This window comes from Vigna unguiculata, chromosome 1 (genome assembly GCF_037176805.1).
Source record: "Vigna unguiculata cultivar grain cowpea cultivar isolate G323 ecotype 2 chromosome 1, ASM3717680v1, whole genome shotgun sequence".
Classification (NCBI taxonomy): domain Eukaryota; kingdom Viridiplantae; phylum Streptophyta; class Magnoliopsida; order Fabales; family Fabaceae; genus Vigna; species Vigna unguiculata.
In genome coordinates, this window is record NC_140792.1 from 4,195,084 (window position 1) to 4,267,172 (window position 72,089).

Sequence of the window (72,089 nt, forward strand, 5' to 3'; positions counted from 1 at the left end):
TTAAATCATGTTTGAAATTTCATACCAACCCCTGAGGCCAATTCCTCATACTTATCACATTTTTGAATCTAGGCTACTGATCATCACCATCCCATGAGTCTAGGGCCTCATCTCATATCAATACCATGTTACTTTAATTCCAATCCACTCATTCATTTCACATGCCAAGTTTCCACAATATCCGTCATTCACCATTTATGAATCATATCATACATACTTAGCAAGCCATTGTGCATATATACATACATACGAACATGTATCTCATCACAACAATCATATTCAAACAAATTCCAATCATCCAAGATGCAATCAAACAACCAAACAGTGCCCTTTCTCGCCCAACCCCTCGCTCAGGCTGAAGGGTCTCGCTCAGGCGGGACCCCTTCGCCTAGGCGAGGGCTCGAAGGAGGAACCAGGAGCCAACGCGGGATCTCGCTTAGGTGAGTCCCTTCTTGCCTGGGCGAGATGTTCGCTCGCTCAAAAGTTAAGCAGGTCGCTTGGGCGACCTTTCGCGCAAAAGGGTTTGGGCGAGTCCCTGTTTGTCTCGCCTAGGCGAGACTGGCTCGCTTGGGCGAGTTTATCAAGTCTCGTCACTGTTCTCTTGTAACAGCCACTCACACCAACTCAACCCAACAAAACCATGCGCCCACAGTTAACCAAAATCTCACACCAAACAATATAAACTCACAACGACAGTCAACAACATGGAAAGGAGCGGAATATAAGTTTAAGCCATAACTTCCCTACCTGGAATGGGTTCGTACAGGATGTTCGACGCACAACCAAGGAGCACAACAGCTCTAGAACGCACTAAAGAGCTGAAAACAAAAGGTACACGGGACAGGGGCAGATTAATACTAAACCCTAACGACAAAATACAAGGGAAAAGCAAAAGGGAACTCAGATGATCAAGAGGGGGTACTTACGTGGAGTAGGAACTGATTCAAAGCTAGCTCGAGAGGCTGGGGAGGAACCCTAGCAGAGCGTCCTGTGAGTGCAATGGGGAAACGACGGCTGGTTTTTCTGAAAATGAATGAAAATGTGGAATTAGGATAACACGAAGGATTCTTACATCATGGACCAACCTTTAGGTCCACTACTGCAGGACAGCCCTTAAAAATTAAGGTGACAGAAATAATTGGACCTTACATACATTATTCTTACACTGTCAATAAATAATACGCACTAAATATGCTATCTGCATTCCTCTTACACACTCCTATCTTTTTTTTATTGGATAATTGTTTTTTGTTTTATTCTCTATTTGTTTAGTGGCATTTATTGAGTAATGTTATACACGTTAAGTCACATAAACTTTTAGTCTCTAATAAATTTTTTATATTTTAGCTTCGGCCTTCAATAAAGTTTTTTCTTATTTTAGCCCTTAATAAATTTTTATAAATGCTATCTGCACACCTATTTTATTGTTCGCTGGAATCTTTAAGCGATAAGTTGTTTTCCAAATAACCATATCACGAATAGGATAGTACATCCGTTTTTTTTTTTACTTTTAAAAATACTAATCAATATGGTAAAACAATAACATTTCACTTTAACAATGAAATTCAAAAAGAAAATGAAGACGAACAGGTATAGATTTTTTTTTAGGATCATTCTTCTTAAGTTTATCGTCAAATAGGAAATGTTCAAAGAAAAAAAATCAAACCTTAAAGCGAAGAAAACAAATATAGTTTAAATCATTAATTAATTCTTGTCTTTAAAACAACTTAATTAGTATTTTAGTCTGAAGTAAATTCAATTTTATTTTTAATTCTTTTTTGTTATCAATTCAATTATCATTTTATTTAAAAATATTAACTGTGATCTATTTCATTGTATTAACATAATTTAAAAAATAACCTTTAGGGTGTGTTCTTTTGAGGGAGTGGATATAGGAGAGGGTGTGAAGATGAATTTGTATAAATTTGGGTAAATAAAATTTTGTGTTTTTTGAGTGGAGTTAGAGAGTAGAGTGAGTAGATTTGAAAATAAATTTTATGAAAGTTAGTGAGAGATTTGATTGATGTGATATATAAAATTAATTGTAAAAATATATTGAATTAGAAAGTTACCAAAATACCCTTGATGAAAAAAGAGAATAATTTTGTAATTTGATGTTATAAAAATAATTATAGTTAATTAATACGAATTAAAAAAATATTAAAATTGTATGAAATTTTAAAATAAAAGAAAATTAAATTTTTATGAATGTAAAAAAATTTATCCAATTAAATTTTAAAAAAATTATACAAAGTTATATAAATAGTTAAAAAAAAGTTAAAAAAAAAGTTAAAAAAAAGTTAAAAAAAGTAAAAAAAAACACACACACGACACTTGTCATGTCCCCTTCAATGTTAAGGCACCAGTGCATATCGCCACCATACCACAGTTACCACCTTCGTGCAACCACAACCCACCCCTTCATCCTCTTCCTCACCCACCACACTCAACCAACTCATCTTCTTCCCCCTCCATGGACTAAACATGGACATTTTCATCATCTGTCTAACTCCACTGTAGTATCATCGCTGTTTTGAGGGAATGGATGTCCATTCCCAAATACACTCTCCCATATCCACGAGAATCATTGAAAACGAACACACTCATACATGAAAATTCGTTCTCTCAAATACCGTTAAACAGTGCCATCCCCACAAACCCATAAACGAACACTGCGATAGTGCAAACTCTCTTCTCTCTCCAGCCCACTATTCTCTTACCAAATAATCCACCACCTACGCTAACGACACTTATCATCACCCACCCTCCTTTGCCCCTCCCATGGCTGACATTGTGCAACTACCATTTGTCACATCAAAGTATGTGTCAACATCACCATGGAGATTGAGGCAAAGATAGACGATAGAAAGGCAGTGTTGTCAAAGTGGGTGGTGAAAGTTGTGTCGCCCAAGAGTTAGAGAAGATTTAGAATGACACGAAATTACATTACAAATAGTCAAATAGTGTTAACACTAATTTAACAGAAACCACGTTGAATTATGTTACATAAAATAGAAACGACGTTAAAAAGAAAAATAAAATTAAAAAATCACATGAAATCAATCTCACAAATATTAAAACCAAAACATTCATTAAACCAAAATGAGTATATCTATTGTATTCACCCAATGACATCCGTCAGTGAATATACAACTCATAATTTAATAAAGATTCCAAGCCATCATAATTGGCTCTTCATTGTCTCGAACCAAATTAAAAGGTTGAATGGATTGAGCGGTTGCACAATTAGATTAGAAAAGCTTTATGAGTTTTAAACTACAAAATACATAAAAAAAATAAATAAAAATCTCCTAAGAAATAGACGAGAAAGAAATATACCATGAATTAAAGGAAGGAAGATTCAGTTCTTCCATACTGATGCCCACCCACCCACCACCCAGGTTTTCCCAAACCAATTTAATATTGTGTCAAATTTGAAATAATTATAGTGAAAGCTGGAATTAACCAGGACTAATTATGAAGGTTCCTTATCAAAACTTCTTTTATCGAAAATCCTTACGAAACTTAGGTCTTTTTTAAGTGCCACCAACAACCCACTATGAATCAAAAGAAAAGGGAACAAAATATTATCTTTAGGCATGATTATGTACCATGTATGAACTGAGCTTCATCATTAGTAGCAGCAAGAAGCAACAAGCCTTGATTCTAGCCAAAAAAAAGAAAAACATATTTACGTAAATTGTAGACCAAACGAAGACTTCATTCATCTGCAACATGCAGATTATACCTTCTCGCCAGACGATGGGCAGTTTTATCAGCCATAATACCATCTATCATCTTGAACTTTTTGTAATGCACTTTAAGCGTTTCTTCTTGCTGCTTTGCAAGCTTCTCTTCTTCGTCTAGTTGCAGCTGAACGAGCACAAACACACCCAAAACCCACTTCAGAATAAGATCATGTTACTATCTGATAGGTTCAGTGGTAAAGTCTATACAGGGAGAAATAAATAAAGGAGGTAGTTATAACCTCCTGCAGTTGTAACTTGTATAACAGACTAGTATATATAGTCTGCGTTTAGGTTGTTGTATCATAGTTTTTTTGATTTTGGAGGAAAAGGGGAATTGGGAGAGTTGGGTCCTCTCAAAAGATTTCACTTGTTGTACTTGGTTGTTGTTCCTAATACATTGGCAGAAACAGAGTTGTTCATAATAAAGTCAAGCAAGAAACTGTCTTGAATGTTTCTGTAACTGTTAGGAGTTCTATCAATATCGCTCAACGTAGAGATCATCAAACGTTTTTGTGGTTATTAGCGGGCAATAGTTTCGGGCACTATTTTGATAGAAGAGAGAGAAGTTTTAGCAAGATGGCCCTCCGTACTAATAAAAGAGTCTTCTATAGGGAGTGAACTAGTGTTGTGTTTTCAGATAGTTCGCAAGCGGTCATAGGTTCAAACCTGAATGCTATCATTTTAAATAAATAAAACGTGTGTTCTTTAACCAGAACGATAAAACAAGGATATGCTTTCATGACAGACACGACAGTTCTTCTAAAAATTGAACTTGTCTACAAATCGTGTGAGTAGACGGGTATCCACCTTTGATTTAAAGCACATGAAAATATTATGATATGGGCAACATCTGCCCTAGGCTTCTACCAAATGTTGGAAGGTTAGACCTTTGCAGCCCTACCCTAAAAGTGCACAGCAATTTTACCTCGCAACAATCCCTTAATTTATTAAAATTCAAGTATATACAAACATACTTCAAAGACACTAACTTTCAAGATTCTCCCACAATCACATTTTAAACACGTGAATTTTTCATTTCAGTAATAGTTCCAAATTGAGAACAATGACATGTAGTTATAAAGAACTAATATGCATTACATTAGAAAGAGTGGTGATATCTTCTTTCTTTGAAAATAAATCTAATAAATTGTTCAAATCAAAAACTGAAAGAAAATAGAAACTAAAGCTAAGATGGAAGACATAACATGGAGGACCAATCCTACACACTTAGCAACAAATCAACCAATATTTGAAAAAGTTTTATCTGATTACAGCTCATTAGAAAAAAGAATAAAAAATCAGTCTCTGGTATGTTTAGCGCAAACAACAAAAATCTTATTCTACAAGTTTATGGTATGTTTAATAACGACAGATTATCTTTCCATCCTAAGTTTCTCCAACGTCTAACTTTGTACTGGACATTTTCTGTTATTTCAATTTCAGTATAAATTAATTTACATCTTCACAACCTATAAAGGTTGTGTTAACAGTGCATAAGAATTAAGAATCACTTGTTACAGCACCATTTCCATCAGATGTTCCCACAAAGTTACTAGTAATTATCATACACTCACTATAGAAATGCTTAACACTACTGCTAACTACTCTTCTGTTAAGGAAAGTGTTGACAGATTGACAGAAGCATGCATTTAACAGGACACCATAAACTTGCATGAACATTGCAAATAAAAAAAATCATTTGAAAATAGATATTCCTCACATCAACTCCTGGAGACATACTCACCAAATTCATGAATTGGAATAATAATAGTAGTAAGAGCTACAAAAAAATTATTACCAGGAATGAACTTACTTTGCGTACGAATTCTATTTCTGCAGCATGTTTGCGTGTAAGATTCTTTAGTTCCTTCGCCACCTCAAACTCAGGTTCACTTGGCTTCAACCAACGTACCTTAATCTTTCTGTTAGGCTTTATTGGCCGATCATCAAACATTTCCATCACAGCAGGCTGAGCCCTTACTGGCCGTGGCATCCCAGACATCATAAAAGAATATTGTCCTACCATTGATACAATTTCCTTGACCTTTTTGGCAGAATCTAATTCTACTAATGCACATTGCGGCAGATTGCTAGGTCCAATGTAGTTGGGAATAAATTTGACATTTTTTACAGTGGCAAACTGGTCAAGAGCAGTTCTTATCACAGATTCAGTAACCTGTGGCGACAGGTTGTCAAAGTACACTGTCCTACTAACTTTCTGTTCAAATGCAGAATACTCTTCTGCTGACGATTCCATGCAACAAGTGAATAAAACCTAAGAACACAAATTTCAAACTTAGGGTAACTAAATGGGTATAAAATAGAAAACACACGAAGATAATGGTTTCTTTTTCATCCCATCACCAATGTAAGTTACTTCAAAGCAGAAGGGCTCAGTTTTCCAACAGAAATTAAATTAATTGACCATTTTGATAGGGCACAAAAACAATATTTTCTCTAAAGTGTAAAACATAATAAATTTTGTCATATCCAAAGACAGCACCAGATAAATATAACTCTCTTCAGAAATAGGAGCTAATATGGAATTAAAAAAGTCATAAAAAACACAGAAAAATGGCATTTGTTTGAAAAAATCTGTGTTGCAATTGAGGAAGAATAACGAATAAGGAGTAAGAATGGTACACGAAATTGAACAGGTATTAGGGTTTTAGTTGCAGATAGAAGAAACGAAACGAAGAGAAACAAACCGAGGAGCATAAAAAGCGTATCTGCGACGGTGCGACGGTGCGACGGTGCGACGGTGGATTGAATCGCTTCCTCGCTGCGATTGCGTTTCGGCAGAGAAAGGGCTTCCAAAGAACCTCTTTGTTCTGTCTTTTGTTAGTTTATGCCTCACAAACTTCTTCACCATTTATTTTCAATAATAATAAAAATAATAATAACAATAATAATAATAATAACTATTATTATTATTATTATTAATTATTAATATATACAAATTGTAAAATAAATTATTTAATTTTAATATGATCAAAGTTATCAATTAAAAATTTGCAGACTTTTTATTTTGTAAAATTCACGTGATTCACTAAATATGACTTTTTTTATATTTTAATTATTTTTATCATGTTATTTATTCATATAAATAATATGAATAAATATTGAAAATTTGACAATATCTTTTAAAATTGAAATATTTGATTTAGCTTTTTACTAACGGTGTGATTAAATTGAATAAAACAATAATAGAATAACAAATAAATAATTAATAATAGTTCGCTATATTTCACTTTTCACTTATTTGACGTTTTTTCTTAATCTAAACAATTTAATTTTCCCTACTTTTTTCTTCTTTTTTTACTCTTTTCCAATTCATCATTCAATATAAAAAATAGTTAAAAAGATAATTAAATAATATTAAAACATAATTTTATAATACTAAAAATTAAATAAAATCTAAATTTATAATTTTTTGTAATTTTGAACACATTAAATTAATAAAATGAATTATCATAATTAAATTTTAATTTTAATAACATTTATCAATATTTATTAATAATATATAGAATAAAAATAAAATAACTAGTATTATAAGTTATTTTCAAAGATTCTTATGAAAGAAGGTAGGAAGCTAACTTTTCTGAATTAAATAAAATTTTAAATCAGAAAAACACCACGTTATCCTTATTAAATCATTTAACAAAATAATAAATTAAACATTTTAGAAAATTTTTAGAAACACTGTATGAATATTTCTAGCAATATTTTTTATTGACCAAATATAATTTAGTCATTTATGAGTATTATAATTTCTTGGATTCATGATTCTCATGTATGAAAAAAAAAATGTAAGAGATGACAAACAGCTTTTTAGCTTGGTAGGTAAACTCTGGAATTCTAGAAGATGAAATAAAGATTTTAAGTTTAAAGTCCTAAAGTCAGTGCAAAAGTAAAATTAATGATAGGATGGTAAAGTGTTCCAGAACATGATACATGATAGTTGAGTTGTAAATGTAGGAAACCTTGAATTTTGAATCATGAATAGTGAGATTCATAAATATTAAAAAATATAATGCATATTTAAAAAATATAATATATATTTAAATATAGTACAATATGTATTTATTAAACTAATTTATTATATATTTTTTATTTTTAATACTATGTTTTATTATTATATTACTTTGGTTTTACTTGGCTTCACGTCAACGTTTTTTTATGTCATCAGAGTGGTTAAAATGGGTTATAATCTGTGAATTAATTTGGTTCATCATGAATTTTAATTGGATTGCGTTGGGTTAAATATATTTTATAACTTTCAATAAGGTTTCATTTTTTACCTGGTTCACCAAAACTTTGACCTACACTGGTTGAACCCGTGGTGAGTCGGATTAGCTCACTAATTCACAGATAAACGGTCACACAAATATTTTTTTATTTTAGTGAGCTTTGCATTTGGATTAGGTTGGGTTGTTTGTAATTTATTGTTAGATAGTAATTTGAATTTTTGTAATTTTAGTTTGTATTTGCAATTTAACATCATTTTGAATTGTATTGAACTTTAGTTAGATTTTAGTCAGAATTATGATTTAGTTTTTTTGTGATCTAACCCGTTTAACACACCAACTCATGTTAGGTCATATCAGATTCAAATTTGTTCAACTTGCTAATAAATGAGTTGGGTTAGATTGGCTCACTAAATGGCCAACCTATGGTAACTAAGTCGGACCGACCAGGTGGTCCATTTTGATAACTCTAAATCCACTGCCATGAGAACTATTCTAGAAGCCTCCCTTGTTGACGACTCTCCTTCCTCCTCCTCCATCTACCACCACTCCTAAAGCCTCAACTGCCCCACCCGCTACTGGTTCCCTCTAGCGATGACCAAACCGAAAGTGAACCTTCGCAAAAAGCATTCCATGAAGGTTGCAGTTCAAGCCATGATTCCTGATTTAAATCGCGATTCATGCAATTCGAAAAACAAATCATGTTATTCGAAGACATTAAAGGAGCAAAAACGATTCTTCATGCAATTCGTCGCCAATGAGAATTGTATTGTTTCGTGCATATCATGAATCACACGATACTTAGAGAGGTAAAATGTCCCTGGTATAAACTCAATAGTAGTTGTTTGCAATTCCTATTCTCGGAATCATTTATTGATTTCAAAGAGCAAACAATTTGTAGTAACTAACAATAACAAACAATTCATATCAAAAAAATTGATTACAACATCATCATGTCTCCTATGCTCTCATAAGACGTAATCAATGAGCTTGAATCCACCTGCGAATAGTCATTTCAAAATTTATTTCCCACAAAATAGTACCAATTTCTAATAGTATCAATTTCCTTAGTTCAAGATTTTCAACAATAAGGAAACAAAATTTGGTCTTAATTTATGTTTTATACCTTCCAGACACTATATTCTCATTGCATAATATTTTGCTAGTTTATTTTACAGATAATCTCAAGCAAAGCCCCAAACTTGAGCATCCTTCAATAACCACATTCAAATAGTTAGGGAACATCACATTCAATGAGAAGAACTAAGGACTGAGGACAAATGGGAAAAGTTTGGTAATGGGGCACAAGTTAGAAATTTAAGGCTTAAATACTATTTTGGTCCAATTTGTTCAATTTGTTCCTTTTGTTTTTTGCACGTTCAATTAGGTCCTTATTTCTCTAAACTGTGTTCAATTTAGTCTTTCTAATTACGTCTTTTAAATTCATAACGGGAGACTGTACAAGGTGACTACAATTACAAGGCCACGTAACCAAAAGTAGCCCACGTAGTGCGAACAATGCTGGTGGCTACAAACATTATTGGGTTGCGTAAGAAAAAATAGTTCACGTAGTGCGAATAATGATACTTTGTACAATCCCTTGTTATCAATTAAATGGTGTTATAAAAAGGATTAAATCAAACACAATTTAGCAAAATAAAAACCTAATAGTAAAATAGCAAAATGTAATTCGATCACTAAAACATTATATTTAGTGACCACAAGTTTTCGGTCACTAATTTAAGTTTAATACAAATTTAGCGACTTAAAATTTTTGGTTGATAACACAACATGTAATTTGGTTGTTAAAATATTATATTTAACGATAACAAGTTTTTGATCGTTAACTTAAGCTTAATACATATTATTTAGCGACCAAAAAATTTTCAGTAGATAACAAAATATGTAATTTAGTCACTTAAACATTACACTTAGCAACAACATGTTTTCAGTTGGTAATTTAATCTTAATACATATATTTAATAACTAAGTAACTTTCGGTGGCTAACAAAATATGTATTTAGCCATTAAATTGGTCACTAAAACATTATATTTAGCAACCACATGTTTTTGGTTGCTAACTTAAGCTTAGTACATATTTAATGACCAAATAATTTTCAATGACTAAGACAATATCTAATTTGGTCGTTAAATCGATCGTTTAAACATTAGATTTGGTAATTACAAGTTTTTGCTCTCTAATTTAATCTTATATCTGCCAACCAAATAGCTTCTTTGACAAATAACATAATATATAATTCGATCTCTGAAAATATCACATTTTTTTTGAAATCGCTAAGTGACTACAATTTAGGTACCGAAATATTTGATTGCTATTTGGTCGTTAAACAATTTGTTGGTATTAAGCAAGTAATTAGTCGCTATTTTAGTTCCAGATTTGAGACAAATGTGACTTGGTAGCTATTCTAATTGTCAATTACAACAATTTTTTGTCATCAATTTCGGGGCTAAAATACTTATTTTGATGGAGCTTGCCATGTGCCAAAAGCTCCTTCCAACACTTCGACAAATATAATGCACATCTAGTAACCAACTATCAATCAAATAAGTCATATACTTCTTTAAACCTAAACAAAATTAAGAGGAAAAATAGTTAAAATAAAAGATGAAATTTTGAATAAAATGAAGAATAAACTTATATTATGAATTTTCTAATTTTTATCTGTTTAAAAATATTTTTAATATTTTCAAGTCTTACCGTTCTTATCAAACATTAAATAATATTTAACTTATTATTTTACTAAACTTAATATATTTACAAAATCTCTCTAATTTCTCTTCGAATAACCTCACAAACACTCCCACTCTTCATTCAAAACATCCTACATTTCTCGTATAAAAGCTTTAAACTAATTATACATTACAAAAACTATTTACATTAATTTACTTGATAAAAAATTACAAGAAAGAAAAACAACAAAATTCTTAAAACTTTTAAACCTACCACTGAAAACAATCAGTAGCAGACCCCATCTTAAACAAGACAAATATTATTGTTAAAAGAGATGAAAATAACACACTTGGCACAAATGGCAGGCCAGAACATTGTCACTTTTGTTTATGGAATATTGATGAGATCCTCACATATAAACCCACAAATAAGACACACTAGGCCAAATACAAAAGCATGCATAGACTTTCTCTAATTATGATAACGCTAATATATATATATATATATATATATATATATATATATATATATATATATATATATATATATAATTGTTAATCAATATTTCTGAGTCATGCCACAACCTCAGAAAAAGATGATTTCAAACATGTGAGACAAAAATTTCCTTTGTATGCAATGATCATGTAAAAGCCGGTTGTGATTATTTTTCAACATTCTTCTTTACATCTTTTCATCTTGATCTGCAACTTCTTTCTCATCGTGAAAAAACCACAAACCATAAACCAGATGGGTTCTAACTGTGGTGAAGAAAATGATCCATGCCTTTCTGCCATGCTACTAAGTTTCAGCCCAATGGTTTACACTGCTGTGTTGAATGCTGCCATTGAGCTCAACTTGTTTGATATCATTGCTAAAACAACAACAAAAGCCCCATTTGGTGTTTCAGCTTCTGAGATTGCTTCTCGACTCCCAATTCAGCACAAAAAACTACCTCAAAGGCTTGATCGCATGTTGTCTCTTCTTGCAAGTCACTCTCTTCTCACTTGCTCCACACGCACAAATCAAGATGGTAAGGTCCAAAGACTCTTTCAGCTTTCACCTTCCGGAAAGTACTTCACCAATGCAGAAGCCACTGCTTCTTTGGCCTTGTTCACAACGTTTATGAATCATCCAAACCTTGTTAAGGCATTGTAAGTAATGTTCCTACATGCAGTTAATTTAGTTACACATTTTTGACAGTTAATTGGAATCAGATTCTAACTTCACCAAGTTGGTGTATTTGATGTGAATTAGCCTTAATTTCAAGGAGATAGTTCTTGACTGTGATAATGGCCTATACATGAAAGTTCATGGAATGCCTATTTTTGAAGGCATACAATCTGATCCAGCATGGAATCATATCTTCAATGAAGCAATGGCCAATATCTGCACAACAGAAATGAGAAAGATACTTGAAATATACAGTGGATTTGAAGGAATATCACTGCTTATTGATGTGGGAGGAGGAGTAGGGCAAAGTTTGAACATCATAATCTCTAAGTATCCTTCCATAAAGGGTGTCAATTTTGATCTTCCACAAGTAATACAACAAGCTCCACCTTATCCAGGTATATATTTTTATATCTTGATCTTGATCTTGATCTCTTAATTAACTACTCATATACTATAATTACAATGAGTGAAAATTTTCATTTTGATGAAGGAATTGAACATGTTGAAGGAGACATGTTTGAAAGTGTTCCAAAAGGTGATGCCATACTACTGAAGGTTAGTCTAGATACTAGCATAAACCTCTTATAACTGTGATTAAGTTAATCTAATGATCTTAATAACCATTATTGTGTGGTTGGTTAATGATTTTAGGGCATATTGCACAATTGGTCGGATGAAAATTGTTTGAAAATTCTGAATAATTGCTACAAAGCTTTGCCAGAAAATGGAAAGGTGGTTGTTGTAGATTTCATAATGCCTGAAGCAATTGGTTCTTCTGAAGCAGATAAGATGGTTACTAGCTTTGATAACCTGATGTTTCTTGATGGAGGAAGTGAAAGAACTGAGAAAGAGTTTATGAATTTATGCCAAATTTCTGAGTTTTCTTCTTTCAGAGTTGTTTCTCGTGCCTTTACTGCTCTAGGAGTAATGGAATTTTATAAATAATTAATATGTAAATTTATTCATGCATTTTCATAAGAGTAAATTACATTTTCTTTGTTTAAACTCCTTCTTCATATATTTGAATATATAATGTATCATATTTTGCTTATTATAATTCGTTTTCTTGTGATGAAAAAAAGACGAATAATATAAAAGAGAAAGATGATAACTTAATGGATTTAAGGGTCTAGAAATAAAAGAAAATGTGAAAATCAAGACTTCAGAAGTGTTGAATTATACCATGATAGGTAATCAAAATATAATGAGTTATATTATTTTTTAAAATAAAGTCAAAGTAGTATAAAATAACATTATGATCAATGATGTTACTAAAATAAATAAATTTAAAGTATTCTTTTGAATAGTAATTGATTTTTACTATTTTATAATAATAAATAAAAATAATCTTTCATACAAATTTTTTTCTAACCAAATCAATATTTTTTCCTGTTCATGTCTTACGATATAAATCTACCACCTTTTGTATTTTATTAATAATAATAATAATATTTTAAAACCACATTAATTATCACTAAAAAAATTGTACTTCCAAAGAGGTTAATATAACCCAGTAATGAATTTAATTAATGGAGGTTGTTTTAACCTTCATTAACTTCCAAAGAGGTTTGTTTTTGAACTCATCACTGCTCGGCATTTTTGTATTTTGGGGTTCATTTAAATTGTAATTTGTAAAATTGGGTTCGTTGAATTTTTTTTTGTAAAATAGGGTCAAGTCGTCAGGGATGAGGACGACATTACAGGTGAAATCATCCTCAACCCTGCCGGTTTCTTTTTTTTTTTTTTAAAGAGAGAAGTCGTGCTGTGAGAAGCCGGTTTGTATTCATCTCAAAAGTGAAGTCGTCGTGGTGTATAATGACTTCATTCTTCAATTTTGTTTTTTTCTTTTTATATATTTTCGTTTGCAGTTTTATATATGAAATGATCATTCTCCAGATCCATAACCATGGGTTCCTATGAGATCAAAGGTGCGTTGAAAAGTTGCACTATTTTTCTTCCCTTCATCTCAACCTATCACCTAATTTTGGCAGTGGACATGGTAAGGCTCTTCGCGTAGAGCGTGGATGTGACGATAATATACTGCCATTTTTCCAAACTCTGTTGACTGTGATTCTAGCATGGCTGCCCCCGTTCGAACCCAATTTTTAAAAAAATAATAAATAATTTGAAAAGTGAAGTCGTCATGTATGAGGACGACTTCACTTTTTGAAATGAATAGAAACTGGTCTCCTACGGTACGACTTTACATTTTGAAAAAAAAAAATTAAGAAACCGGCAGGGTGGATGACGACTTCACTTGTAATGTCGTCCTCCACCATAACGACTTGACCCTATTTTAGAAAAAAAATTTCAACGAACCCATTTTTACAAATTACAGTTCAAATGGACCCCAAAATACAAAAATGCCTCACTGCTCACTACCGCAACGTTGCAGCGCTATTGTTGGAGCCCAGATTGTTGGGAAGAAGAACGTCGATATTTTGCTTTGCTTCAACAAAAAGATTAGATTTCTTTTCCATTTCGTCTCGATTATCTTTTGCTTTGGGTATTACATTAGAAATAGTTGTTAACTAAATCATCACCACCTGATGTTATGGGACCAGTGACCAGATGTTGTTTGTTTTGTTTCAATTAGTGCCCCTATCTTTGTTGATACTGCTCAAACTATTATTTGGATTATGTTTATTTCCAAAATGTATACCATTGTTAATGCCCTATTCATTCAATACCAGTTTGTGTGAAACAACACAGGGAATATGTAATGAAGAAAAATATGACTGGGATGTGGTGTTAGATATTTCTCTAGATTCTACTTTTATTTAAATTGTTGTTTCGTTAAATAAAAGGTCAGTTACCGACAGGGTATTTAACGCATGTTTCCTGCGTGAAATCAGTGGGTTGGTATTTCAGTTTCTATTTCATGCTATAAGTTTGTATTATTGTTTCAGTTTCAACAACAGAATACAGATAGAGAATTTCAAAACCTATTGCCTGTCTTTTGTTCACATTTGGTATCAGAGCTCCTCCACATGGGCCTGAACCAGAACCAAAATTGGAGTGAGAGAAACAAAAAGTGAGGGGTTATAACCATATGTTGGGAGAGTGTGAGTGAGACACCGAAAGTGAGGGATTTTAACCAAACTGTGGGTACGTGTGTGAGAGAGACACCGTGAGTGCAAACAATGGTAACTTACTATTCCCAAATTCGATGGGCACTATGATTATTGTGCCAAGTTGATGGAGAAGTTCTTACGATAAAAGGAGTATTGGCAATTGGTGAAACATGGAATTGCATACATTTCTAGAGTTGTCAATTTGGCCCTTAGTCTATGGGCCAACTCTGACCCACTCTTCATAAAGCTCCTTTCTAAGGGCCCCCAATGACGGGGTAAAAAAAAAACTCCAACCCCCAAAGTCCTCTCTCTAGTGGGTTAGGATTAGGGCTAACGTGGGTTAGCTCCCCAAATAATACTACATTAAGCAAGAGTCAAAGATCAAGTCGAGTGACTCGGACGGGCCCGACGACCCGGACGGGCTCGACAACCCAGACAGACCCGATGACTAGGACGAGCCCGACGACCAGGATGGGCCCAACGACCAGGACGGGCCTAACGACATGAACAGACCCGACGATTAAGACGGGCCCGACAACACGGACCTGTCCAACGACCCGGACGGGCCCGACGACGTGGACGGGGCCGACGACCCGGATGGGCCTGAAGAGCCAAACGGGCCCCATGACCCGAACGAGCCCAACGATGCCTGACGACCCGGACGGGCCCGACGACACGAACGGGCCCGACTACCCTGACGACCCAGACAAACTCGACGCCCCAGACAAGCCCGATGACAAGGACATGCCTGACTACCCTGAAAAGCCCGACGATTTGTACGGGCCCCACGATTGGGACGGTCCCCAAGACCCGAACGAGCCCGACGATCAGGACACGCCCAACGACCTGGACGGGCTCCACGACTGGGACGAGCCTGACTACCTGGATGGGTTCGATGACCCGAACAAGCCTGACGACCTAGATGGGCCCGATGACCCGGACGAGCATGATTACCAGGACGAGCCCGATGACAAGGACGTGCCCGACGACCCGAAAGGGCCTAACAACTCGAACGGGCCCGACGACCCAAACGAGTCCGACGACTGGGACGAGCCCCACGACCCGGACGTAGGGCCCGTTCGGGTCGTTGGGTCTGTCTGGATCAATGGGACCATCCGTGTCGTTGGGCATGTATGGATCATTGGGCTTGTCCAGGACGTTGGGCCTGTTCGGGTCGTTAGGCCCAAGGGGTCTACGGGCCCATACGGATCATCGGGCCCGTTCGAGTCGTCATGCCCGTTTGGGTCGTAAGGCTCATTCGAGTTGATGGGCCTGTTTGGGTCATAGGGCCCATCCGGGTCGTCAGGCGTGTCCGGGTCATCGAGCCTGTCCGGGTTGTCAAGCTCGTCCATGTCGTCGGGCTGTTCGTATCGTCGGGCCCGTTTGTGTTGTGGAGTTTGTCTTGGTCGTCGTGTTCGTTTGGGTCGTTGGGCGTGTTTGGATCATCGGGCCCGTTCGAGTCGTCGTTCTTGTCGAGGTCGTCGAACAAGTTCGGGTTGTTCGACCTATTCAGGTCGTCGTGCTTGTTCGGTACGTTGGGCTTGTCCCACAGATAGTAATATATTTTAAAAAATATTATATTTTTCATGTGGAAGATGAAAGCCCATGGGTTGGCCCTAGCCCACAGGACTTTTGTTGGGTTTTTGGCCCTGTGGGCTTCTTTGATGGGGGCTTTTTTTCAACGTGGGCTTTTTTGGCCCTAGCCCACATGGGCCAAGGCCAAACCTTATGGGTTGGGCCAAATTGACACCTCTATACATTTCTGACAAAACAAGTGCATTACAAGTTGAACTGATGTCACTGGAGAAACAAAAGTTGAAGGATTTGAAGATAAAAAATTATCTCTATCAAGCTATTGATAGAGAAATTTTGGACACTATTCTAAATGATGAGACATCCAAGAATATCTGGGACTCAATGAAACAGAATTATCAAGGATCAACTCAAGTGAAACGAGCACAATTACAAGCTTTTCGCAAAGATTTTAAGCTGATGCAAATGAAGGATGGAGAATCTGTGAACTCATATTTTTCCCAAACTCTGAAGATTGTTAAGAGCATGAAAGCATGCGGTGAAAATATGCAAGAAAGTGTTATTACCTAAAAAATCCTGAGATCAATGACAACGAAATTCAATTATGTAGCATGCTATGTAGAAGAATCCAACAACATGGATAACATGATGATTGATGATCTCCAAAGTAGCCCTTTAGTTCATGAACAAAGAATGATGTTGGCTACAGATGAAAACCAGGTGATGAAGGTTGTGATAGAAGAGAAAAGTAGGAGAGGCAGAGGAAGAGGAAGAAGCAGAGGCTTTATCTAAGGAAGAGGTATAGGAAGGCAATCATTCAATAGAGAAGAAGTTGAATGCTACAAATGTCACAAACTAGGAAACTTTCAATATGAATGTCCTCAGTGGGAGAAAAAGGCAAATTATGCTGAAGTAGAAGACAAGGAGGAACAAGAGGATGAGCTCTTGTTAATGACATCCACAAATTCCATGGAAGGAAAGGATAATGAGTGGTTTTTAGATTTTGGGTGTAGTAACCACATGAGTGGTAACAAAAATTGGTTAACACAATTCGATGAAGAATTTCAGCATCGAGTAAAGCTAGGCAATGATACACGCATTGCTATGATTTGGAAAGGCAGTGTTCGGTTGATGGTGATTGGTGTCACACACGTGATATCTCATGTCTATTACGTTCCTGAACTCTAAAAAAATAATTTATTGAGTTTAGGACAACTTCAAGAAAAAGGCTTGTCTATAAATATTCAACACAACAAGTGCACTGTTATGCATCCTAAAAGAGGGTAGATTGTGGAGGTTAACATGAGGAGTAGCAGAATGTTTGTGTTGACGACAACCGTGGCTTCCGTAAATACTATATGCTTTCAGGCAACATTGGAACAGAATTCTCAACTATGGCACAATCGATTGAGACATTTAAGCTATGATGGTTTAAAAACTCTTGTTTCAAAACAACTAGTGAACGGGCTGCCATCTATCACTATGCCCCAAGATCTATGCACACACTGTCTTGCTGGAAAATAACACCGCCATGCTATGCCAAAGAAGAGCTTATGGAGAGCATCAGAAAAATTACAACTGGTTCATGCTGATTTATGTGGTCTTATTCAACCTTCATCAGACAACAATAAGAAATACTTCCTAAGTTTTATTGATGATATGTCCCGTAAAACTTGGGTGTATTTTTTGAGTGAGAAGTCGAAAAATTAAATTAAATTATTGATGATATGTCCCGTGACACACTGCAGAGCTGGTTCGTCCTGCAATGGAGAGTGTCGCTGCTAATTCATGTGGTTGGGGTTTTTGATGACATTGAGGTGGTTTCACGATGGAGATGCAGGTGGTGGAACTGTGTGGTGGACAAACGAATCTTCATCGCGGTGGAGATTGAAAATGGTTGACGATGGAATCGACAGGTTGATGTGACAACGTGGTGATGGAGGTGTTGTCAACACTGTTGCACATTCCGACATGGTGGTGACTGAGGGCATTGAGAGCTTGAGGCAAACTTAATTTTTGATTTGGAGAAGATGATGATGTGACAAGCTCTGATTGGTTCAGATGTTTGGGTAAGGATCGATGACATGGCGTGTTTTGGTTGGATAGTTTAGTGAGTGTTAGATAGTGCCACATGGCATTCTCTAGTTGGGTTGTATTTGTGAGTGGTAAGGGGGGTTGAAAAGTAGTAATTTAGGAGGTTTAGGAGTAGGTTATGAGTGACCCATTTGAGAAAGGCGAAATGTATATGTAAAAACTAGGGGTGCATTTAGTCCCTGGTATACTTCTTTCTAGAATTTACTAAATTTGAACTTATTTTGTACTCGGAACAATTTAATTTAACATCTTTAATGAACCAAATTTTTCTTCAACTACATCAAGAAATGTTTAGAATATCTAAGAATATTTTATACAACTAAAATCACTTTTTAAATCATTTTTATCTCACAAACTCACTAAGCCCAATTATCACAAATCTTAATTAAATCAATCTTTTAAGGACTAAAATTAAATTAAATCTCCAAATTTAAACTTTAAATGAGGACAAAAATTTGTACTCATCACCAACTGTCAAGGACAAGAATACTAGCTACCCAATATATGAACTTTTTTTTTGAAGAAAACCCTCACTTTCACCCAACAGGGCTTGGGGGACTATGTACTAGAGGTGTCAGTTTGGCCCAGCCCACAGGGCTTGGCCCTGGCCCATGTGGGCTAGGTCGTCGGGCTCGTCTAAGTCGTCGGGCTCATCCGAGTCGTAGGGTTTGTCCGTGTCGTCAGGTTCGTCCGTGTCGTCGAGCCTGTCCGGGTCATCGGGTTCGTTCGAGTTTTTGGGGTTATCCGTTTCGTTGGGCCTGTCCGGATTGTGAGGTGTTCTGGATCGTCGGGCCCGTCCAGGTCATCGTGCTTGGCCAGGTCGTCACGCCCGTTCGGATCGTCAGGCCTCTCGATGTTATCAGGCACGTCTAGGCTTGTTGGGTCAATTTGGGTCTTCGGGCCTTAGGACCCGTCTGGGGCTTCGAACTTGTCCGGGTGATTGGACATGTTTGGCTCGTCGGGCCTGTTTGGGTCTTCGGACCCATTCAGGTCGCTCGACTTGATCTTTAATATAGTATTATTTGGAGGCCTAACCCACCTTAGCCCTAGCCCTAACCCACTATAGAGGGGGCTTTGGGGGTTGGAACTTTTTTTTGGCCCTTCATTTGAGACCCCCTAAAAGAGAACTTTATGAAGAGTGGGTCAAGACTGACCCATAGACTAGAGACCAAATTGATACCTCTACTATGTATGTGACAATTAGAATGTAACCGATCAATCTACCATACTCACAATCATGTTAGTTCATGGGACTGATTGGTGTGTACATAAGTACGATTACGAGTATAATGCACAAATTACAATAGTAAGGTTAGAACATCATGTCGTAATTAGACATTTCAAGAGATAAAATCCATCAATAACATTATAAATAAGACATGTAGATGAAAAATTTAGTTGAATTATTTACACATTTTATAACTATCGAGACCAAACACTTACTTAAATGTTGAAATTCTTTTTGCATATTTAAACATTATTACAAAAGATAAATAGACAAAAACTGGACATAAAGATCACCACAACTACGAGAATTGTGAGAGTAAGTATAATCGGCCCTTCGAGAATAGACAAGAAGAAGAGCATCATGCGATGCTTCTTAAGGCTTGATACGTGTGCAAAGCATCTCAACATACTTTTTGATTACAAATGCATTATTTTTAAACAATTATATTTATATTTCTGGTCAATCATCTCATAGCATAATAGATCAGATCTCGTGATCTTTTCATACCCCACAAATTTTCTACTCTCATTCTACAACCTATTTATTACTTGTATGTTCAATAATTTAATTTATATTTAAGTTAAATAACTTAATTCAATATACTCATGAATGTTATCTGAACGTAGAATAGAGAATAATTTTGTCAAAATATCCTTTTTCCTAATACATTAACCACTAAAAACATTTAAAAAATTACCTTTCGTCTTTAATTGATTCATGATGCTTCAGCATATTAATGTTGTGCACAATCATTTAAAAAATAAAAACACTACTTTTAACTTTTAAAACAATAAATTTATGAGTTGACTTATTTATTTATTTGTCATTCATTTTATACATCTTAAGAATTCCTATCAAGTTAAAATCATCTTATATAAACCATAATTTAGGTTTTTGATGAATTTCTTTATTGAGTTCTTTCCACATTCTCTTTTTATTTCTGTTTCTTGTTATGGAAATATGATGATATAAAGAGCCACCTTGTGATCCGTTTCAGTTCACACACTTCAATCCCATCATCTTCAAAAGATTGTTCAGATTGACTCTCACTCTCATAACCATTTCGCTTCGCCCTCAACACAAATCCCTCAAATTAAACGTTACAACTTTCATTTAAAATACCACACCAATGATGTCATCACTTAGCCAAATTCGACACCAATAATACACAAGTCTAATTTATATAAAAATCGATATTATTTCCAATAAAAAGTTTTAAGAGAATGAATTTATAGATAATATTATTCAATTTTCTTATTTCTATTCAACATCGATATCAATACGAGACTTAAACACACTTAATTTTTAAGTAATTACAATTTACGCTACAATCATATCATAAAATGTTACACAAATCAAAACACCATTATTTAAGTAATTCCTTTCTTATCTTCTCATCAACTACAAGGCTTCATTTACTTAAACATGGAAAGCAAAGTTGAAAGAATCATACAGGATTTTATTTGCCTATAAGGCTTCATTAAATACAAGAGCTTTAACACAGAACATGAAATTTTGTCATTGTATTCCATGTTGTTGGAGATGATACACCCACACATGGTACTCAACAATAGCATTTCCAGAAGTAGAATTAGACCAAACAGTGTTGGCAAGTGCATAGCCCCTAGCAAACCTGAAAACACCACTGCCTCCAACAATTGGCATCTCTCTAATCTCATCCAACACAGCATTTCTCCCAAGCATGCAGAGACTACTCCCTTCATAAGCACCCTCACTGAAGAAGAAATTCATCACCATCTTGAATCCAAGATCATGCTGAGAAGCCAAAGCATAAGTTCCCTGAGCCCTTCCAACCTCTTTTGAACTCAAATCTGGCCCTTCAGTCAAAGGGTTATCCACCATGAAAGTCACTCCAAATCCACCAAGAGAATGGTTTGGTGAATCAATGATTTTTATTGATGTTGGGTGTTCACCATCCAAGATGTCATGGAAGTAGTAGTGAAGATGAGTCAATTTCTCTACTCTCTCTGTGGGTAAGACTATGTGGGATTCTTCTATGAACTTCCCTTCAATTCTGAGTGTGTGACTACACACCATAACCAATAATCCAAACACACCAATCATTTTAGGTCAAAAAAAAAAATATGGTAGATGAAGTTGCATTGAAGGCTTATTATATAACTAGTTATTTATAGGACTCCTATGAGGTCTTGTATTATCATAATTGAATAAGATTGATTGAGGGTAGTGGTTAGAGGTGAGAATAATATTTTATAAAACTAAAGTTACTTTAAACTTATTTTATTTAAATGATTTCAATCATGCACTCTGGCGGCCAAATTGATTAATATGAATGTTAGAAAATATGTTTATCATGAGTTTCTATATAAAACTTAAACAAAAGAATAGAAAAAAAGTTTCTCTACAAATTAAAATGTACATGTGTATATATAGATGACATTATGAAAAACCCCTTTTTATTTAACTTGTTCAAGGAGATTGATACCCATTTATATAAATGTGTTGATGTAACATGAAGATTACACATCTCACATGTAGAAAAGTAACAGGAGCTCTATAAAAAAAACATCAATAAACAAAAATAAATCTATGGAAGAATCAGTCAAATAATTATTTTCTTTTAAACCTCCATCATTTGACAGAATACAAAAAAACAAGCAAAAATTATGTAAGAAACCTAGGACCTGCCAACAACAAACAATAATCTAATAATTCCCTGAAAAATAGTGCTTTGGATGATAAAGGATGTTCATCAGAAGTAATCTGGATGTTCTAAGTTTTTCTATCTTCTTCCTATGCTCTTCCTACGTTGTACCTTCAAAAAATATATTAATGATTACTGATTTTAAAATTTTAAAATATATTAAAAGAAATTAAAATATTAATCTAATATAATTTTAATGCTAAGTAAACAACACCATAAAATTCAATAGAAAATTTGAACTCACTAATAATAAACTATATAATCGTGCATTCATTCACCCGTAAAGTTATATCTTTGTCAGGAAACACTTCATTTATATGGGGCATGCATTATTAATGTGTCCGTAGTTTATAAGGGCAATGCATGTGATGAATGTGGTTTGGTGGTAGAGAATAATATTTTTTATTTCTAAATTTGATTTCTATTTCTAGCTCTTATACTGTACCTTCAATTCCCCTCACTTGTATTTTTTATATATACAAAACTGTTATGCATTTTTTTTTTAATCTCTTTCCATCTTATCAATCATTTTATTTTGGTTGTTCTTTTTTTTTACTGCTAGTATCTCTTTTCATGTCATCTAGTTACAACTACGTGTAATGAGACCAAAACAATAACAAAAATTTACATTCTAATTAATCCCAATTCACAACTACATAAAACTATCTCATACAACGAATTAAAGTCATTTTTCATATTGTATATGTGTTTCTTTTTCGTGTTTCCCCGATACTTTTTGCATTGACGTGGCAAAAAAATTATTAGATGGCTACGAAAAGAAGAAAAAAAATTGAAAATATGTATAGTTTTAGTCGCTCTTATAATATTATAATACTAGTTTAATATGTTACTCTAGATATTAACGCACGATTTACCGTAATTTCTTAGTCTTGGTTCATAATAATTACTCTACAAAACTTAATATAAAAATCTTATTTAGTTTTTCATCACTTAACATCTTACTTTATATGGTTTAGATTATAAAATAATTTTAACATAAAAACATAGTTTTATATTTTTTTTTCTTTCTTAAAACTGTCTATGGATTTTCTCTCTCTCTAAGTAGTATATAAATTGATAGTGTACATTTTTTATATCATTATTATATAATTAGATGAAAAATATATACAAAACTAAAAAAAAAAAATGAACATAAAAACTAGATAAAATACATGCATAGAGTATTGTGTGAGAGTGTGGCCCATACAAGTGACACCGGTGGTGCATATTGGGGATTATGCGTCACATTGTATGCTTTGATTTTCGGAAAATCAAAGTATATAAAAAATGTAGTGGCATTTTTGCAATTTTTGTCAACTTTTTTTACCTCAATTCACTTAATAACTGAAGCAAAACATTATTTTATGCTTCGGTTCCTAAATAATTGGTGTCAAACATCTTTATAGGCTTCAGTTTTTCTGACTCAAAGCCAAAAAATTAGTTAATATTTCAAAAGGGTCACTGGGAGCGAGGTTTTTGGCCTTAGGTGGCAAGGGAACCGGGACCAAGGGTACATTTTTCCCTTGATTAAAAATTGAATCAAGGCCATAATGTTAATTAAGGTTCAAAAATTATGATTTATTGTTCTTCATCTTCCTTCTATCAGCTACTTTGTTCTCTCTCTACTACTCGCGCCATCGTTGCTCCTCCCACATCGCCACTGTCGCGCCTCATTCCACACCGCCAGCCACCATCGAACGCCACCACATTGATTTGGCTTTCACGCCAGCCACTGTCGCGCTGCTCCTATTCCATGTAGCCATCGTTGATCGTTGCCACTGTCATGCCTCCTTCCACGCCGCCAACCATTGTTCATCTTCCTCAAAGCTACTTCGTTCTCTCTCTGCCTCTCACGCAATCGTAGCGCCTTCTTCCCCACTGCCAGCCACTGTTGCGCGCCACCACGTTCTCCTTGCATGTAGTGGTTAGTTGAAAACGCGAAAAATTATGCATTTCCCTTTTTTCGCATTTTGTATAATTATTTTTGTGATTTGGGTTGTTATGTTCGCTTTGTTGAGGTTTTTGCTTGTTTTGCTTTGTTTTTTTGTTATTTTTTATTGTCTCTTATGTTTTTGCGATTGTATTGTTTATCAGGTATTGTTGCATTGTGGTGGGACTGGGACTGTGTAGCTCTTGAAAACGTGGGTATTGTTGCATCATCCCATTGTCATTCGCTTTTCATGCTCACATGTTCCTATTTCTAATATGAGCTTATGATTTTGTAGTCTTTTGTGTATTAGTTTTATGTTATATATATGTGGTTAATTATTTGCTTAAATGTGTTGTTTGATTTTCTTATATTGAGTTAGTCTTATTTTCCCGTTTGAGATTCAATACGAAAATTATGTACGGTCTCCGAATTTTGATTTTGAAGAAATTGTTTTTTTTTTATTTAATATAAGGGGAGACAATACTAATAATTTATATGTATTGAATTTTCACTTGTCCAATTAGACAATTTAAGAAGATTAATCACTCTTTAGTAGTTTATCAGTGCATATATATTTTAGTATACACATCTTAAAAATTGTGAATATTTGTCAACCATGTTTTGTATTGATCTTCATATGCATATTTGATTGTGGTCCATAATCACTTTTATTTCGTGTAACCTGAAGACCAATGCAAAATGCTGACAAAATTTCGTGAAATTTAATATATGTTTTTTAAAATCAATTTGTACCAATATAAAAAGTGAATCTTCTTGAATGGCATAGGGTCACATTGAATAAAAAAGAGACATTATCATTCATCCAAAGATTAATGAAATTGGTCACACAATTTTAGTATATATACATATAAATCAGGATTGGATTAATTCATCACGTATCAGTGTAAGTATGAGAAATGAGTTGAAGAATTTATACAATTTGCGCAACATAATGAGGGTAGAAGTGATGATGAAATGAAGTTTATATGGCCTTGTGTCAACTGTTTGAATATAGAAAGTTGAATGTTAAAATTAAGAAACATTTTATTTGTGATTGCTTCCTTATAAGTTATACAACATGGACATGGCGGTGAATTAATAGATTTCCTAACTGTTTTCATAACTGAACATGTTATATCTCATGTCATGACTTGTAACCCAACAAATGACTTATTTTTTTATTGCATTAGTTTACTACGTAGAATCTTATCAAGCCTATGGTTATTTTCATTTTCAAGATGATAAACACAAAACCAAACACATATTAAGTTTCACCGACTTTATTCTTTGAGAACTCCAATTTGGTGACATCTGATTTTTCTTTTCCGTGTTTAGTTGTTAGAATTTGATTTGTTAAGGATCTAAGTATGATTCTCAATCTTTCCAAAACCCCAAAACCCTAAACATATAGAAGTTGAATAACTTGTAAAGAAAGTTAGAAAGTGATATCGTAATCTATTATATGTAATGAATCTTAATGCAAAAAAATATGGAAAGGAGTTTGAATTGCTCTAATCTGGAACATATGGTATCAAAGGAATAATGTGGTCTTTAGGAATGGTAGGGTTGATATGGAGGAAATATTTTGTTTGGTCCAACTGAAAACTTGGATGTGGATGAGATATAAAATTTCAAACCTACCATTTTCATATCCATAATGGTGTGTATATCCACTGGAATGCATGAGATTGATGAAATGATATTAAGGTCGACAAATGTATGCCTTTCTATTTATAGTGTGGGTTCAAGGTTATTTGTTGTAGAAACTTGCATAGATGCAATAAAATTAGATCACCTTATTTTGTAATAGAGTATGCAAATAAACTCTACATTTGTCTCTTTATCTTTAATATGGAGAGGAAGATAACTAGATAGTGCTAGTTTTCCCTCCTTAGGTTTCTTGTTTAGCTATGCATGAAATGTGAAAAAAGACAATCTGAAAATCTAACAGGGGAGAGAAAAGATTACAATAATGCTTCAAACAAATCTTTTAGTCATGAGGAGAACATGGATCCAATTGAAGTAGTTTAATTATGGGTTCAACCACAAATTGGTTATTGTGATATAGGGAGTACACCAACAACATTCATGCCAACAAATGAAGAATAGGCAAAATCAATTTCAATCCTTCTTTGAACTTATGACATTTTTTCTTTTGTGGAATATATGTATAAAGAGATGTGGGAGTATGATGTTTCTTGAAGGTACATTGTTATAAACAATAACAATAGGAAGGATTAGAAATCAAGAAATGTTGATGTAATTTTTTTTCTACTTAATATAGTATTATATATATATATATATATATATATATATATATATATATATATATATGTATATATATGTATATATATATGTACATATATGTACATATATGTACATATATGTATATATATATATATATATATATATATATATGTATATATATATATATATATATATGTATATATATATATATGATTGTATGTGTTGGAGTACTTCAAGTTTTTTGTCGATAAAAAAAAAAAAAAAAAATCTTAGTTGTTGATGTTGTAGGAGAACATGTCCTTAACACGCTAGTATTTTGTGAGAGATGTAATCATGTAGTTGAGTACTAAACCATCAATTAACATTAGGCCTCTAATTAGCATTAGACCTTTCAATATAAAATTTTGAAATTAATTTTTTTTCTTCCATTTGTTAAATAAGTGTAAATAATAAATATGTTTCTATGTTTATTGAACTCAATAAGACTAAAGTGTGTGAATATTGAATATAAACTTTCGTACTTGTAAAATTCTATTGAATTAAACTTATGACATGAGAAGAGATAGTCGTGAAAATAATAGACTTGAAAAATAAATAGATAATCATATATATATATATATATATATATATATATATATATATATATATATATATATATATATATTAGCGGAGTTTAATGTTTTTAGGATCATGACCTTCTTAGATTTTTTTTAAAGTGATGTAATATATTAATATAAATTAAATTAAGTAAAAGTTTATTTCTTTTATAAAATACTAGTGTATATATATATATATTTTTTTTTATTTTGTTGTGTATATATGTATGAATTTGTTAAATATATATAATATTTTATTAATAGGTGATAATATTATAATATCATTAGGTTAATATACAAAGTAAATTTATAATTGAATCCTTTTTATATATAGTTATATATAACATTTAATGTTAATAAATAATAAAACATAAAATTAAATAATAAATAAATTTATTGAAATATTTTTTATATTTTCTTTCGTTATCTTTGAGTTTCTCATATTCTCACTCTCACATGTTTTCTTCTATTTCTGAAGAGAAATATAAACTTAGACACAAACTCATTCTTTCTATTCTTGTTTCTCATATGTTCTATTCAATTACTGAAGAAGAAAAAAATATCTCTATTTGTCTCACTTGATACTGAAATATTAGTTTAATAAATAATATTTTTTCATTTCATGAGTTTTGTGTAGATTTAACTTTTTATGGATATAGAAAGTAAAATTTTGTCTTATGTGTTTTTTCATGACTTTTCTAATTGTGACTTAGTTATCATAAATTTTTCTTTAATAATTAAGTCTCTCAATGTCTTATTAAATTTTGATAAAAAAAATTAACTAGAAAAAGTACATGGATAAAGAGTAAAAGAGCATATTCATTTTTAAAAAAAATTAAAAAATAATAAAAAGGAAGATACGTAAAGATGAAAATAAGACAGATTTATGTTTGTACATCTTTTGAATGATATTAAAATAAAATTTGTTGTATTAGAGACAGCGACAGAACTTGGACAAAATATTTAGGGGTGCCGAATTAGATTTTTTTTCAAATTCAATATATATAGATGCATTTTTTTCATCTTCATCACAAGCATTTCTTTTGAAAAAAAATCAAATTCTTTTACTCTTCATCATAATTTTTCTAATATAAACTTGTTTCATCTCGCCTATTTTGGAAAAAATAATTTTATCACCGCCTAGTAGTAAGTAGACAAATTTATCACATGTAAAAGAAAAACATATTAAGAAAAATGTACAAAATAAACTTATTCAAAAGAAGAAATTGATCGATCTAAAATATTATTTAACTCCTTAATTTTACCATGTTGCATTTTTATTTTAAGAAAATGAGAAATGGAGGGTGAAGATTGATATAAAGGGACAGGTGAGAAAAAGTTGGAGATATAAAAGAAAAAGGATAAAGATAAAAGACTATGAGATTTTAAGAAGAATTTTAAAAAATTAATATAAATAATATATATATATATATATATATATAATATTAAAAAATATATATAAAAAATTAATTAAAAAAAATTGGGGATGTAACGTCCCATTTAAGTAATAGCATAATTAAATGAAACATTATGATGAATAATGAAAGGACAAAGTCATGGAGTACAAACGCTACTCCTTACAGTTATCCAATAGTGTTTAGAAGGAAAACTAAGACACACCACGATGCCAATATTAAGACAGAGAAAGAAGTTTAATAACATTAAGGCAAGTGCTCTAAGAGCAAAATAATATTAGGGCCATAGCCCAAAAAAGAAACTCGGAGAGCGGGATTCGACCCAAGACAAGTTAAGCAGCGGAATCTCCATCTTCTTGATGACCACGAGGATTTCTCGCATCTGCTCACATAAATAAATTGATGGTCATCGTAAAAGTAGAAAAACCACACATAGCACATACAAACAAGCAGAAAGGGTAAGCTAGTGTAGAAAAATGATTTATCATACCATTGCATACAATTGTATAGCCAGAGATACATACATCAACCAAGCATGTGAAGACTCACAAACAAGACACTACGACTCAAGACACGATTATCCGGATACATATAATTAGTCGGATTCACCAGATGCTTGCACTTGTGGTGGCCTATTTGTAGAGCCAATTGCTAATGAGTTTCACCCTACCACTCACAAGGTTAGCCTTCAAACATCTAAGGCCATTATCCTGCCAAAGACTAAGGCCTCCTACTACTCATACCACTTGAGTCTGTACGCTCTACGTGAGACTCACTAACTCTTTAGAGTGTCAGGATGCAATCCTTACTTGAATCCTTACTAAATTATATAATGAGGCACCACCACAAATTTCGTGGAATTACGTCCTAAGCATGAGGCACCACCACGAGCTCCCATTAATATGGGTCATGAAATTACGTCATGATCAATGAGGCACCACCACGAAATCCTCGTGGAATTACATCCTGATCAATGAGGCACCACCATGAGATCTCATCTAGAGATTCATGAAATTACATCCTAACCACACCAAAATCATGTTTCTCCAACCAACATAAAGTCATTATACATACCAATTCCATATCAACATTTATAACCAACCATCCCATTCATGTTACATGCCGAACTCATCAATTCCAACCCATAAACCATTCAATACATGCAAAATCACTCATTTCATGATTTAACATAGTAATCCAAGCAAACATGTGGAAAACATCCAAGAATAGAGAAGAAAACAGGACCTGGGCACATTCTCGCCCAGTTCACGCTCAGGCTGAAAGGTCTCGCTCAAGCGAGAGGGGTCTTTCGCTCAGGCGAGCTCCTTTTGCCTAGGCGAGAGCTCGAAAAGTGGGAACAGTGGCATTCGCGTTCTCTCGCTTAGGCGATGCCTCCTCGCCTGAGCGAGATGGACTATCACTCAAAACAGGAGCTTGTCGTCTGAGCGACAACTCGTGCAAGTTCCAAGGAGCAACTTCTGGTACTCTCGCTTGGGCGAGATTGGCTCGCCTAGGCGAAAATACTAGAGTTCTCCACTGTTCACGCGTGCAACAGCTAGCCATATGAACCAAATGATATGTTAACAGATTCCCAATCGAATAAAACAAGTGGAAAATCGAAAGAACAAACGAAACCCTAGCTTCCCTTACATGGAAAAAGCTAGTCAAACGATTTTGACACCCAAACAGTTGAGCATAGTAGCTCTAGGAGTAGATTCGAGAGCTGAAAAACAATGGAACAGATTTAAGACAAGCTCCCTACGATGAACCCTAACTAAAAACACGAAAATACGACTAGGGGAAAGAGTATACGGGTTGAAGACCACTTACATGACGCGGGAACGAAGTCGAGCTAGATTGAAGAGGAAGGAGGTCCAAATCCTAGCAGAGCTTCTGAAAGCAGTTCAAAAGAGAGTGTAGGGTGGTTGTTTTCGCAAGTGAGTGCAGAATGAGAGTTTTTGGCTACTTTAGGGGCCTTGACACCCTATGGGTCAGTCTTAGACCCATCTGATTATGATAGGTCCTTAAAATTATGACAGAAAAGAAAAAAAATAAAGTGAGCCTTACCGGGAAAGCCATGACTCCCCTATATCTATAAGAAGGTCCACCTATGATTAGAGAGATCTTTTTGTAATATTCGAATCATTATAATATTGTCGAGAAATTTTATATTATTTCTTTAAAATGTATCTAAATTTTAAATATATTATTTTGATTTTTTCGTAAGATCCTCGTGTGTATATATATATATATATATATATATAACTCTGATATGTTATCATTATAGTTTAATTAATTTGTATGGAAGAAATAAATTATATTTTAAGTACATTGAGATTTATTTTTAAAAATATAAAAATATTTATTAGCGTTTAGAGAATGGATGCTTATTCTTATATTTAAAACGTGTGCCATGCTTATTCATATATATATACTTTCGAATTTATAAACACAGTTTTCAAGATTGAATCTCAAGGGTTATAATACAACTTTAACTCACGTGTCATCGCAAACGTTTCGCTCATGACAAGTGTCTCTCATATTAAATTTTCATGACAAAAATGTTTGAAAAAGTAAATATCATTATTTTATTTTATTTAGTTAATATTTTAAAAGAAAAAAAAGGGTCTCCATCTTGCTTTTCTGTCCCTCGCAAAATTCGTGGGTAATAAAAAAATGAAACACAGTATCAAACAAATGTTGACTCTCTGTACAAGTGAACACTTTATCTAAGCACAACCCTGGTACAACAATGGAAGAGCTAACAACAATGGGTCTTCCTCTTAGATTCTTGTTCTTTCTCTCTCTCGCTCTGTTCTCCACACTCCCAAACCATCTTCAAGCATCGTTCTCTCACGAATCCCACATCGAACTTCCATCAGAAACTCAGCGTTCTTCGCAGAAACAGACTCACCTTCACTTCTTCTACCATGATCTTCGAAGCGCCAAGAACCCCTCCATTGTGCAGATCGTGGCCACCCCCAAGAACGTCCCCAACGGCTTCGGCTCCACTTTCGTCATGGACGATCCCATGACGGAAGGCCCGGACCTCAGCTCCAAGCCCGTTGGGAGGGCCCAGGGGCTTTTTGGCCTGGCCTCTCTCAACGACCTGGGCATGTTCATGCTCATCAATTTCGCTTTCACGGAAGGGGACTACGCCGGAAGCTCCTTGAGCATGCTCGGCCGGAACCCCATATCGGAGCAGAACAGAGAGATGCCCATCGTCGGTGGCACCGGCGTGTTCAGGTTCGCCACCGGCTATGCTATAGCCAACAGTGTCGATCAAATTTCTACCCCCGAGCATTTTGTGGTGGAGTACAATGTCACTGTGCGCCATGGTTAATGTCGTGTACCAGACCTTTTCTGGGTTTCTGGCTTCATCTTTCACCTCTCGCTTGCATCTACGATTCATCTAGAAAAAAAAAAACAACAGAAAATACTGGTCTTTTTATTACCGGTACTGTAGTTACTCTTTGGTTAGGTACTGGAACAACACCACTTATTCAGAAATATCAGTTGCTTGTTTGAACTTGGGAGTTTTTTGGATTCTCTTTTGAACTATTAGATCTGTGTTTCATATATAAAAGAAAAAACTACTAAAAACAGACCATTCAATATGCATAAGAGAACTAGTTGTTCAAACAATCCAGTCCAAGAAGCATGTGACCATTCAATGTGGTTTGCTTCGCCGTCATAGAATTGCTTAAATCAAAAGGACTAACACCAAACATCCAAATTTATAGATAAAAATAGATACAAATTGCACTATCGTTTAAGGGATAACTGAACCCAATATAGTTTATGCCCTATCAGATGTGCATGGCACTGCCATACCCTTTCTTACATAACCATGTTATTCATCTTCTGAACTGTCCATGCTGACACAGAAAAGAGAGGTTTATCATTCCAGCATACAAACAAACAATTATTCTCTGGACAGAGTCTGTATCCATTTCCATATCCATGCAACTGTTTTGATGCTTGCATGATCCCATGATGGCTGATATGTCTCTTCCCAAACCCGGCCATTTCTAGCTTTGGGATCCAAGTCTCAAGTTTCTCATGCCTCTCCTTTCTCTCAACTCCTTCACCTGCAACAATGTTCTTTATTTCTTGCCCCAGTAGAGTCCTTTCCATGATGTTTCTCTGTACTAGTGTTGTTGAAACAGTTGATTCCAAACAGTTGAACAATGCACCGTAAAAGTCCAATGCTTTGTCAACCCTTTCTGTCAAAGAGCCATTCACATTGGATTCTTGTTCAGTAACCACCATCACTCTAGGTTGGAGTTTCCACAGGCCCTTTAGAAAGTGCATCATCTTGGTTGAAGTAGAACACAGAGGAAGTTGTAACAACGATGATTCAGAACTGGGGTAGGTCTTTTGTTTCCCAAGCATCTCAGCAAATGTCCTTTGATGCATTGGTTCTTCCTGCGAGCTCCTGATGCAGACCACTGCATCATCAGTGGCCAGAAGAGTGTGCAGCTGAAGCACTGAGCTGATTGCAAGAGCCTCTCCTTTCTGCACAGGCAATTCTTCAAGGTCGAGATTCTCCAAACTGCTTACAATAGCATTGAATTCGAGTTTGAAGTTTAAACTTTTAGCTTCTACTCTTAGTTGAGTGTCCACTTGCTCTAGAATTTCCCTCTTCTCATGTATGCCTGTGATTTTCAGAACTGAGGGGCTCCTCAGGCTTTCTTTTAATCTATGCATAAGATAAATCCACTGAGCAGCATCAGATGCACAGAGATCAATGACATGGATCACTTCTTCTCCTTCAACAGCTTCAGCAATGGCATGACTTGTGATTACATATGCAGTCTTTAAAAATGGATACAGGTCATAGAATGTCTTCTTGACAAGTTGTTCTTCCGAGGTTGACATTGTCTTTGACAAATTGACAGCTTTAGGTACTCCCTGCAAATTTTTCAGAACTTGGAAAGCTAAACCCTCACTAACATAGGTGGCTACCCTTTGCATTGCATCACCATAAGGGGATGCAATGTGAGCAATATAGTCCAGTCCAGTATCTGCATTCATGATGCTTCCTGATTCAATAAACTTGGCACATGCATTAAGAATACGGGCCAGGTATTTATCCCTATCTTCCCCATTCATATCTTTGAGCCACGGGTATGGTGAATCTAACATATAAGAGATAGCTTTTTGTAACACATTATTACTATGTAAAATGTTGTAAGTTCGTAGAAAAACAAGGTTACATGGGATATGTAAAATGTTGTACTCTGTAGAGAGAGTATATTACCTGTGTCCATAAGTTTGTCGTTGGGCAGCCAAAAGACAATGTACACCACCAAGCAACTTCTCTAGTTCTCACTACATTGCCAATCCTATTGCAGAACACAGATGAACATTCCGAGAGCATTTGAAGTACCTATGAGTGCAAGTAAAGCTTCACAGAGAATATGATCTTGGGTTTTATGGGTTAAGCAAACCAGTAGAAGTTAAAATTCTTGTCATGAACGACATCTGCATCAAGTTAGGAACAATGAAAAGAGTTGTTCTTGTCACCATTGATTTCGACCATAATTGGTTGCTTCACCCAATAAGATGAGCATTTAGCTGGACAAATCGGGTGTCTAAGTCCAATTCAAGTACAATCCAACAATGTCTAAACGGTTCCTTGCGTCGTAGTGTCTTAGTGTCCTCCAAACCAGTATTGTTTAGCTGCATATAAAAGGTTATCTAGTAGTCACAGATAAGGACATTGTTAGAAGAAGTTTGTTTGCAAAGGAAACAAACATGGTGTCTCCATTACTCCCTAGTTTATGGAGCGAGAATGAGACAACTCCTAAGAGACCAAATGTAGATAAAATATAATATGTTGATTTATGTAAAAATGTTCTAGCACCATTTGTCAATAGTATAAATTTTATCTTAAGGATAAACATAGGTTTTGTATAATATACCACAAGGGAGCAGTATTCAAACAAAGTTGCCTTGTGTTTTGAGATACACGACCTTCTTATGTAAAACTAAAGTCATCAACTATAGGTCTAAACAATGCTATATATGCTGAAGGAGAAAGCAAGGCTTAATGTCTTGTAATTTTCCTATATGGACATGGAAATCTACTAAAGTATATGCAATGTAACCGCATAAAAGCAAGAGTCCTTTCCAAAGCAATGCTGAAGATGATGAGTATTTCACGAGATTATGGATATGTGAATCGGTTAAATCTAGGTACCAAGTAGGGTCAAAACATGGAATAGGAACAAAAAGTGGAGTTCTAGATAATAACTACTATATTGATGAATTGCACTATATTGATATTTTTGAAGCATTTGACGGTCATAAGAGATGTTGATGAATAAGATGTCTTGTCATGTAAAATATCTATCGCATCCGAAGTATTGTCTATATTGGAAGCCAAACCTTCTTATCCTTCAAAGATTGAAGGAGGAAGGTTAATTTAAATTGTCTTTGGTCTCCACTCGTAAACGTTGTGGGATTATTGAGATACGGAACATTGGCATTGTATGTGGATCTGATGCCTGAACATTTTCTCAATGAACTTGATATTTGAATATTGATGTCGTCTGTGAGAGCAAAAATTCCCTTAGCCCTCAATTGGGAGTTTGTTCCGGTACAAGTTGCTGAGAGCAAAAATTCCCTTAGCCCTCAATTGGGAGTTTGTTCCGGTACAAGTTGCCTTTAAAATGATGCATTCATGCCATCTAATTGTATGCCTAGTTTCTCAAAAATATTTTACAGTTTTTATTGATAACGCCACCACTTTCAGCTATTGTGAATAAAAAGGAGTTTTAGCTAGTGTTATTTCTGTTACTGATATTACTGAAAGAGATACAAACCAAGAGCAGTGATACAAACAAATTTTGTTGGCATATTAGCCCAGGTGAGAATTAAAAGTGAATATTTTACTGAAATGAATTGATATTAACATCAACAGGAATACAAGATGGATTTGTTGTTTGGCTGTTTGAAATCATCAGCAGCAGCTCTAGAGACCAAAAACGTAAAACCCTTTATACATAGAAACAATTAAAAACCTTAAAAAGAAAGAAAGATGAAAATAAAAACCCATCCACCTTCTTGTCTTGTTGATTCCTTCATTTTAGACCTCTTGAAATCCATGGCAATGCAAATCCAGCACATATATATGAACAATTCATCTCCTAAAACTCCAAGCAGATACTGAAAACAATGGTCTATCGCTCCAGCAAACAAGCAAACAATCATTCTCTTCTCTAAATTTGTATTTATTACTATATCTCTGCAACAGATTCTTTGCTTCAATCCTCCCATTGTAGCTCAATGGCACCTTCACAAAACCAGCCATTTCAAGCCTTGGAATCCATTTTTCAAGTTTCTCATGTCTTTCCTTTCTCTCAACTCCCTCACAAGCAATGATATTTTTTATCTGCTCTCCAAAAAGCATCCTCTCAAGTTTTTGCCTCTCAACTGAAGTTCTCATCACAGTGGAGTCCAAGCAGTCAAACAATGCACTGTAAAAGTACAATGCTCTATCAACTCTCTCCATCAAATTTGATCCATTCATATTTGATTCTTGCTCAGTCACCACTAAAAGTTTTGGATTCAGCTTTCTCATGGCCTTCAGAAGATTCCCCATCTTAGGTGAGGCACCAAAGGAAAGAGGCGACAATGCAGAATCAGGACTCAATATATATGCATTGATCATATCTCTCTCAAGCCACTCTGCAAAAGTCCTTTGGCCCAAATGCACTGCTCTCTGCAGATTCATGGATGCTGCTGCCACTGCTGGTGAGATTCTTCCACCCATGTCATCATCAGTGGAAAGAAGCAGATGCAGCTGAAGAACAGAAGTTATTGCAACTGCATCTCCAGTTTTAACAGGTAACTTCTCAAAGTCAACATCTTCCACTTTGCTAACAACTGGGTAGAACTGCAAAGGAAAATCCAACTTCCCAGCTTCTGATGTCACATGAAAGTTCACCTGCTCCAACACTTCTTTCGATTCATTGATGCCTGTGATTTTCAGATGGGGTGGACCTCCACGACGGTTTTTGAAAGTGAGTAGAAGATCTATCCATTGAGCTGGCTCACAACAATGAAGATCAATGATGTGAACCACTTTTTCACATTCCATTGCCTCCACAATGGCTTGGTTTGTGATGAGGTATGAGAACTTCAAAAAGGGACACAGCTCGTAGAAGCATTTCTCAGCAAGGATATCGTCTTGAGAGAGTGATGTTTTTGAGGGACTGATAGATTTATACACACCTGGTAAATGTTTTATTATCCTGTGTGCAAGTGCTACACTGAAATAACTCACCATTCTTTGCACTGCATTGCCATCAGGAGATGAAATCTGAGATATGTACTCAAGCCCAATATCTGCATTCTTGATGCTTCCTGATGCAACACATTTGGCACAGTCAATAAGAAGGCTTATTGGATTTAATCCCTGGGAATCCAATCTCAACTCCCTCAACCACTGGCATGGTGAACCTGTTCAATCCATAGTAGTTGGAATCAGCATAAGTAAGACCCTTAAAAGCAAAATTCTTACTATAAAAAAGTCATCAACTTCATGGGGTAATTATTTCTGCTCTTTCATCAAACTCACACTGTGTAGAAGAGAAGTTAGTTGAAGAGAAAAGTATATTTTTCATATGGAAAAGTAAACAGTAATAATAATGCCTGCCTAGATATCTATCTCATATTGAGTAATTGATCAACTTATCATGCACCAAATTGGTTACTTATTTATTTCTGTTAGTTCAGAATTTCACTTCAATTTTGGTGACTTCAGTATTACACTTCTAACAACAGTGTTATGCTCTGGATTTCTTTCCATTACTTCGGAAATGCTTAAAACTTTCAAACAACTATTTAACTATCACATCATTAGGAGAACCAAGTGAAGCATATGAACAGTTTCAACTTTCTTTCTATTGTTTTCTGTTCTCAATGCAGCATTCTCTTTAGCCATGAAAACAAAACCAAAAAAAAATCATTACCTGAGTCCATGAGGTGAAACCTGGACAGAAAATCAATAGTCACACCACCAACTGCAAAATAATAACAGTTAATTTGCAACTAAACCAAAAATCCAAAACTGTTACCCGGCTAGTTGCAAAGCTCTGAAGTGTTTGTTATGAGGGGTTTTATAAGAAAGTTTTGTCTTTGAAGAGTTTCTGAAGAATGAAGAATGGACAAGAAAAGGGGTTGATAATGTCACCTCTCATTTGTCATTCTTCTGGTGCAGCAAGGAATATGCAGTTTCTGAATTTCTGGGTCCTCTCTACCTAGATTTGTCTCTTTGTAGAGTACAACATTTTAGTGCTGGCCAAAAACAGGTATCATTGTCAAAAACAAGCATGTCCAAACAGGACATAGTTGTTCCATAGTGGTAGATGATGAGGATAGCAAGGAAAACCTTAGGAAGATCCTCCAAAACATAATTGGATTCATGTTGAAAGCTAAAACCTCCACTTGGTGACTTCTCCTTGGATAGAGGACAGAACAAACAAGTCAATACCTGAGTTTGAGAGGAAACTGTGTTAAGTTTTTCTTTCAGTTGAATTGTTTATTGTTTGGATGTGTTTTGTTTCATCAAAACATAAGCTGGATTTGTCTTATATGTTTTTGTTTGTGAGTCTAATATAAGTGTTCAACTTTGCTAGTCATGTTCATGTATTTAATAGGTATTCATGCAGAAATATTCATTATAATTTTCTCTTTTAATTTCTGAGCTGTGATTTTAATTTTATGATTCCCAATTTTAACTAATTTATAATTACTTTAATTCTCAAATTTACATTTATCCATGATACCTTAAATAAAAAATATCAGGTCTAAAGTTTCATCTGATCAACATGAAATATATGTAAAATTGAATATTGGATAAAACTGTGAATTTCTTAAAATATGAAGCCTAAACTTGCAGGAAAAAAAAATAGAGAAATCAAGAGACAATGTTATGAATAAAAAATGTAACAAAAAACAAAAAATTGCAACATTTGGTGCTAAAACATAATTTAAATCGAAGAAACAATGCTAAAAAGTATATATGCTCACCACTCATTATTCAAGAGAATTTTGAGTGAAGTTCAGGTGCAGTATTATCATAATTAAATATAGACCTACTGACTGTAGAAGCATTTGATTTGAAGATAATAATTAATAATAACATGATATGCGAAAAAGTTAAGAAAAAACAGAGATAGTTCTCTTTTTCATAATCTATCATTTTCATGTAATTAACATTTCGTTCTATTTCTTTAAAATAATTTTTCATATACCATCTCCATTGACTCTCATAATGACAATATTTTATTTTATATTAAGTATTAATTTTTCATAACTTGCTCAATCTCAATAAATTTAAATTATAGTTATTTTAAATTGAAAATGAAAATGTGTGTAAGGCATGCATGGCTTTTCATAAATTATAATTGAAATTAAAATCAATATAAGACAAAAATATTTTTTATTTTTGCACTATTCGTTATCTAGTGGACATTATTATAGTAATGCTTAGGAAATTAAAAAGTTAAAAAATTAAAACTAAACAAATTTCACATGGAAGTTATAAACATGATTAACTTTTCCTAAACTTCTTTTAAAATACATCACTAATACAATATAACATGTGAATGAGATTAACACAACATATATCAACAATCATATACATTCTGAATATATCTATTAAAAAAAGTAAAATTATAATAAAAAAATATCAAAGACTAAAGTAAAATATATGTGGATAAAAGTAACTACTAAATTAACAACGTATACAAGTACAAGTTACGATGACGACTTGTATATTAAATGCGAAATTAGGATAATTTATCCTACGATAAGCTGAATCCTACCATTTTATAAATTTAATGTAAAATAATAAATGAAAAACTTTTATATTTATGAATTTAAATTTTAATATATAAATGAGTAATTTTTAAATATTAAAACTAAACATTCTTTTAAACAATAAAGGGTTAAATATGTTTTTGGTCCCTTAACTTTTAGTGAAAATTTGAATTAGTCTCTCTTTAAAATTTTAGACTAAATTTAGTCTCCCAAATTTAGTCCCTTAAGTTTATTTAACGTTTCAAATACTTTTCATGGTAGTATTTGAATTATTTACATCATTTGACTTATTTTTACTCTAATGTTAGCTAAGAAACGTTTATAAAACGTAAAATTAACTTAACAAAATCTTGTTAAAAAAACTAAATTTACACAGTTTTTAAAGATAGAGGACTAAATTGGTTTAAAGTTTCGAAAAGTAATTAATTTTAATTTTTACTAAAAGTTAAAAGGAAAAAAATATATTTAACCCGATAATGAATGAGGATTTGTGTTAATTTTATATTGTAAAGTAACTTTTTTTTGTTGAACCGGAAATATCTTGACATCGGGTGTTTCGGAATATAATTTTAAAGAATTGGGTGTCCTAAATATAATTTTAAATATCTACCTAAACGCTAAATTCGAAATGTAGCTTTTATATTTTTCGGATTCAGTATTTAGAAAGATATTTTTTGGAAATATCTTTTAAACACCGAAAAATAATAAAAATAAAGAGATGGGGAGAATTTTATTATAATTTAATAAGGGGTACTGGTGCAGAAAGAAATAGCCCGTATGCACCTTACAGCAACAACGAGCTTCGAACCATAATATAACTTTTGCTGGAATGAAACAAAGTAGGCCTGGATGTTGTTTCTTCTTGCACCTCATCAAATACATGAATTTACAGATTTTATTTTAAAATAATGCATCTAAATCATGCAATTGAATAGGTATCTTTTCATATCCCCATGAGCTCCATTAGTACACTTAATAATTGTTCATACGATTTAAAAAAACAAAATAAATACTTACAATTGACAGTTTTTAAAAGATCAAATTAAAAGTTTATAGAACATTAATTAATTATTTTGCGTATCTTAAACTTGCTAAAGTCATGAGTGCATTCATTGATTTTGTATAATGTCAATAGAGCACAATCATTTAAACCAATCACCTCACTTCAGTGATACATGTGAAAGGTATTATCAAAGTCCAGAATCCAGATCCTTTGTTAAGTTTTTTTGATACTATTATCTTTTGAATACTAAAATACACTATGTTAATACTTCAAAAATATTTTTAATATATTTTGAAATTTTGAAATCAGTGTGACCATCAAGATATTTAAAAGACATAGTTAAAAAACAACACAAAAAATTTAATAGAAAATCTAAATTCATATTATCATTTCTATTAGTCACACCAAGCTTAATCATATTTAATAATTTTGAAGGAATTAAAAAAGCACTGTTCTTTTTGCAGGCCTAAAGCAAGAGGGACTAAATATATTTAATTTAATTAATAATATTAATCATAGTTATGTGATAAAAAACAATTAACTCCTATGCAACATATATACGGGAATATTTTCTTTACAAAATATACAAAATTGCTGGCAAACTAAACCTCGGTTACAGTGCCAACAATTTTACAAATATGTTATTCAATGAGAAGTGATGGAGTACACAAAAATATGGTATCCAAAAATCCAACTTTAAGGGAGAATGAATGTAATGCAAGTTAGGTGCCCCAAATGAACTGAAAAATGTTCCTACTGGCAACTGCATTGATCATGTTGTTACTCTGTTTTCGAAGCATCTCCTCCTGGGCACGACCATCACCGTCCTAAACAAATCAAACAATTAGAACGGATAAAATTAGAAGCGGAAGGGAGCAGAAGTTAGTGACAGAGCTGCTAAGAATGTGCTGAAAGAACGCCATAAACACTCTATCAGCTTTTAAGAAATAGAGCCGGATCCAGATCCATGATTCTGGAAATTCCAGCTTTATCATATCCATACTACTGAGTAGTGAATACTGATATACTTGGAATCAAAATTCATTACTTTGAGTTCTACTTTAGATAAATCGAATTTCTCACCACTTATGCCAGTATTGTGTACAAACTTGTGAAACAAGAATGTTACCCAAAGTGCACTATTTAATTCAAATTCAATTCAAAAGCTACCAAAGATTGTCCAAATCCTAGTTATTAAACCAAAAAGTTGGACATAAGTGGTTAATGTGTTGAACACAAATTTAATTTTTTGGACTCTGCCCAAGTTCACTCTTTGGCGGAAACATTACATGATTAGGTTTTACTTATCTCCTGATCAAGCAGTTTAAAGTGAAACCTTGGGACACCGATGGACCATATCCATGGACCAAAAAGTCCTAATCATAAAACATGATATATTATATGGGTAGAGTAGTGTGTATTGCATCCAAAAACCTTCACTCTATACAAATTTTTGCAGGTAAACCATCCAGTCCAGTCTGAATTAAATTGTCATTCCTAAACAATTGACTTCCTAGAAGGAGAAAGAAATGAGGACTCACGAGTAGTGAGTATGCACGGGCAAGAGAGAAAAGTGTAGGGAACAGATCCAACACAGCCATGGCAATCTCTTCTGTAACTTGTGGGACCTGCATTTGCAAATTCCAAAATGTTTTGAATAAAAATAGTAATTATAGGATGAAAATCATGGGTATTAGAGTTATCACATCCAATTTTACAAGTAATTGCAATTCATTACGTAAAACAAAGGTTAACAACAAATATGTTGCTCAGTGGAATTGCAGAAGACCAAAAGCAACCGTGTCATCCAGCCAGTTCTTGGTCATATTTCAATACACCGTCAAAGTAAAATTTGAGGATCTATAGAAAAAAGAATACAGTTTCTCCAAGTACTAATGAGCAATGATCCAAAAAGAAAACAGAACTCGATTTAAGCTGCGCTATGAGTTCTGAAAATTACCAGTAAATAGCATTTGAAAGCAAAATTACACCCGAAGGTGGTGTAGATGTGTTATTACTTGCAAATTAAAAAGGTACTCAAGGTCAATGGATTCATTTCGTTAGACAAATTAAACAATCAATAGGAAAACAGTTCAAATTAAATTTTTAAATTGTTAGTACCTGCATAAGCTGGATGGCAAATACATCACTAACTGTTGTTTTCTCAACGTCTTGACACCTTTTGATAAATTCATCAAAAGGAGGACATGTCCCAGACCATTTAACATTGTCTACAAGAACTTCTGACTTGTAATATTGAGAAATTGCTTGGGTAAGATAACCATACTTCTTTAGAGTGTCACCTAAGCCAGTTGTTCTCTGTACATCAAATCCCTCCAGAACCTCTGTTGTAAAACAACTGTACAAGGTAGGATTACAAAGTCTGAAAGGCGATCATTTTGACGTGAACATAAATTGCGAATGTTTTTGAGCTTTTAAAGATATAGGCAAACAATTTGAGTAAGCTTCACTCGAGAAAAATCAAGCAACCCATTCCCATCACTCTGCTACATAAACCTCATGAAATGGAATCACCACAACAAAACCCACCACACCACTAAATAAACAACAAAAATCAATGGAAAATTTCAGGAATAGATGGTTGTTCACTCGCTTGCACCAATCAAAAAGTCAGAAATGATATTTTCAATTATCAATGATAAAATACGTACGCAGTTTTTATGCTCTCAGCAGCTTCAGAAGAATTTGGGTCACCCTCCACAAGATATATCAGCTTCTTCAACCCACACCTCTAAAAATGTGCAATTAAAACGAGAAATGGGGGATGAAGAAGCTATGTCAGTATAGCATGCTTTTAAATTATACATCTGAATAAATTAGGAATAACATGAACATATTCCAAGGAGAAAAGCATAGATCAAACAACACGATTTCTTCACAGCAATAACGTGCCACATTCTTCACCAGTGATATCAAATAACAAAATAAAAAAGGAAATGGTACAACACAACTAAAGTTTCAACTGTTGTAATGATTCAGTAAGAGTGATGTAATTCCTCGACATCATGCCAAAGAATAGAATGTATGACGTTACCAGCCATAGGGTGATATTTCTACCCAAATTCTACAACCAAACATCCATCACTTTGTTTTTAAAAAAAAAAATGTAGGAAAAGAAAGCAAAAGATGTAGAACCATTAGTCTGTGACCAAGTCTGTGACCAGTATATGCTTGCCATCACAAGTTCAAACAAAATTGACAAGTAACAATTACCAGAAGTCTTAACTTTTGATCCTTATAGCGGTTATCCCGGATGGAACTGCGTAGATCATCGATTTTCTTCCTCTCAACAATAAAATCCAACACATATTCGCTGTCAAGAGTCTTATGGCGTGCTATCCAAATCCCATCTCCAACTGGCAATCGTCGAACCTGTATACGAATCAACTAGATGATTTTCTTCATCTTCTAAATAGCATGTCAAAATGCATCTTTCATCCACTCAGGAGAGAGAAAGAATAATAAGTAAAATGAATAGAGATTATCTCATAAGCCAAAATCAACTTATGCAGTGAACTTTTAAAAAAGCTCTTTCATCTAACATTTCCTGAACGTAAAGTGCATAAGTTGATTTTAGCTTATAGGAGGAGTTCAATTCATTTTACTTTCCTATTTTTTTCTCATTAGTATTTATGGAGAACTTTATCAAAACAAAGACCAAAAAGGGAGTTAATGATAAAATAATAAAAAATCAACACTGAATATCGGAAATATTATACAATAACAAAGGATAAACTAACAAAGGCCAAGATAGATCTTTTAGAATAGGCTGAATGTTGGTGTGATAGCTATTGTCATAGTGCAGTAAATTACTTCACTTTTTAGTTAGTGAATAGTAGACCACCTCCGTCAATTGTGACCTTGGTAGCTTTGGTGGATTGAAATGATGCTCTGGGAAAGCTGATGTTTCATTGAATAGGAGCACAGTAAAATCTATGTATGGAAATGGTCCCCAGGATTATTGTAGGAAATAGAAAGTGTCAAAAGTGTAACAGGTTAGTCGGTTCGTTATTCTTTTCTGCTATCTGGTTTCCTGTAATTCCTATATATAGGTTTTGTGCAAAAGGGGAATTTTTCGAATTGAGATTACCGGTCATAGTCCAATGTAAAAGGAGAAAGCACCTTTGGAGGTATACTTGAATATATTGGAGTTAAGGTGATTCTTTTAGCAATAAAAAAGTATATTCATAATTTCTTTTACCTGTCTGGGTGTTAATTTTTTGGAATAGGAACTATTATCAATATTCCAAGAAAAAGGAACCTAATAGCCACAGGAAGTCTTACAATATCCAGTAATGAGATTGGTAATATGTGAAAAGAAGAAGGTTCTATGCCTCCTCCAACACTCTAAGCTAGCTGCTAGCTATGATACCTTATTTGGTGATCAAACAGATTGGTTCTAAGCATTTTAACTCCAGCTCCCTCTCATGCTCATATAAATCCTGTTTTTAAAGTATATCAACTTGACAAGACAGCAGGAAATTATCACTTGGAGACTGACCTTCCCATGGACTAGCAGGAGGACGCAATTACCTATTCTCCTCTTAAGGATCTGGTGGCTCAATCAATTACTGAGCAGGGAGTGCAGGAGGAAAAGGTTCTATTCAGCAGCAAGACCGGATTGCAGAAGCTACTTCGAAGGATTGTAACCGCTTATAGCCAATTCTTCAGTAGATGGTATTGCCAGACGAGCACATGTCAATAGTTAATGAAGAGAATAAGGTCAGGAGGGTTTATTCTAGGAGGAATAAACAATGGTAGGTGGTTATAATTATGAGTTAGTTACAAGGGTTTTTATTAGAAGATTAATAAATAATTCACAATTAGTTTTATTTGGAGATATATGAGGTTAATGAATCAGTTAAAAGAGATTGCATTTGGAGTTAAATGTGGGAAGTTGTAAAGGCTCTTTAGGAGAAAATAATACCAACTAACTTGTCTCAGTGATAAAGGAACATCCCTTGTAAGAGGACTATGCCCCTTGGGTTCCTTTTCTGTTCATATAAATAGAAGAACCCTCCCTTTCTCATTAATCGACCTATATTTTGTTTTGTTTCCTATTATTCTATTTCCTCTTAAACTGAAAAGCAGCTGCTGAAGGGGGTATATCACTAGGAAAAGCAACAAACAGGTATCCCATTCCCTATACCAAGAGATCATTGCTAACTTAATAGGCATCTGACTCTGAAGTCAAGTTCATGTTCATATTAAAGCAAAATAATACTTACATATGCAAGACCTACGCATGATAGTGACATCTCCCCAAGTGATCACATAGGTCAATGTTAGTTTCCATATAAATATTAGTGTAAACATTCAGTAAGCAATATTTGGGAAGCAATAGGATGTATGGAACTACATGTAGACAATTAAGACATCAAACTCACTTCTATTTTAATTTTAAATTGGCTGCAGATATTCTCAATAATTTTCCTGGATCTTGATCTGAAAAAAAAAAACAAAAAATCCATTGGGGTTATTAGCAGCAAGACCAGAGTGATGTAAATATAACTTAACTGTACATCAAGACATTAAATGATATCAAAGGTTAAAAAAATAGCCTATAATATGTTGGTAAATGGCAACCCAATGAATTGCATGGCAGAATGGCATGATGGAGTGCTTTTACCAGCCAAAGGCATTTTGTGAAGGAGGACTGCTAAGGCAGCTCCATAGGCCACGCCACAGTAGCATGCTTATATGGCAGAATTTTGGCCTTCCACCATTGATAATGCTATACAAATCATATAATATCCTGAGTGAAAATAATAACAGTATTCATGTTACTAACCCCTGAGTGGCAAATTGTTCCCGATCATCCAATATTAAAATTATGTCATAAGCATCCTCAAATCTCTCCCCCAAGCTCAATGGTGGAACATTTAAAATGTTAATCTTTGATACAAGCTCATCCTTGTTAGGATTTTGCATGGAGTGGTCCTAAGATGTTCATCAAGTACCAATATCAAAATTTGTTTCAAAAACTATAAACAACATCACATGAATGCACAAGCAAAATTTAGATAAACGATGTCCATCCTAACTATCCTTTTAACAAGATATCAGAGTCTATCCTAGATTCATTAAAAGTGCCACTCATCGTCTTATCCACACATCATGTCCAATAGGGTTGGACGTGAGGAAGAGTATTGGGGAAAACCCAAGTCCCACATTAACGGTTGATAGCTCTAAAATACAATATATAAATATATAAGGCAATTTTCACCTTACAAGTTGGTTTTTTAGAGTTGAATTAGGTCTAAATCCTTTCATAAGAATAATAAAATGCACATGCTACAAACATGAACACATGAGCATATCTTATCGTCTTTAAGATTTACCGTTTATATTTTTACTTATGTCTTAGTTATGCATTATTGAAGATGACGCAACCTAGTTGGTAATGGCTTCAAAAGTGCCACACATGGGTCTGAGAAGGGAATCCATGAGGTCGACACAAGACTATCAACAGAGGAAGCTTTTGGCTAAATAGAAAATCTCAAAATATCTAGAGTTTGGGGTTGGGGTTGGGGGTTGGCTAGAAGAAAGGTGACCGGGTATTTTTGGTTAGCTGAAGATGCAGGAAGGCAGCTAAAAAAGTTTAAAACTAGAACATATAAGCATAAGAAAAAGAACAGGTTTTGAACTGCGAGCAAGGGATAAAAAATTTTCTATTGAAGTGATTTGTACACAAGTCCAAGGCTGGAACACATTGGTAACTATCATCATGCACAGTTGTAGATCATAGAAGAAATAAATAGAAGAAATTGAATGAGATAAGATACACGATGAGAGGACAGTAGTCTTATAATATGAATTTCCAAATTTATATTGGATGTAACAGAGGAATCAAGAAAAATGACCAGAGTTGTGAACTTACGTTCAACTAGGGTCTAACGTGCTTAGTTTGATAAATCAGGGCAAGCAGTTCAACTGAAATACTAAATCAGGGCAATAAGCAGTATCATCTTACTTTTGTTCCACACATGTAATTGCATGACATGTACAGATAAAATGAAATGATATTGATGCAACTATTGAACATCTAAGTTCTAGAGTATTTTGTAATGTAATTCAAAAATGAAAATCTGAACATGATACTTGTTAGTAGTTAATCCTTTTGAAAATTCAAAACAATGTACAAAACCTACAAAATTTGTAATTCAAAACAAAAATATTTCTGATCATTCTGAGAACCACTAATCATTATAATTACACACATTAAGAATCTTTTACTATGTTAGAAAGAGTGCACAATATAAAAAGTATATTAATTTAGTAAATAGATCAAACCATACAGATGAAGAGCAAGCTCTCAAGGGGAAAGGAGGAATATCACGTGAACAAATGTTTGACACATGCCCAATGCAAGATGACTGCACAGCTCTGTTCTCTTTTCCAGTGAAGTCTCTAGACCCTGGTAATTTATGAAATGATTAGTGAAGATGAAAGTTTGCTCAGTGTCATTACGAAAATCTGAGATGGGAAAAGAAATATAGTATATACCCCAATCAAGAAACAATTACCAACATACTTAGAGATTCTGGCTGCGAACCATAGACTTCTTGCTCTCGAAGATGACATAAAACAGCTGGCCACAGAGATGAGACATCTTTATCTGGGTGGATTCTGGAAACTTCAATGAAAGCACTATTAATGTATTCCTTGGAGTAACCCAATTGAGTAAACTGCAAAAGAAACAAATTTAATAATCGAAGATAAAAGTACATTTCAATTATCAGCAAAAGAAAAACCATCTGCAAGTGAACCAAAAAGAGAATAAGAGAAACAAATAAGGATATTTTATTACATTAACTTCATGAACCTCCTTTGAATGAAAAGGGATGAAGCATAAACACAGACGGGACTCATAACAGTAAAGTATAATATTGTCGGATACAGTATACAAGAAATAGCATATCATATAGAGAAACTACAATAGTTTAAAATATCTTGAGATGTGTTTGGGGTCAATACTTGCAATTTTTTATGGATTATCACTTCTGTTAATATTTTTCAAATAAATCATTAGATGAACTTATTATTGTGGAGATGGGCAACCATTTACAACTCATAGTAAAAGGGGTTTTTGAAATCCATATCATGGTAGCACCGCTATAGCACTCAAAAAGCGTCCCACTTTTCTATCTAACAGGAATATTTACAACAAACTTGAAGCTTTAATCTTGAGAGGAAGTACTGCAATATAATATCTAATCAAATTTTAGATGTTTGAGTATGATTAATTTCCCTATTTTTGCTTTTTCTTCATCATAGGACTATTTGCAATATTTTATTATCATACCATGCCAATGGTGTTATGAGATCCGCATAGCTGACCTCACATAGTAGGATAAAGCTTCCTTATGTTAGAATTATGATTTTTATAAAATTTATAAATAGAGGTTAGTGTTTTAGGTTTTATGAGGAAATAGAACACATAATTTCTACAATATGAATGTGAAGAAACAAAACAAAGCAACAAGGAATTTAATTAAGAGGAAAAATACCCTCCCAAGGCAATCTAGAGGGACATCCATAGGCTTCTTTTGCTGGGTCAATGGTGACAAAACCTCTGATTCCATATCATGACCATTGGGCTCCACATCCAATGAGTTTTGGTTATCTGTATAAGAAGGAATTTCAACAGAAGCTGACTTCTCTACAGATTCTGCCATTCCAGATCTTGCAAGACAGTCACTAGCTGCTTCCTTGCCTTCTTGAGTTAGCATGTACCTGAACACAAAAAAAAAAAAAAAAAAAAAATCATCTATGGGGAATTTTCATTTGAACATATTCATGTTTCATTTACAAATCATACCTCAGAATTTAAAATTGTTTAACAAGAACCGTTCTAACAACTGCTCCTTTTACAATTTAGCATCCACTACATTAAATTTTAGACATACATTAGCATTTCTAGGTACATTAATGAATAGAACATCTTAACTCACAACTACAATGTTCAATGGTAAATGAATCACAAATAAAAGTAATGCCTAAAAGGATTTCGTATGTTACAATACACATGGGTCAATTGCTGAAGCACATTCACAAGGAAAATGAGCTCAAACCTAACTCTCAATAAACACATAAGTAGTTATTGGTTCACAGTACGAAGGTTCTCCTAGCAAGTGGATTTTAATATGTGAAAAATAATTAAAAAGGTTAAAGAAAGATTTATATAAAAACGCTAGCAGTACATTGCAAAAAAACAAAAACTTTGGCACAATGGAAACCCATACTTAGCAGGACAGCTTGACTTCACAACTAATCCCTTAGCTATCAAGGTCTTCATGCAATTCCATCCACTATACCAATCCCGTGAAGAACTTCCAAAATGTCCAGGTTTTCCTTTCCCTTTTTCTGGCCTGGTCATGAATAATGTGCTTCATCAAAAGTTGTATACATTTTCACAAATACTTATCTACTTAAAACACAGAAAAAAGAAACAATAAGCAACTAATCATACCCAATTGGCACTCGAGATAGCCCACTAGCTTCAGCAGCATCAATAAGCTCTTGTTTACGCATAAATTCATTCCCGTTTGAAGTCCCCCTATTAAAAAGTAAGTTAAATATTATAATCTAACAAGTTTTACCATGATAAATTCCAAACATTTTTCACCCAGAAAAAAACATATACATTAGTAGCGCATGTGACTGTATTGTGTATTCATACCTGTAAAGGGTTATCAACAATGCATATGCAACAGAGTTCCTTTGAGGCACATAACGTTTGGTTCCTTTACTTTTCTTTCCTATAAGATTGGAGAAAAAGGAAAAATTAGACAGAATTCTGCATAAAAAGAAAAAACAAAGTAAAGCCAATTCAAATAACAGAAAAGAGAAACAGATAGCACCAGACATACCCTTTTTAGTCAAATCTTCAGGTTCAGAACCACCACAACCAGTCCCAAAAAAACCCTGCATAAGCCTCAATATCATTTTCCCCACACCCCTTCCAGAAAACAGAAAAGAGTACCATCAGATCAGTACCCTAAGAAACTCAATTTAAACACCCTTCCTTTGTCCTCAAGTATCCTTACTTCACAAACTCACGAATATATACACAGAACCAATCACTAAATATCCAATAACCCCTTTACAATAAAGTTCAAGCCTCCAAGGTCCACAACCAACCTATCAAATTTTGGATACTTTCCAAATTTTAAATTGTAATTGGAGTTTTGTAATACATGACAACATAATAACCTCACACTTATAATTATAAATGTAGTCTATGACATGTTTCTACATATGATATTAAACATAACAACATAACACCGCAAACAACAACAACAAAGTCTCATCTCGCTAGTTAAGGTCACGTATACATGAATCACAGTATACCATTCGCCTCAGTTAAAGACCAAATCTTCAATGATATAAACATAAAAACATGAAAAGACAAAAATGCACAATTTTTAAACTCCAAAACAAATACGCTGCTTGTCAAAGTGGAACTAAACTCGAATTCCTTAAGCAAGGTCTTCTTCAGTCGAACCTTGGGAACAGAAAGGATGGAACCAACTAAAAGTAGACTAATTTGATTTTCATAATATGCATGTAACTATAATTCTTAAAAGTGTGGCATTACTACGATGAGATGGTGTGGGAGAAACAGAAACGTACTTGACTTGAGAGAAATCTTTGATTGTTAGAATGGGGGTTTTGGAGCTACAGACATTGAAGTGAGCCTTAGAAAGGGTCATTTCGAAGTTATCAGAAATGCCTTTGGGTTGCTCCGCCATTTCCTGCCACTTGTTCCACATGTACGCCGCCAGCTCTTGGTTCTCCGGGCACCGCACCTGAGTCCGGTTCTCCATCGGGTTCGGGTTCGGGTTCGGGTTCGGGTCGTGTTGAAACGAAGGTGAGAGTGGGAATGGTTGCTGTGGCGGGTTTCTGAATCGGGCTACCAGGTTACGGTTGCACAACCATGACGCGCCAGGTTATTCTGCGGTTCACTTTTCAAAATCAAAAGTTTGTAACTAGCTGATTTTCAATTCACGCTTCATGTGTTTCTCCTCTTAGGATGGGCTTGGGCTGGAATCATGGGCCCAAATCAATGAACAATTTGTGGGCAATTGCTTCATACACCTGTAGTGATTAAAATAGCCTTCACCTCTGTTTCAAGAAAACTTAACCCTGGCTAGTCACTTAGGTTACATGAATTGATTCCGCGTGCATTTAATTCCCTGCTTTTTTATCTTAGTTTTCATTCTCTGCTTTTTTTAATCTCAGTTCAGTTTTTTATTCATTAGTTTAATCTTATATTTTCATTTATATTTTGATGAATTGCAATTATATTTGATTATTTTATTGTTAGATTTTTTTTTTTCTATTTCTACAGTTTATTCGTTTTTGTTTACAATTTTCAAGATTCAGTTCCATTATATCCCTCGATCCTAATATGTGCAAGAAATATATTATATAATGAACTTTGCTTGGATGTGTTCACAAGATTGGATCTAGATTAGCCTCTATACTATACTTTTAAGAGGTGACTTAGTTTTGTTTGAAACTAGAGTTTAATAATTTTCACAACTATAAGTGCCCTAAAAGGAGGGAAGTGACCTTCACTATATATTTGTTTTGAAAGCTAATGAGTTTAGGTGGAATTGAACTCAACAAATGGTGAGGTTAGAGGAGAGGATTGAGAAAGATGCTGAACCAAAATAAATTTAAGAATAAATTCTTAGAGAATTTCTTTTATAGAGCATATATAGATTGTTGAACTTATAGGTTTAAACATAAGCTATATATACAAGTCAGTGAAATGAAATTATAAAATACTTTTAATTTAATCAAATAACTTATGAATTAATTAAGCGTAATGCCAAATTCTGTGTGAAAGGTATATTGTATACCGATATGATCAAAGCTGATTTTTTATTTTATACTTTTAGGCATTGATCGTTTAAATATAACAGATATATACATACGGTAAGAGAGTCCTCTCTTCTCGTTTTTCATATTTATTTCTTTGTTTTCTATACCAATCCCGCCGTTAATTAATTATAGTGTTCACTGTTAGTTATGAAGTTTACAAATAGAATATAGTTTTGTGAAGTAGTAAAAGGAAGAATTATGACGAAGTTTGCATTGCTGATATATAAGATACATTACATTGCTGCGTTTGATTTATTCTGTAATAATTAAAGCATACATGAGGTTACTATAAAGAGATGATAGAAGAAGTTTACATAAGGTACATAATTTCCTCCATTGATGGGTTGGGAAGGTAACAGGTGCAAAAGAAAGATGAAGAGGATGTGAGAATTGTAAAAGATGAGAAGCCATGCAGGAGTGGAAAAACAAGTTATACCTCATTGATTCAGTTTTTTGATGTGATTAATGACTATGAGATGGTGAAACTGGAGGGACCTTCCGTGAATGGAGTAGATGAGTTGGTATCGGCTGTAGGTATAATGGGTGCAGAAGTTTGAGTAGATGAGTTGGAATCGGTTTTCTCCTTATTAGCTGAAACTTGAAAGTTGGAATCGGTTTTCTGCTTAGGTGGAACTTGGGATTCGATATGTTGTGGAGGCGAGTTGATGACATCACCAGATTTAGGTCCAGCTGCAACTTCATCTAATCCAAAACATAAACTAAGATGAGATCGAAACCAAAAACATATTTTCAATTCTATATACATATAATACCTCCACACTTGGTTCCAGAGGGTATTGGTCTTCCACATGAATCTGCAACATTATGCAGCTTCTGGATATCAATAAGCTGAAGCATATGGTTGGTTAAGTGGTTACACACGCATGCAACATCTGCATTCTTTATCTCTTCACAGCACTTTCTTGAGGGATTCATCTGAGGACCAGACCTTTTAACATACACCCCACATTCCTTTATGAGCCCTCCCATGCCAGAGCACTGCCCTACAACAACATCACCACATAACACTATAACTCCAACCATCCCCAAGATCATTACGCACTTGCTTCTCATCGTGCTTTCCATTTTTCTGCACTTGTTTTCTTCTGAATGCTTAGGGATAAGAATTGGAGGGGTTCTTATATTGTTGTGTTGTGCGAGTTCAAGAGAATCCAAAGAAGCACGCACTTGGATTCGGATCATCAAAACAATGTGTTCACAGTCTTTGTTACTTCTGCGAAATGGAACTCTCTCCCATCTTCACTGCGTTTTTTCTGTTACATGCACATTATTAATGCAAAGTACGTGTTTGATTATTACCTTAAATCTAGCATGCATCACTATTTGATGATTATCTTAAATTTAGTATGCATATTTTGTTGAGAGGATTTATTTTTTAAATTGAAAGGATATTCTTTCAAATATAAATTACAGGTATAGAAACTACTTATATTATTATGTGCGTTTTTTTCTTGTTGTTCTGTTCCTCTTCCTTAGTAACAGAGGATGATATCATCATAGTTGTGCTTTAAGTTAAAATAAGGAGGTTACGAACAAAAGTCACGACAAAGTTCAAAATGTCAACCAAAATCACCTTTTACACTTTAAATAATATTATAGCAACCAAAACATATCACCTCTTTACATTGTGTGTTTTACTTGAGTGGATGGGTATCTTGGAAAGGGAATTGATAAGTTTCAGTGGATTTAAAAGTGAATTTTGGGTGTATTTTTTTTAAGGGATTTAAAAGTGATAATGAATAAATTTTGAAGTAAAATTTAAAAAAGTTTATGAGTAATTTGACTCCTGTGAAGATTAAAAATAAAGTTTTAATAAATTAAAATATAAGATTACAATTAGCGTTATGGGAAATCCCCTTCACAATTTCACTCTCATTAGAATCGGTTTCAGGTCTCATGGAATCGGTCTTTTATCTTTTGCACTTCATGGTGGAATCAATTCCAGCTTAATGGCAATTGATTCCCTTCTCCTTTATCTTCAACCACGAACTTCATCTTTCATTGTAGCCTCCATCCTTCACCACCATAGAACCTCACCTGCAACAACCACCGTAAGACTTGAAAAATTTAATTAATTAAATAAATAATTAATTAATAAATGAGGATAGTTGGAGTCTTTATGAAAATTAATGCTAGCTAGTATGATATAGAATAATACTAGTTCAAGTGATTAAGAGTATTTTGCTATGTTGAGAGGACTTGAGTTCAAGTCCTGTGTATGGGTATGGGAGGGTTGTGTGTTCAAACCTTGCTAACACTAACAGAAAAAAGGTATTTTACGTCGACCATCGCCGCTGCAGTTTTGCTACCACTGCAGTTTCGTTCTCGTTGTCGCTGCCTCCACCAAAATTTGCAAAAAATTAGGGGTTTCAAGAATGGAGTGCACAAAAACGGAATCAAGAGAGAAAGTAACCTTTCAACAATTAATCACTTGATCTCCATCGGTGCAGTTCGAAAATGGTAAAATTGTGTTCTCGTCTCGCACAGTTGCGACACTACGGAGAAGAAGGTCGGGGATTTAAGTTTCAACATGTCTAATTCTGGTTGGTTAGACGTAAATTGTCTTTTTTGTGTTAGTGTAAACACAAATTAAGTTTTCTTTTTGCCAAAATTATTTTTGGCATTAATGTGAAAGGCCAGAAACCCTAGCTAACAAAGGGGTAGCTAGAGATGACAAATAAATCCGTACCCATGGGTATCACCCGAACCCATCTCTGTTTTGATAGGAAATCCCCGCATTGACTGAGTATGGGTAATACATGAAATTTCAACTGGGGATCGGGATAAAGATGGAGATATACATATCCCAGCCCAAATAATCGTCCCTGCTTAAATTACTAAAATATCTATAATTTATTAGGTAATCTAATATATATATGTGTGTGTGTATATATATATATATATTTCTAACCATTATATTCTTCTTCAACTCCAACATAATTGTCTTCAATGTCATCATCCAATGGGACATATCCCTCCTCCTCTTCCCCTTCTAAGAGACTCTTGTCAAAGTTAAGTAATCTTTCAAACTTGGAATCAAAGCTATCATGCAATTCATTTTGAACTTGAATTTGAGTCCTCTCTTTACCCTTCTTAGGTTATGTTGGAGTTGGAGTTGCACCTAGACCTTTCTTAGAAGCATGGGAAGATCCAATAACAATATCATCACTTGATGGTTGCTTTCTTTTATTAGTTGCTTGTCTCCTTGTATAAACTATTGGTTCTCCAATACCTGAAGCTTCATAAATAGTTGCTCAATTAAGAGTGAGATCATCATGAAAAACCAATTCATTACCCCCCTCTTCATTATCGTTATCATCATCAACTTTTCCCACTAACCACTCATTACATTCATCAATGTCATTCAATAGAATATGGTTTATTTCATCCCTAATAATGTATCTTTGAGCAAGTTGTTTATTATACTTTATGTAAACCATATCCTGCAACCTTTTGTGGTCCAGTATATTCTTTTTCTTTGAATGAATCTGCAATGTGAATAAGTAATATGTAAATTAATTTCTTTCTACAACTTACAAACTAATATAATAATGAAATGAGTCATGTCTATTACTTGCTAAAAAACACTCCAATTGCGCTCACATCCCGATGAACTACATGTCAAGCTTAAAATATTGATTGCTAGCTTTTGTAAGTTGGGAGTTGCATCCCCATAATTCTTCCACCATTGAGCTACACAAGCAACAAAAGTAGCTTAGAATGTAACCATTATATCTTAACACAATTTAAAAGGTGTTTAAGTGTCTCACCTGGGTTGTGGTTTTCCTTAATTCTTTGGCAAAATCATCACCAAAGAGTCCATTTGCACTCTTATAAAGAGGCAACTCAATTAAAAAATTTTGCTACACATCTTTACTTGGCACCAACCTCCTGGTGCAATCATATAATCCATTTGTAACTTCCAAATCATATTCCATGTATGGGTTGGAATAAAAGAACTCTGGGTTCAAAAAGTGACCAACAACATGCAAGGGGCGATGAAGTTGACATGTCCATCTGTTATCAATGATTGTAAATACATCAATGTATTTACTTTCATCATTGTTGAAAGACTTCATTATTGTTTCCTTGGCTTTCTCCATTGCTTCATATATCTAACCCATAACTGATTTTCTTTCCCCATCCACTAGATGAAGCCCATGAACAAGAGGAGCCATGACTTTGAGAGTAAATACTACTTGATTCCAAAATGAAGGCATAAGAATAATTTTTGTAGCCTCCCTCCCCTTGGCTTCCTTAGATAGCTTGTTATTACTTTATTCAACAAAGGTGAACATTTTTCTCAAATTTCCATTCTCTTGATGCAACCTTTGTAATGATAAATAAGAGGTAGCAAACCTTGTAACGACATGTCTTACTAATTTCCTCTTTTTGTAAATTGTCTCAACAAACTCAAGGTACTAGAATGACTATAGATAAAGCCAACAAGACTAACTCCTCTTTGAATTGTCTTCTTTATCAAAGGAAGCTTTCCAATGTCTTCAAGCATCAAATCTATACAATGGGCAGCACAAGGAGTCTAATAGAGATGAGGTCTTTTCTCTTTTAACAACTTACCAGCCAACACATAATTGCTCCCATTATTTGTTATAACTTGAACAACATTTTCTTCCCCAATCTCCTCTAGAAGGGAATCAAGCATCTCAAATAGTTTTTCTCTTGTCTTCAAAAAGTTTGAACCATCAATGGGCTTGACAAACATTGTCCCTACAGGGGATTTCACCAAGAAGTTAATTAAGCATCATTGCTTTCGATCAGTCCATGCATCTGACATAATAAAACAACCATGTTTTCTCCATTGCAATTTATGATCTTGCAACAACTTTTCAGTGTACTCAACTTCCTTGTTGAGAAGTGGAACTCTGATTTCATGATAACTAGGAGCGAGTAAATTAGGTCCATAAGCACCTATGGCATCAATCATATCTTTAAAACTTTTCAACTTCACAAGGTTGAATGACAAGCCTGCTTAGTACCAAAATCGAGCAATATATTGATGAACTGAGGCATTTAAATTTTTGCACATGCCTCTTTGATGTTAGCTTGCCTTAATTTATCATTTTTTCTCTTTTTTATTGTAGTAGTTGGATTTCTACAAAACATATCCATTGGTCCTTTTCTTCCACCGCTATTTCCCCCTTTATCATTACTAGCCGTGGAAATTTCAACCTCATCTTCACTCTCATGGTTATCATTCGTTGCAGTATATATGGGATTGACAAAGGAGATGTCTGCTTTTTCTTTATATAATTTCCAAAGTTCTTCTCTCACTTTTTTTGAAGTCTTGGTGCAAGCAGCAACATTGCCCTTCTTTGTCATAAGATGTTCTTTTGCTCTAGTAACTCCTCCTTTCATAACTTTCCCACAATAATTGCAAATAGTTGTATTTAAATTTGATTCATCCATCAGATGACAATATTTCCATCCTGGGTCACTCCTATAAGATGTTCTTGAAAGATCATTATCATTGGCCATTATTATTGCTAGAAAATAGGTATTATTCTGGTCAAGAAAAGTGCCAGATAATTCTTAACCAAAAACAAAAAGAAAGAAATATTTTTAACCCTAACTTAAGACTTGCTTAGGTAAAAAAAAACTATGTCCATTGACCATGAGAGTAACATTCTTATTTATAGTAGATGAATCAGTTACAAATATTACAGATATACATAATAATCTTAAAGATAATCATCAATATATTCCTAAATCTCAACCAACCTAAATAATAACTAATGTAACTATAATAATTACATAATATTCGTTAGTATTATTTTCTTAATCTTAACTTCTTACAAGGAGGTTAGTTTGCTATCCTTACTGACATCGACTCTATAGTGATACAACTCTACACCTCTGCTCATCCTTGCTCAACCATCAGCTTTATGGTGATGCCACTTCATATCTCTGTTCTCTGTTCTTTGTTGATCATCACCTATCATCGATAATATATTGACCTTATCATCAGTAAAATATCGACCCGCTATTTCTGGACGGGTACATAGCTCTCCAACTTTTTGAAGTTCTTCTTCTCGAAATGAGGAACTCAAAAGTTGTCAAATCAATCGTCATTCACCACTTCCCACGATCCATCATTGCATTCTGCCTACCCTTTTTCTTCACGATTTCACTCTCACAGGTATTTTTCATTATATATGTATAATCCTTTGTTTTCACTCCCCATTATTTTTCTGATTATTTATCTTCATTGTTGATGGTTGATTATTTATCTTCACTCGGTCATGAATCGAACTCTCAATCTCGTTCATGACTCGGGTCATGACCAAGCTCTCAATCCTGCAAACACATTATAAAAGTCCAAAGTAATTAATCACTCGTTCATGAATTGAGCTTTCAATCTTACAAACACATTATAAAACTCCAAAGCAATTAATCACTCAATAATGAACCGAGCTCTCAATCTTGCAAACACATTATAAAACCCCAAAATAATTAATCACTCAGTCATGAACTAAGCTCTCAATCCTGCAAACATATTATAAAACTCCAAAGTAGTTAATGACTCGATCATGAACCGAGCTCTCATTTATTAACATGCTTAACCATCGAGCTCTCAGTTATTAAAATGCTTAACCATCGAGCTCTCAATTATTAACACTCAACCACTTTCCTTACTCGGTCATACACTAAGCTTTTCGTCATTAACAAATTCTTTTATACATCAAGCAACTCGGCTTGGAATAGAACGCGAAGACTCTTTTATACATCAAGCAACTCGGCTTGGAATAGAACGCGAAGGATCTTTTATACATCAAGCAACTCGGCTTGGAATAGAACGCGAAGGATCTTTTATACATCAAGCAACTCGGCTTGGAATAGAACACGAAGGCTCTTTTATACATCAAGCGACTCGGCTTGGAGTAGAACACGAAGGCTCTTTTATACATCAAGTGACTCGACTTGGAATAGAACACGAAGGCTCTTTTATACATCAAGCGACTCGGCTTGGAATAGAACACGAAGGCTCTTTTATACATCAAGCAATTCGGCTTGGAATAGAACACGAAGGCTCTTTTATACATCAAGGAACTCGGCTTGGAATAGAACACGAAGGCTCTTTTATACATCAACCAACTCGGCTTGGAATAGAACACGAAGGCTCTTTTATACATCAAGCAACTCGGCTTGGAATAAAACACGAATATATATATATATATATATATATATATATATATATATTTATTTATTTATATAAAGAACAAAATACAGAAAATAACTTAAATCATAAAATAATGTCACCTTCCTAACTAAAATAAAAACGTAAATTTGTTGCATTCCATGTTCGTGGTATCTCCTTGCCATCCAATGTTTCCAACTTGTATGCTCCCGCCCAGCACCTCTTTAACACGGTAAGGTCCGATCCATTTTGGTGCCAATTTGTTATCTATCTAAATTAATTAGGCCTTCCTTAATACTAGATCCTCCACTTGAAATCTCCTGGGTGCCACGTTGGTCTTATATCTTATTTCCAATCTGAAGACAGTCTTTATTGATTTAAACATGATGAATGAAATTTTAATATATCTACGAAATCCCCGTTAGAAATTCACATAATATAACATGTATATATATGACAATTGTAATATTTATATGTAAAACATTTTATAAATATCTTAATTTTAATTAAATAATTTTCACTTGTAAAAATCATACCAAATAAATAATGAATTATAAGATATCATCAAAAATTTTAAGCTGCTTAAAATAACATGCTATTATAAAATAATTATGTTTGTTATTAGAATAAAGTAGCACCAGAACACATTTATATCTAGTAACAATAAATTTATTTTAAAGATAACAACTAGTAATATTTACTACAATACTCACATTTTAACATATGTATCGAAATCTTAGTTTATATATTTAAACAATCTTATTTTATAATTCTAGCACCATATAAAATAATTATATTGATATTTTGAAACAACTTTATGGTAGATTAAATCTTCCTAAATAGTTAAAAATATCTTCTTAAAACTCCTCCAAATATAAAATACTTCACACTAAAATTTATTTATTTAATAATATTAAATAAAATATTCATGAGAAACATACCATTTAATATAAATAACACAACACATATTTCATTTAATATTTCAAAGGCAAACTTTAATGTAAAAGACATTTAGCTTTATGCATTTGAAAGGACGACGAGTAATTAATTCATAAAACTTGTATTATTCATTAATTTCACTATTTTTCTCTTTTGATAATAAGATGGTTAAAAATAAAAGGAACAATCAATAGTAATAATTTTGTTATATAAATATATTTTATTATCTTTTAGCAAATCAATTTATTATTCCTGTACGCATAATTAAGATCACATTATCCGACAATATATTTAAGTTAAAACAACATAACAATGTATATTTTATAAATTACAAAAATAATATTTTCTTTAAATTAATCATTCTAGCCTTTTATTTTTAGCGCCCTAAAGAAATTATTTAATCAAATTTGTAAAACTATTAAATTTATGCTTGTGACCCCTACATAATTCAAGAAGAGTAGAATGATTTATGACTGTGATGAGGAAATTGTTTAGATTTTCTGGTTTGTAATTTTTGCCCAATTTTTTTATGTCAAAAAATAGCAACATACTTGGAACTTTGGATTTTTTTTTACCTGTATCGAGAAAAAAAAGCGTAAGCTTCGATCGCAAGGATTAATTGTTGATTTGTAAGTGGAGACTGAGCATAGATCCATCATCTTCTCATGATTTGCATATGTCAAAAGTTTCTTGTGAGTATTGCGGAGGCGTAATTTGCTACTGCATGTTTTCATTGAGTTTTTTCAATTGCTCTTGTTGACGAAGGGCTTCCTCCAGCCGATGATGGGTATCCTCGGTCTCCTTCCGAAGTATCTCTCTTTCTTTGAGTGCTTCTTCCCTTAAGAGTCGTAGATCTTCTTCTGCCTTCTTGCGGGATTCCTCATGTTCTTCTTCGAGATGTGCTTAGACAACTTTTGCCTTTAGTTTTATCTCCTCATTATATCATTGTAACTCCATTATACTCCGCATAATATGCTGACGGGTAGGTCCTTCCCGAGTCGCATTCCGATTCCGATTCATCTCTATTTTTTGTTGTAGCGTTTCTTATTGAAATTTGGTGGAGTTGGGATCGAGTTTTACCGGACCCCACGGTGGGCGCCAATGTTCTGGTCAAGAAAAGTGCCAGATAATTCTTAACCAAAAACAAAAAGAAAGAAATATTTTTAACCCTAACTTAAGACTTGCTTAGGTAAAAAACAATTTGTCCCTTGACCATGAGAGTAACATTCTTATTTATAATAGATGAATCAATTACAAATATTACAGATATACATAATAATCTTAAAGATAATCATCAATATCTTCCTAAATCTCAACCAACCTAAATAATAACTAATGTAACTATAATAATTACATAATATTCGTTAGTATTATTTCCTTAATCTTAACTTCTTACAAGGAGGTTAGTTTGCTATCCTTACTGACATCGACTCTATAGTGATACAACTCTACACCTCTGCTCATCCTTACTCAACCATCGGCTTTATGGCGATGCCACTTCATATCTCTGTTCTTTGTTGATCATCACCCTATCATCGGTAATATATTGACCTTATCATCGGCAAAATATTGACCCGCTATTTCTGGACGGGTACAAGTATATTTTTTATAAAAAAAATAAAAGTGAAAGTAGACAAATACAAAAAAAAATAAAAAAAATATAAACTTGGTGGTGGCAGTCGGCGACGGTGGCGGCCGACGCGGTTGACGTCAGGTGGCAATGGGTTGCAGTCGTTGATAGGGATGCTTTAAAAGCTTTTGGTTACAAAATTAAAAGAAAAATATGGTTTTGAATAAAATAATAGTTCTAAATAGAATAAAATAATAGAGAATGAAGAAAGATTTCCTAATGGGCCAGGCTTAGATTTTAAAGAATAAAAATGGTAACTGAAATTAGGATAGAAAAGTAAAATAATAAGAGAAGAGCTTTTTGCATTAGGGTAGAAAAATAAAATAATAAAAGAAGAGATTTTTGCACACTATGTTAAATGGCTTAAATGAGGGTAAAATAGTAAATAGGGGAACTTTGCACGTTGGGGAAGTGGGTCAGGCCCAATTTTAAATGCATCAGACTATACAATTAGGTTTAGGTTTTGGAAGTCATCTTCTTCCTCCAACCAACACATGCCATCGTCGTTGGAATTCATCTTCTTGTCTTCTCCTGCTACTTTCTTTCTTTTCTTCTCCTGATGCTTTCTCTCTTCTGTTCTCCATTTTTTTATTTTGTCTGAGTTTTTCGCCACGAGCACTCCGCCACCGCCACTCGCCATGTGAAAAGCAGCCGCCATGGGCCACCACGAAAAACTCGATTCGCCCTCGCCTAGTTATGGCAGCTGGCCGGAAAATCGCTACTGATTTCTGCCATATCAGCGCCATGGTCGATATTCAACAACACTTCATAAACTTATAAGAAAAACCCACCATTTAATTAATATGATTGGAATGGTTGGGAGTTAATTAAATAATGATGAAGGATTAACTTATTTCCTTTTAAGATTATTGAATATGGTATGAGTTGATTAAGAAAGCTAAGTGAAATCCCCACTATACATTAAGATAGCAAGCTATCTAGATGTGAAGGTTCCTTTCACAAAGCTCAAGAGAAGAAGATGATGGATTGATTCAAAACAAAAAGGAAATGGAAAGCACATAAACCATAGAAAACCAAGAACAATTAAAGGAAGAAGAAAACATAAAATGGAAAGGAAAGAAATGGTAAAAATGTGAGAAGCACGCCACTACAAGGCTAGGCTAGAAGCCATGGCAACCTTCAAGATGAGTGGCTGTGTGCTGTCATTTGCTATGCAAGATAAGGCTTAAAAGTATTCAGTCCTAAGGGAAGAAACTCTCACAAATGGTTGAGACACAAGAGTGTTTTTACTTCAAAATGTTCAACCCTTTTACATGTCTAGGAGCACCCCTTATATAGAAGAGTTTATGGTCCTCTATGCAAATAAAAGATACCTAAGGATGTCTCTACAAAAACCTAACCCTAGCTTCTAGAAACTAGGTCAAATAAGGTTACAAAAATGAGAGACAAAAGAACTAACTATGGTGTGTGCAAGGCTAATTTCGTTTTAGCACAAAAGGAGACCAAGAATGTGTCTCATATGTCTCTAAAAAGTGGCCATAGTGTGCTAAAAACAAAGGAGACCAAAGGTACATAGGTACACTTGCTTTATGCCTTTTTCTTTATGCTTTATGCCTTTGCTTTACTCTCTCCTCCACATTATTTATGCTCCCCAATCACCATGCGCCACCTAGCATTGCTTTCTTACTCCTAATTAACCTACAAAGCAAATAAACATAAATTAGCATGTTGGCTTAAGTCAAGTCCACTATAGTCAATAAGTCAAACCTAGTCAAAGGTCAACAAGTCAACTAAAGTTGATTCAACTAAGTCAACTTAGGGAATCAAAAATAACAAACACAAATGAAAGGGATGAAGGATTATTGAACTTCCTTTCTAAACATGCTTAGTCTTCTTAAGCATGTGCCTCCATCCTTGGTTGGGGTCAATCTTTCATCAAATAAGTTGCAAGTTTTCCATAGGAGACTTCAAATGCAGCACAATGGGATAAGAACCCTGCTCTCTACTTTTTCCTCATTCAAGTAAACCAAAAAATCACCTCTATCTACACCTCCCAATCCAACAAAATATCACAATTTCCTCCACAATATCTTTTTCAAATCACCAACACCAATTGCTCCATATAAAACTGTGAATTATTCAACACAAAGTACCAAGACCCAAATCAAATTATATAAATACCAGTGTTCCTTGTGATCCTCCTAGTACAAACAATAAAATTGAGTAGCTACAAGCCTTTAAACACCAGGCAAAGAATCGTATAATGCATTATCACAAAGCTCAGCAAATAAGTACAAAATACCCACATCCTCACCATAAGTCCCGATGTCAGGCTTTCCAAGTTAGAATAAATGTTAGCATCGAACAAATGAATCACACTTTACAAAGCTTCAAGCATTCAAATAATTCAGGAATTGCACGTGGGAAGTTAGATCGTGATCACGAAAAAAAATGCTCATAGCTCACTAATATGATAAGAAACGACAAAATTCCTAGATTTTAGAAAAAGGGCAAAAATAATATCAATTATTATGAGCTATTCTACATCAATACAAAAACCTTGATTCCTCAAATACCATAAGGAAAGGACTAGTCAGGTTCATAGATCACTCGCACACAACAACTATTGTTCAATTGTTGTAAAAGCTTTAGGTTAGGTCCAAAAGCATACCTGCAATCACATGAAGTAACTGTGAAGCAACACGAACTATCGATGGACAAACCAAAGCCACTAAACATACATTCACACGATGCAAAACAAATTTGGATGAAAGAGGGAAAATGAGAAATTAACATAAAAGTGAAAAATTGAAATTACCAATTCAAAGTTTCGATTGATCAATGAAGATTCAAAAAGAAAAATGCAGAGAATTTAAAACCATGAATAAAGAGAGGATAAACGAAAGATTTTATAGTGAGATTGAGAGAGGGTAAACGAAATTTTTTAACAAAGATTGAAAGATGAAGTAGTGTGGACTCTGTTAGGTTCCTCGAGCAAGAGAAGAGACTGGACATTTGTGTGTTAGGTCACAAGGGTATATGAAAAGTGTGAAAAAAGAGTGAGGGAAGGTGAAAAGTGAGAAAGAAATGAGATTTTTCGACAGTTAAATTTAAAAACCTTTGGTACTTGTTAGGGGCTTTAGAAACACCAATTACACCAATAAATTACTGGAGGTTATTTTAATCCCTTCTAATAAACCCCTCTTAAAATCGAGAATTTTTGTAGTGTTTCTATAATGATGTTTGATGAAATATGTGAGTATTTTGATTGTACCGCTATAAACATTGAGTCGAGGAAATCTACTTTGATTATATTGCGATAAATATATAAAATAAATTGAAAAAAAATCAATCAATCCACATGAAACGTTATAAGGTCCAAGTGTGAGTATGTTAAGTGTAGTTCAAGTGTGAGTCAAAAGTCCCACATTGGATAGAATAGACAAAGATAAACAGTATATAAGAATAAATATCCATAACACCATTGCCTTAAGGTTTTGGGGTAAAAGTGAGGTCAAATGCCTTATATGTATAATATACAATGTCATATAACCACAACCTCTCTATAACCCTATAACCCATATATAAAATAGGGCTAACTATGTTTTAGGTCCTCAAACTATTGAGCGTTTTTGGTTTAGGTCCCTTATTCAAACTTCCATCACTAACACAAAAAATCCTTTTAACGACCGATATTTTCGACCTTTGACGTCTGTCCAAACACCGACGTCGTACTGGGTGACCTCAAAATAATGTCGGAAAAATAGCAGACGTCACTTAATGTCGGACTATTAATGCTCTGACGTCACTTACCGGTTGTAATTGTTCGGAACTGCTCCTGACCAGCAGTATCCCAAATTTGGAGCTTGATCCGTTTTCCATCATGCTCAATGGTTCTTATCTTAAAATCAATGTTGCATCGGGAGGGTAGACCTAGTGATGTTAAGGAAACTTCTGGCACACAAGATTCTGCAATTTTAGTCCGAAATTGGGAAAACTCACCCTATGGTTATGATGAAACTAGGTGTGGAAGAACCATCCGAGAATCGTAGAAGAAGGCAACTCTTTCCCACACCTGAAACCAATAACAGAAAATGGTTCGTGAGAAAAAAAACACAGTAAGCAATCAAGGCACAAGAAAAAAGTTTGTGTGAAACGTCGACTGCAGTCATATTGCTTCGTTCATGAGGAGCGGTGAGATTAAAAGTGTGCACAAACTTTTAATCAACCCATAATCAAATTCCAATAAGTTTGATGGCGAAAACCTTTCGAAACTCACCTGGAGGAGATCGGAAATGGGGTTGCCAGTAGGAAATGTCGCGGAAACAGTGAACAGCGTAAGGGTTTCTGCGTCTTGCGGGTAGATAAACCCTAAACTTAACGTCGGTGCTGTGTTAGTCCGATGTTAAGAGATGTCCGGCGTGTGTGGGTCCGACGTTAAGGGACGTCTAGTGCCAAGGGGTCCGACGTCTTTTTTTAAATGACATCAGGGTATTTTTAAACAGACGTTAAGTGGCGTCTGACCTGGAGCAGGCAGACGTTAAAAAGGTCCCGTTATTTACAAAAATGTCACCGGTCATTTTTAATGTTGGGCTTTTTTTAGGGAGACGTAATTGGGATGACGTTATAAGGCACTTTTGTGTTAGTGCATCTATTTAGGTCTCCCATCTTCTAAAACTCATGGAAAACGCTCAATAGTTTGGGGGGATCTAAAACATAGTTAACCCTATAAAATATAAACTCATGAGTGGTATTAGAGTCAATAGTTCAAAGTGATTGATCACATAACCATAAAAAAAGGGGGTCACTAGAGTTTCTTAAATATATATATTACATGTAAATATTTTAGACCAATAATTTTACCTACTAAAAATAGAAAAAATATATATAAACAATACAAAAACTTCAACATATATAATAAAACATTATTGCGCATTATAATAAACTCCTAATTATTAGATTCCTGAAAAATGAGTCAATTTAGTACTCATTCACATAAAGAATATGAAAAATATCTTAAGTTTGAATGATCCAATCATCCAATAGTCATGCATGCTAGATTTAAGGTAATAATCAAATGCGCACTTTAACCGCATAAACTTACAGTAATTATTGCTGGTTTTGTGCAGAAAACGCAGTGAAGAGTGGGAGAGAGTTCCATTTCGCAGAAGTAACAAAGACTGTGAACGCATTGTTTTGATGATCCGAATCCAAGTGCGTGCTTCTTTGGATTCTCTTGAACTCGCACAACACAACAATATAAGAACCCCTCCAATTCTTATCCCTAAGCATTCAGAAGAAAACAAGTGCAGAAAAATGGAAAGCACGATGAGAAGCAAGTGCGTAATGATCTTGGGGATGGTTGGAGTTATAGTGTTATGTGGTGATGTTGTTGTAGGGCAGTGCTCTGGCATGGGAGGGCTCATAAAGGAATGTGGGGTGTATGTTAAAAGGTCTGGTCCTCAGATGAATCCCTCAAGAAAGTGCTGTGAAGAGATAAAGAATGCAGATGTTGCATGCGTGTGTAACCACTTAACCAACCATATGCTTCAGCTTATTGATATCCAGAAGCTGCATAATGTTGCAGATTCATGTGGAAGACCAATACCCTCTGGAACCAAGTGTGGAGGTATTATATGTATATAGAATTGAAAATATGTTTTTGGTTTCGATCTCATCTTAGTTTATGTTTTGGATTAGATGAAGTTGCAGCTGGACCTAAATCTGGTGATGTCATCAACTCGCCTCCACAACATATCGAATCCCAAGTTCCACCTAAGCAGAAAACCGATTCCAACTTTCAAGTTTCAGCTAATAAGGAGAAAACCGATTCCAACTCATCTACTCAAACTTCTGCACCCATTATACCTACAGCCGATACCAACTCATCTACTCCATTCACGGAAGGTCCCTCCAGTTTCACCATCTCATAGTCATTAATCACATCAAAAAACTGAATCAATGAGGTATAACTTGTTTTTCCACTCCTGCATGGCTTCTCATCTTTTACAATTCTCACATCCTCTTCATCTTTCTTTTGCACCTGTTACCTTCCCAACCCATCAATGGAGGAAATTATGTACCTTATGTAAACTTCTTCTATCATCTCTTTATAGTAACCTCATGTATGCTTTAATTATTACAGAATAAATCAAACGCAGCAATGTAATGTATCTTATATATCAGCAATGCAAACTTCGTCATAATTCTTCCTTTTACTACTTCACAAAACTATATTCTATTTGTAAACTTCATAATTAACAGTGAACACTATAATTAATTAACAGCGAGATTGGTATAGAAAACAAAGAAATAAATATGAAAAACTAGAAGAGAGGACTCTCTTACTATATATATTGTCTGTTATATATAAACGATTAATGCCTAAAAGTATAAAATCAAAAATCAACATTGACCATATTGGTATAGAACACCTTTCATACAGAATTTGGCATGACGCTTAATTAATTTAAGAGAAGGAATAAAATAAAAAATAAATTGTATTATTTTTGTAATATAATTTGAAATTAAATTTGTTATTATTGATTTTTGAAAAATAAAAGTACTATAATAAAAAGCATTTATAATTTTAAATTTACTTTTTATTTCCTTTTCATTTTTTTCTCTACAAATCATTGTAATAATAACAAATTTTATTTTAAATAAATTATATTAGAAAATTAATTGGAAGTAGGTGTAGGAAGAACTCAGAGTGTCGGTAATCACCTTCGTGAAGCCTTTTCGACCATGAGAATGCAACATTGATTAATCAAAACCATACCAACTTTGACTGTATTATTATCCAACTTGGTCACTCTCGCAGCAAATAATTGAGTAGTCGATGATCATCGATACTTGGAAAATTATTTAGTGACATACGAATCAACCAATTCAATCCTAAACATAAGTAGATTGGTCTCTACCTCATCAATAACACTCGTCAATCATCTCTCCTCAAGCTTTGAGGACCAATTTACAAACATAGTTGGAAGGTCTCAACTAGAGATAGCCAAAGCTATAAAATCTTTTTTTACTACATTATTCTTTATTAGTCATCTATCCTCAAAACTATTGGTTAGTGCACAAATAAAATTGAGAGAGTCTCGATCAATGATAGCAAAAAATATGAAGTTTCTTTCCACAGAACTTTTGATTACACACCCCACCTGGAGATCGGTCTATCACCTGACACCAAAAATAAGTCAAGTATTGTGTCATACATGATTGAGAGGGTCTCATCAACCTAGAAAAACACCATGTCAGGAGAGACATTTCAACCATAATATATAGCTTGACAACCCATAATGAAATCATATCACCAGAGACATCTCAATTGTATCAACAACGTATCTTAACCCTGATTAAATGCCTAGAGAAGAGTTAAACACGATTGACAAGGAGATAAGGAGATTAAGATATAAGATGGATTAGCAAAACCCTAAAAAACTTAAGACAAGTTATCTAGACCTACACTCAACCAAGTAAAAGCCAACCCTCTACACTCGGACACTAGAAATATCTTTACATGGTACATTTCAGACCATATTGGTGTTTGGAGGAATACATCTCATACTGAAGGACGGGAGGACGTTCAAGAGTATTTCTCGTGGGACCGTTATTCGAGTATATATTGGCTCTACAAGAATAAGTACCAAGAATGATACTATATTGGATTATTTATAAAAACATTATAAACATAACCAGGAATTTAAGCAGGGATGACAATGCGGGTTAACTCGTCCTATTTTGGTCCAGCTCGCAACACACAAAAATGAGTCAGGTTGATCAGTCCCACATAAGAATTGTGGGTTAGTTTTGTTGGCAGGCACTACATAATGATTAGCTCGTGGGCTTGCTAGCCCGTTCGCATAAACAAAATCTTAAAATAAAAATTATGCAAATTTGGTAACAATAATCTTAATTTAATGTTTTACATCTTTGGTACACCCTATTAAATCTACAATTGATAACAAAATTTAAATTAAGTAAACAAAAATAAAGATCCACGTCCAATAAAAATCATGCAAAAACAGGTCTAAAAGAATTAGTGAGCTAAAATATTCATCATCATCATCATAATCATCATTATTATTGTAACACTGGAAATTACTTAATTAAAATAAATAAATAAGAATGGAAATTCAAACGTCATAATTTATTATTCCCAAATGTTGGAAAATTTAAAATATAATCCAGTGCTCCATAAATTAAATGAAACCAAGTAATATTGTTATTATAAGTTCCAAAATCTGACAAAAACAATGGAAAGTAGAAGTAAAATCTCTAGTCAAAAGTTCCCTGATATCCCTCTCTCTGTAGTTATGTGTCAACAACATCACTTGGAATATCGTCTGCTCCCGCGTGATAAATCACACGATTATCGCCAAACACAAACAGAAAGGGTGAGCTCAAAATAAATTAGCACATAATTTAATAATATCATAAAACACCCAACAATTTGATTCTAGTTAGTTCTTGGCCAAGTCCTTAATACCCCAGCGCTTTACAGCCTTCAATTCACACAAATAATTAACCTTGGATTAAGGATTGATGATGCTCACACGAACCTGTCCGCTCGTGGTCCTGCTTCTACGAACCTCCTCGCTCGTAGTCCTGCTCTATGATCCTCTCCACTCGTAGTCCTGCTCTATGGACCTACCCGCCCATAGTCCAACACACATGATCCACTAGCTACGTACCTCCCCGCACGCAGCATCTCTCAAGTGTGAGCACGGAACATACGAACCTACCCGCTCGTATCCCCACATGAAAGTAACTGGATATGAACCTCCTCGCTCATATCATCACGTGTTCACCACCTTCCATGAACTTACCCGTTCATAGCACAACATCTCCTGATCCAAGCTCGCATCAATGCGTACAAACAACACATGCAAGCCAAATATCTGCAGCATGATCGCCTGGCGCAGCCTAAGCGCCACCAGGCGAAATTACTGCAAAGACAGCCTGGAGAGACATCCTCATCGCCAGGTGCCAAACTTTAGACAGACCCACTGTTTCAGGGTCGGTCGCCTGGCAGAGCACACCTTGCAGCTAGGCGCCACGCGGTGTAGGGTCTCCCCTACTGGTCTTATCACCTAGCGCACACATTTGTGCTGCCAAGCGCTATATCAGTAGCACGTTTCTCTTGGTTTTGATATCTAAACAGACCACATTCCATCTTGAAATGTCCTCAACCTACACTTCTAATCCTATTTAATTATGTAAGTCTATATACTTTGCCTTCACACACATAATTCCACACTTTAGCTTGATTGTACAACTTCTGGTTAAACTCTTATTACTCCTTAGTCACTCTAGCACACACAATGCCTTGGTCAAACTTATGGATAGGACATCCACTCCATCATTTTATCATCCAGCAACTGATAACCCATTTGGGACCCAACATACACTCACCATAAATAATCCTTCACCTCCTTTGTCGTTATAGTTCACTCATTTCCCAATCTTATAATTATCCCATTTAATATCTTCTCTTCTTCATTCAATTATTATTCATTGACTTCCAATTCCATGGTCATGGAAACCCACCATTTCCATTTAATGATTCTTTTTTCCTATTGTGTCCTTATATTAGGTTGTCAATCACCACCAGAGGTTCATTACCCATTTTCGCATCAATCATTCCAAGTACACCCTCCCAATCAATACTTTGCCTATATCCTCACTAACCGCCCGTTTTCTTTATTTTTATCATCTAATAACACTAAATTTTCTCTCAATTCATTGCTCTAGTAATCACTCTCACAACCAATATGCCAATTTCGCTCAAAACAGCCCCGGAAAATTCTAGGTTCCTCTACGCCTTGGGCCACCATTCTATTTTAACCTTCACAGTCTAGTAATTCATGCACGAACCAATGGTTCATAATGCTTTTATTTCAAGTTGTGTACTCAACAAAATTCGTAATTGACCCCTATTTCTCTAATCCCGATTCATTCATC

General features: G+C 34.2%; 5 protein-coding genes and 4 pseudogenes across 7 annotated transcripts; 2 read left to right on the forward strand and 7 right to left on the reverse strand.

Annotated features, from left to right (window-relative positions):
- Window positions 1–3,562: 3,562 nt before the first annotated feature.
- LOC114174019 (RNA-binding (RRM/RBD/RNP motifs) family protein) lies at window positions 3,563–6,591 on the reverse strand. The gene is made up of 3 exons (XM_028058755.2): window positions 6,458–6,591; window positions 5,563–6,024; window positions 3,563–3,873 (listed from the first exon to the last, which is right to left on the reverse strand). Exons 2-3 carry the CDS (start codon window positions 6,004–6,006, stop codon window positions 3,721–3,723), a joined length of 597 nt encoding a protein of 198 aa, XP_027914556.1. The 5' UTR covers window positions 6,007–6,024; window positions 6,458–6,591; the 3' UTR covers window positions 3,563–3,720.
- A 4,844-nt stretch (window positions 6,592–11,435) lies between these two features.
- Window positions 11,436–12,806, forward strand: LOC114182972 (isoliquiritigenin 2'-O-methyltransferase-like). The gene is made up of 4 exons (XM_028069785.2): window positions 11,436–11,839; window positions 11,943–12,256; window positions 12,352–12,416; window positions 12,513–12,806. The coding sequence occupies exons 1-4, from the start codon at window positions 11,436–11,438 to the stop codon at window positions 12,804–12,806; spliced, it is 1,077 nt and encodes a 358-aa protein (XP_027925586.1).
- Window positions 12,807–21,134: 8,328 nt separating this feature from the next.
- LOC114179457 (dirigent protein 21 pseudogene) lies at window positions 21,135–21,924 on the reverse strand (annotated as a pseudogene). Its single transcript, XR_014983908.1, has one exon. The product of XR_014983908.1 is annotated as a dirigent protein 21 pseudogene (transcript).
- A 9,430-nt stretch (window positions 21,925–31,354) lies between these two features.
- LOC114173148 (dirigent protein 21 pseudogene) lies at window positions 31,355–32,193 on the forward strand (annotated as a pseudogene).
- A 311-nt stretch (window positions 32,194–32,504) lies between these two features.
- LOC114187335 (GRAS family protein TF80 pseudogene) lies at window positions 32,505–33,779 on the reverse strand (annotated as a pseudogene).
- Window positions 33,780–35,595: 1,816 nt separating this feature from the next.
- Window positions 35,596–37,132, reverse strand: LOC114173140 (GRAS family protein TF80-like). The gene has a single exon (XM_028057382.2). The coding sequence runs from the start codon at window positions 36,958–36,960 to the stop codon at window positions 35,812–35,814; it is 1,149 nt and encodes a 382-aa protein (XP_027913183.2). The 5' UTR covers window positions 36,961–37,132; the 3' UTR covers window positions 35,596–35,811.
- Window positions 37,133–40,979: 3,847 nt separating this feature from the next.
- Window positions 40,980–51,515, reverse strand: MUS81 (Restriction endonuclease, type II-like superfamily protein). 2 transcript variants are annotated; one of them, XM_028086574.2, is made up of 15 exons: window positions 51,157–51,515; window positions 50,394–50,482; window positions 50,204–50,282; window positions 49,994–50,080; window positions 49,767–49,892; window positions 49,032–49,257; window positions 48,056–48,209; window positions 47,820–47,938; window positions 46,313–46,461; window positions 45,909–45,966; window positions 43,735–43,893; window positions 43,173–43,252; window positions 42,622–42,859; window positions 42,042–42,128; window positions 40,980–41,327 (listed from the first exon to the last, which is right to left on the reverse strand). In XM_028086574.2, the coding sequence occupies exons 1-15, from the start codon at window positions 51,348–51,350 to the stop codon at window positions 41,223–41,225; spliced, it is 1,950 nt and encodes a 649-aa protein (XP_027942375.1). In that variant the 5' UTR covers window positions 51,351–51,515; the 3' UTR covers window positions 40,980–41,222. The 2 variants fall into 2 exon arrangements, with proteins under 2 accessions (XP_027942375.1, XP_085524769.1); XM_085668643.1 differs by having other exon boundaries at window positions 50,394–50,448; window positions 51,157–51,511.
- A 1,115-nt stretch (window positions 51,516–52,630) lies between these two features.
- On the reverse strand, window positions 52,631–53,506 carry LOC146888641 (uncharacterized). Its single transcript, XM_085669723.1, has 2 exons — window positions 53,187–53,506; window positions 52,631–53,115 (listed from the first exon to the last, which is right to left on the reverse strand). Exons 1-2 carry the CDS (start codon window positions 53,497–53,499, stop codon window positions 52,883–52,885), a joined length of 546 nt encoding a protein of 181 aa, XP_085525849.1. The 5' UTR covers window positions 53,500–53,506; the 3' UTR covers window positions 52,631–52,882.
- A 1,834-nt stretch (window positions 53,507–55,340) lies between these two features.
- On the reverse strand, window positions 55,341–57,810 carry LOC146888642 (uncharacterized; annotated as a pseudogene).
- Window positions 57,811–72,089: the final 14,279 nt, after the last annotated feature.

Coding starts and splice junctions, on each gene's coding strand:
- LOC114174019 (XM_028058755.2), bottom strand. CDS start 6,006: ATGGAATCGTCAGCAGAAGAGTATTCTGCATTTGAACAGAAAGTTAGT. Junction 3,874..5,562: donor AAATAGAATTCGTACGCAAA/GTAAGTTCATTC, acceptor GTGCTCGTTCAG/CTGCAACTAGACGAAGAAGA.
- LOC114182972 (XM_028069785.2), top strand. CDS start 11,436: ATGGGTTCTAACTGTGGTGAAGAAAATGATCCATGCCTTTCTGCCATG. Junction 11,840..11,942: donor CCAAACCTTGTTAAGGCATT/GTAAGTAATGTT, acceptor GATGTGAATTAG/CCTTAATTTCAAGGAGATAG. Junction 12,257..12,351: donor ACAAGCTCCACCTTATCCAG/GTATATATTTTT, acceptor ATTTTGATGAAG/GAATTGAACATGTTGAAGGA.
- LOC146888641 (XM_085669723.1), bottom strand. CDS start 53,499: ATGGAAAGCACGATGAGAAGCAAGTGCGTAATGATCTTGGGGATGGTT. Junction 53,116..53,186: donor CTCTGGAACCAAGTGTGGAG/GTATTATATGTA, acceptor GTTTTGGATTAG/ATGAAGTTGCAGCTGGACCT.
- LOC114173140 (XM_028057382.2), bottom strand. CDS start 36,960: ATGGTGAGTTATTTCAGTGTAGCACTTGCACACAGGATAATAAAACAT.
- MUS81 (XM_028086574.2), bottom strand. CDS start 51,350: ATGGAGAACCGGACTCAGGTGCGGTGCCCGGAGAACCAAGAGCTGGCG. Junction 49,893..49,993: donor CTATCTCGAGTGCCAATTGG/GTATGATTAGTT, acceptor ATTCATGACCAG/GCCAGAAAAAGGGAAAGGAA. Junction 46,462..47,819: donor TGAGAGCTTGCTCTTCATCT/GTATGGTTTGAT, acceptor TGAACATCTTAG/GACCACTCCATGCAAAATCC.